The sequence below is a fragment of the Lathyrus oleraceus genome, chromosome 5, assembly GCF_024323335.1.
Source record: "Lathyrus oleraceus cultivar Zhongwan6 chromosome 5, CAAS_Psat_ZW6_1.0, whole genome shotgun sequence".
Taxonomy (NCBI): Eukaryota; Viridiplantae; Streptophyta; class Magnoliopsida; order Fabales; family Fabaceae; genus Lathyrus; species Lathyrus oleraceus.
The window spans coordinates 595,422,556-595,494,644 of NC_066583.1; the positions used below are offsets into that span (position 1 = coordinate 595,422,556).

The window sequence follows — 72,089 nt, forward strand, 5'->3', positions numbered from 1 at the left end:
CCACATCACAGGGACTTACAATGAATCCTCACATACAACAACAATGCACTAGGCAATGGGTATGAGTGACCAATGAGGTCTTACACTCTACCCCTTCCATGTCATGGGAACAGATGCCAACTCACAGGGACTTATAACTGGTTCCTCAATGGGTAATCAAACAAATCACATAGGTATGAAATAATGGACATGCTACAAGGAGCAATGAATGATAGTAAATGCACTAGGGCAAGCAAGCGATCATGTACAAATGAGTAATAAATCACAAATAATCAGATAGCACACTCTATAGCCAAACAAGGAGGCTCAATCAAAGGGTTTGACTATGAAAGTCCACTGTAATAGGTGAGTGTCGCTCTTAACCTGGCCATTGAGGGGCTCAGGTGAAGCAGATGAAAGGATATGAGGGGTGTGCCTCATTGCTTCTATCTCAAGTCTGAGAGAGCATGTAAATATAAGAATGTGGGGGAGTTCAGAAAGATGGAACTCTTTCCCCAATTAGACTCGATAGATCTTGGGTTTGGATCTCAATGCTACAACCATGTAATGGGAGCAAGGAGAAGACACACAGAATAGTGGGAGATAGGCTACTTATCTCTTTGATCCACCAATTGCCTCGAATGAGGACTTTTCCTGCTTGGGACAAACATAAACACACACAAGCATTGCCTCTTAAGGAGGACTTCAGACAGTTTGCCCAGCCAAATAACGGGCCGGGTCTCCAGACTACATGAAGAAGAAGGTGCAATACCTCAATGCTAATTGCTTATAAGCAAAGCAATGCAAGTTCTTAAGAGAACTGAGCAACTAAGGGTACCTGAAAACAATCCAACATGATCAGCATCCCATTCGAAATCAAACAACAATACAATAATCAACAATGTACAATCATAATCAAACAATAATGTGCATAGCACAAAGCTCAACATGAACCAACATCCTACAAAACAGCCACATTAGTTTACAAGTCAAGTAAGATAATCCCAAATGTGAAACAATTCCTTTAATCATTAACTCCTTAACCTGAAAAGCCAAAAACAACTTCAAATGTAAGTAATAAGACCACTAGGACTAGCCTAGGGTCCTAAAGAAGGAAAAATCCTAAAACAGCAACCAATTCATGATCAAAGTCAAGATATTTCAATAACAAAGGGATCCCAATTGGTCCCATATCCAAACTATACACCTATTTCAATTTGTGCAACATGTAAGGCAAAGGAAGCAAATGTAAACCACATATGGACAACCAGAATGATTACATCCAAAAAAATATCAAAACAACACAGTAAATTCCACCAAAATTATATCCTAAACAGAGGACATTCAACAAGCTACATGTCAATTTTCAAGCAATTTGGATTAGTGGAACTATGGGAATTAATTCAACATGTCAAAGCATGCAAAAACACAATCAAATGAGGCTTCAAAATGTACACTAACTTCAATTAAGTGGTAAACAGTGATGGTAAATGGGAAATGGATGGGACCAAAACTAAATGATAGCTATACATGTCAAGAACTACCCTATCAATTTTCATGGTCATTGGATAAGGTATGTGGATATGGCAACATATATACAAAGGTGTCACCAACAAGGTCCAAAAAATGATAGGCAGAAGATAAAAATCCTAATCAATTTGGAAATGGATTGTAAAAATCCACAAAAATTCACAGTGAATTCTAACATGTTAATGGTGCTACATGCAAAAAATTAAGGCCATTGACCAAGGGGAAGCATGGTAAAAAATTTGGAGAATTCAGCATATCACAAGGTGTCACATATTGTCACATTCAATTTCAATAAATCATATATAAAAAATCATAAGCCCAAAAATTATGAAACCTATGTCAAAAATTCCAGGAGAGAGTTAAGAACCTACACCTAAAATTTCATTTCATTTGGATTAAGCATGGTGATTATATAATTAAAATGGCGAGACATGTGAATTTTGTATACATTATGAACATCTCTATGGCAATCCAAATTTCTACCAAGCAACATTTCATTTTTTGATTCTATAAAAAAGTAAATAAAAAAAAGAAGCTTAACAAAAAAATCCTGAGTTTATTTGGATCAAAATTGTGGATTATATGATTTTTTGAAGTTCCTAAATGTTTAGTGAAATATTATTTGGATTTATAATGATTTTATTTAATTAAATTGTAACAGAATGGCAAATGTGCAAATAGCATCTCCAGAGCCAAAACGGTGCCGTGCAAATAATTGACGTGGCAGCACTTGATTTGTTCTGGCGCTCCAAAAACACAAAAAATGAATTGAAAACGGAGGAAACAGGATCCAAGTGCATTTTTCCAGAATTTTTCCGTCTTCTCCGCACAGCTCGTACTTCTCATCGCCGGCGAATTCGGTTACGAGCAAATGACCACCGAATCGAACAAGCCTTATACCGTTGGAACCGGCATCTCATCAGGATCATGAATCTAGCAAGCAATTCTCCTAAATCTAACCATGCACGATGAACCGATCGAAACAAGATTCACATATAAATAATCAACTCAACATATCTCTCTTAATACCTAACGGATTCGCACGATTCGAAGCTTAACGTGACCTACATGCCAAGATCTACAAGATCCATATAGGAATTGCAAGAATTAACAAGTTTGATCTCCAACCTTTAATGGTGGCAGCGGCCGAGTTTGTTGGATTCGAGCGTCGAAACTCCAAAACAGATTTGCAGCAAGGCGTAAGCAAGCACGTGCAATCAATTTCCAAGCTTCAAACAGCTCACAGCGATGGAAATCTCCAACTGTTATCTCTTGGAGCAAGCTTGGACAGTGTGGTTTCAATGGATTTTGAGCTTCAATGGCTTTCAACAGTTCCTAATCAACACCTGCAGATGAAAGATTTACCAAGAAATAGCACGAAACTTGATGGATTATTGGTAAAAAATTGAAAAAAGTGAATATGCCATATGTGAAAAAGTGAGAGAAAATGAGAGAGTTTCTTGAGATTTTCTTGTGGATTTGAGAAAAATGATTAGTGTTCAATTTCTGTTATGGATTAAACTTATATATGGATCACTAATACAACTATAATTATGATTAATGAAAAATAGTGAATTAGTGAAATTAAGCTTATGTGTGAATTTGGCTCCCTTTTGCTCTTTCTCTAAACCAGTCCATATCAGTCTAATTTTTTGATTCAAGCAAGTCCAAAATACCATATATGATGTGTAGAAACAAGTCTCATTTCCATTGGCCATGTACTTTGCAAATTCACCATGTCATGGTAATGCCATGCAATTTCAAGTCCATTTCAAAAGCTAGATATCAAACCATGGGGCCTAGGCATATTGTGATGCTTCCAACAATTTTCAAATACCATTTATGAGGTGTAGCAAAAATCCCCACTCAAAAATTCCAATTATTTCACAAGTTGGACGATTTTGCCCCTGGTTCATTTAACAGTCCAGTTGAAATTTGACTTTTTGCATTGAGCAATTTTGGAAAAATCCAATTATGCACCATGAAAGTACATATTAAATGGAGTTTGTGCATATAAAGAACTTGCAATTTGGACAATCCATGTGGAAGTTATGCCCTCCTGATTACGGGTCTTTTTTGAAATTCACTGAGCCATATCTTGCAAACCATACATGGGATTTTTTGAGTTCTTGGACTTTTTGGAAAGGTGAGAACAAGACCTTCAACTTTCATGCTGGACAAATTTTGATTTGAAGCTTGTATGATGCAGTTATCTTGAGGGGAAAAACTTTCCATTTTGGGCAGCTGAGATTACAGGTCCACTTGCCATTTTGGGAAACTGTCTGTCTGACCTCAATTCCTTCAACCTTGACCTTTGAAATGTCAAATAGGACTTGTATGGACATGAATGAGGTCTTTCTAACCATCTCACACCTTCCAAATCCTGATTAAATGCACAGTTGACCACAATTGACTTTTGTTGACTTTTGGTTGACTGGGCCATGTTCTGATGAATTCCAAGTCTCTTTCAATTGAGATCTTGATTCCAAATGATATCACAAGTTATATGAACTCTTTATTATTGATCATGGTGTCCAAATTCTTCAAGAATGGTCATCATCAATTGCTCAAGGCCTGATTTGACTGATTGACTGATGATTGCTTCAGCTGCAAGAAACAAGGTTAGATGACAATATTTTTGTACTTTTGGTTAGTAAACATATGAAAAGCAATGATATACAAATGATATACATGCTTGGTGATCAAGACTCACACTCACAAGGTATCCCACCCACTAGGAGGGCAGCTAGGGTATGCAATGATCCTTGAGGCCATGATATGATATGATATGGGTCATGAGGGGTCTTAGGGCCAAAATTGGGGTCTTACAATACCACTAGCTTCTGAACATCTAGCTTCTGAATATCTAGCTTATAATCTCTAGCTTCTGAACATTCAGCTTCTTAAGGAATTATAGCTTCTGATCCACCATCTTCTGGAGAGACTTCTGATATTTGAAATTCTGAAAAGTTTTCAACTAGCTCTGACATTTTACTATCAGACTCTTTTCATCAAATTTGATATGTATAGAATCTTCAACCATTTTGGTTCAGAGTTATACACCATGTATGCCTTTGACCGTTCATAGTATCCTAAAAAGACACCCTTTTGATCTTTGGCATCAAATTTATTTAGATAGACTTTATTGTTTAATATGTAAGATGTACATCCAAGTTGATGAACATAAGAAATGTTAGGCTTTATTCCTTTGAATAACTCATATGCAGTTTTATTTAGAATGGGTCTAATGTAGATCATGTTCTAAACATAACATGTTGTGTTTATAGCTTCTGCCCATAAATACTTAGGCAAGTTATTTTCATGAACCATGGTTCATGACATTTCTTATAAGGATCTGTTCTTGCTTTCTACAACTCCATTTTGTTGTGGAGTTCTAGGATAAGAGAACTCATGGAGGAATCCATATTTTTCACAAACGTTTTCAAAAGGTTCATTTTAAAATTCTCCTCCATGATCACACCTTATTTTAATCTTTTTAACTCATTTTCATGTTGTACTTGTATGTAGAAGAAACTAAACACATCATATGATTCATCCTTGGTTCTAAGGAATTTAACCCAAGTCCATATACTAAAGTCTTCAACTACGACAAGTCCATATTTCTTCCCATTGATTGATGTAGTACTAATATGACTAAACAAATCAATGTGAAACAGTTCTAAGGGTCTGGAGATAGAGACAAAGTTATTTGTTTTAAAAGAGGTTTTGTTAATTTTCCCTATTTGAAATGCTCCACATAGAGCATCTGAATGATAGTTAAGATCTGGAAGCCCTTTAATAAGTTTTAACTTGCTAAGCTCGGAGATTAATCTCCAATTACCATGACCTAACCTTCTATATCAGACCCACTTTTCACCATTCACTGATAGAAGCCAAAGTACTTCTGATAAGACAATTCATAAAAATTAATTTTGTACACATTGCCTTTCCTCTTACCCTTGAATACTAGATATTTATTAGATTCATTCATGATTGTACAAATGTTCTTATTAAACACTATTTCATAACCACTATCACAAAATTGACTTATGCTAAGTAGGTTATGTTTTATTCCATCTACTAACCAGACAATATTAATAGAGATAAAGGAGTTACCAGTAGTACTTGTACCAATGATCTTCCATTTTTGGTTTCTTCCAAACCCCAAGTTCCTCCCTCTTACAAAGTGAGGGTTTGGAACATATGCTTTTCTCCTGTCATATGTCATGATCAGCCACTCTCCAAGTACCATGAGTGCTTCTTTGCTTCTCTCTTGAAGCATATCTGTAGAAAAAATGATTTCAAATTTAGGTACCCATAGTCTTATGGGTCATTTAGGATTAGTTCTGACATGTTTTATCTTTTTTGTACCTTTACTCACTTATGGAAATGTTTAGAATCATTCAATACTTTTGACTTAAAAGTTTGGTGTCTTGAATGAGTCTTGACCTTAGGTTTTAAGCCTTTCAGAGCCTTATGATTAGATGCCTTAGGTTTTAGTTTCTTCAGAATCATTGACTTCATAGTCTTAGGTTCTGGTGACTTCAAAACCTTTGACTTTAGAGTCTTAAGTTTTGGTTTCTTCAGAACCCTTAACTCAACAGTTTTAGGTTTTGATTAGTTCAGAACCTTTGCATTATTATAATTGGGTACAAAAACAAAGTTTAACCCTTTTTTTGTAGATTTTGAAGAAGAAGGATTTGATGATATAATCAAGGTTTTAGCCCTTGGATTAAAAGGTTTTTGATAGTAACCAAGACCTTCTCATATTCTTCTAATTACACCATAGATTATGGATGCTAATTTGGTTCTATGATGGCTAGTTAAGATAAAATCTTGAAGAGTTATTTCATGCTCATCAAGAGTTTTATCATATACTTCTTTGATAGGAGCAATATGATCTCTCTCAAGAGATTCATTCTTGTTTTGCACATATCTTAATTCTTCTTTCAAAAGATCGTATTGCTTTGTTAATTTTCATGTGTTTGGCCTTTTCCTGACACCTACTCATAAGATCTTGAATAAAAGTAATCAAATTAGAACGAGATATTTTAAAAAATACCTCATCCTCTTTAGATTCTAAACTAGAATCTGAGTCAGATTCAAATTCAAAATATGTAAGAGCTATCAAAACTATATTGGCTTGTTCATTGTAAAGTTCATCCCATGTTTCCATGGACTCTTTGTGAACCTGTTCCTGAAGTTGTCCTTCTAGAAGCTTCCCTTATTTGACTTGTCCTTTTGCAGCTCTGGACAGTCAGCAACGAAGTTACCAAACTTCTTGCAGTTAAAGACGCCCTTATAATCATCCTTCTTATCTCTTTAATTGATCCTCTGAAGCCAGTGCTTCTACCAGAGAGCCTTTTGTTCTTCTTGGCCAAGTATTGAAATATTTTAATGATAAAGGTCGTTTACTCATTATCTGAGTCTTCTTCATAACCTTTTGATTGAGATGCTTCTTCTGAGTTCTTGATTTTATGAGCCTTTACAGATTTTACAGAAGATTTCAAAGCAATGGACTTTTACTTCTTGGCAGAATCATCTCCATTGAGATCCATCTCATGAATTTGGAGATTGCTGATAAGATTTTCAAGACTTGATGTGTTTACGTCATTAGCCTCATCGATTGGTGTTACCTTAGGCCTGTATTTGATAGGAAGACTCCTAAGAATCTTCTTGACATGATCAGAGGTAGTGTAGCTTTTGTTCAGAACCTGAAGTCGAGACACAAGAATTTGAAACCCATAAAACATGGTTTCAATGTCTTCATCATGCTTCATTATGAACATCTCATATTGTTGATCCAAAAGGTTAGCCTTAGCTTTCATAACTTGTTGATTCCTTTCTTATGTAACACATAGGTATTTAAAAATGTTTTTATCAATAGATTTATCAATGATTTTAATGTACTCTGAATGAGGTAAAGCATCAACAAAGATACCTCTAACTCTATGATATTTTATTTAAATCTTTCTCTGAGCAGGTGTGAGATATTCTTTGTCAGACAACATTCTAACTCCATTGACTTGAATATCAATGCCATCTCCCAAAATATACCACAACTCATCATCAAGACCTATGATATGAGTATACATTTTTCACTTCAACCATTCAAACTCAGTAGAATCTCCACTGAAAGTTGGAGGTCTATCTGTATAATTGTTTTCTCAGAGGTAATGTAATCATGATTAACAACACCAAATGAATTATGAGTACCATCACCAGAGTTAGATACACCAGAATCAAACATTATATAGAATTTTTTTCTCAGGATATTTTCTATACCACTATTAAGTGTTTAGCACATAGCTTACTCTGATGCCAACTGAAGGTGAGAAAAACATAAGAAGAGGGGTTGAATTGTGTAGGATTTTTCTCCTCTAAGGATTTTTATTCTTCTGGTTCTGATTGATCTCAATCATATTATGAACACTTATTTCAAAGTTTGAATCAAAATCACTTCGGATTCAAATATCTTGAATATCCTTATCAGATTCTGAAACAAAATCTGACTTAGAGATAATCAAATAGTAGCAATGGAAAATAGTTCAGAAGCAGGTAAAGTAAAGCAAAGACACTAGCAGTTATCCTGGTTCCTCTCACAACTTGAGAGTAGTCCAGTCCCCTTGTACTTTCAAGGGACATTCACTATAATCAAATTGATTACAAATGCTCAAGTACCAAGCAAGTGACTTCCAATGACCAAACCCTCAAGTAAGAGACTTTTATGCTCAATCACACAACCAAGAGACTTCCAATGCTCAAACCCTCAAGTAAGAGACTTCTATGCCCAAGAACACAAGCAAGAGACTTAAAATGCTCAAGCACTATAGCAAGAGACTTATGACTCTATAACAAACTATTAAGAGCTTTGGGTAAAACTATACTTGATATGCAATCAGAGGTGTAGATAAAATACAACTTGTTAAGACTCTTAAGACTTTCAGAGCTTCTAAAATATACATAATGATAAGAGGTTCTAAGTCTAGCTAATTTGACATAGTAACTTCTCTTTGAATGTCAAGGTTCAGAGTCTTGTATTATAATGTATTATTCTTCATCTGCGAGCCCATTTATTCCTTTATAGATAGAAGGAAAAGAGACGTTGGAAGGCTTTCAACAAAAGGTTGGATAACCTTTGTACTTTGATTAGACACATCAAGAAAGCACCTTTATGCAATAGGAATCATCTGTTGAAGCTCGGACAACACTGAATAGATTTTTCCTTAACTCTTCACGTGAACAAAAGATCTCTGAGTATGTCAGAGTTTCCTCAATTGAAGAGATAAGAAAACCTTCAGAGGTTGACTTTCTTCAGACTGCACTCTTTAGAGTCTGTTTCATGGATTCTGAAGATTCAGAGTCTGGATCACCAGAGGCTGACTTTATTCAGAGTCTGGATCTTCCGTTAGAGCCAGAGTCTGAACTTCAGATTCAGAGTCTTCAAGCTTCTCTTCATTTTTTCTTAGTCTTATAAACCTGCATACTTGAACAAATGTTAGAATACCCATTTTTTATTTATAAAAAATACTTTATTATCATAAAAACCCAAGGGATATGGTATTGATTAATTTTGTTCCAACACATGTTTCATGAACCTATATGCATGGTTGCATGTAATAAAGAGAGTAGAAGCTTACATTGTGGTAGTTCCAAGTGGTTTGGTGAACATATCTACAAGTTGTAAAGTATTAAGAACACATTGAATCATCATATGCTTAGCAATGACACATTCACGAACAAAATGGATGTCAAGCTCAATGTGTTTGGTGCGTGCATGAAGGATCAGATTATGTGAGAGAGGTACATCATTGAGATTGTCGCAGAGCAGTGTGGGAAGGAAAAAGTTACATTAAGCTCCTTGAGTAGGGACTAAGCCAAAGGAGTTCAGAGGTTGTGTGAGCCAAAGCACGATACTCAGCCTCGGTGCTTGATTGTGCCATTAATGATTATTTCTTGGAGCTCTAGGTGATGAGATTAGGACAGACAAAGATGTAGGAGCCTGATGTGGAACACCCGTCATCTGGATTGTTATCCTAGTTGGAATCACCGTCGGCACGAAGAGAGAGTTTTCTTGCCACAGGAGCAGAAGAGAACAAAAATCCATGATGCATTGTGCCACCGAGGTAACAAAGTATCTGTCTCACAGTTGACCAAGAATGTTGCAGAGGGGTAGCCATGAATTGACACGCTTTGTTGCCCTTTTTTAACATAGTGAAAGTGTTAATTGTGGATGCAATTATTTTGAGTGGTATTAAAATGATGAAATGCAACCAGAAATACAACAATCACACATTTCTAAATGTTCAAAATGTGAGAAAAAAGATGTAGAAATCACTCTAAAGGACTAAGTTGTTAAAAAAATTAAAGGATCAACCTGTTACAAAAAAATAACTTAAAGTACCTTTGTGCAATTTTATCTATTTATTAATCATATAGTTTTTTAATATAGCTTTTTTGACATATATAAATTATTAATAACTCTATTTCATTATATTATTTCTATAAAATTCATAAATATTTTATTGTTAATATTTTCTAACATATTAATTTTTTTAATTTTATAAACTCAATTTTTTTTAATTGTTAATTATTTATTTATAATTTTTTTACTAATTATTTGTTAGCTCTTAATTTTATTAACAGTTCAACTTTAATATTGTATATTAGATTCTAATGGGGATTTAATCAAGAACAAAGAAGAATTTTAGATTCTAATTTTTTTTTTTATTCTTCCCCTATTGTCTTCTAAAATGCCTTCTAAAATTAAAATGTTTGATTCTAAATATGAGAAGCTTAAGAAAAAGGAAAAAAATGTTCAATTAAATCAATCTCAATCTAGAGTTCTTAATAAAGCAACAGACGCCTCAACAATAGACATTTTATTGTTGAAAATTCTATAAGCTTTACTCGATGAAGAGTATCCTAGAAAAATCCATTAATCAATTTTCACATCAAAATTTCCTAATTTGTCTTTATCAATCTCTAAAATAAAACATTGGAGCTAAAAAGACAACATTAATAAATATTTGATTTTATATCTTTAAGTAACTCATATGGGTCTTCTCTAAGATATGTCTAATGGTCACCTTATTTAAGACATGACATGCGATGTTAATCGCACTCTCCCATAAATATTTGGGTAAACTTATTTAGCTTAAATTTTTCCGTGCTAATTCTTTTAAAATACTGTTTTTACGCTCTACAACATCATTCAATTGTCGAGTGCGCAAACATGAGAAGTTATGAGTTATCTCATTTTCGTTGTAAAAGTTTTAAAAAATGATGGTTAACAAATTCACCACCATGATCACTGCTAAGAGTGATGATTTTCAAATCGAGTTGGTTTTGGACAAACTTGACAAACTTAATAATTACCTTAAAGGTTTCTTCCGGGTGATACAAGAATAAGGTCCAAGTGAAGTGAAATCTTCTAAAATAACGAAGTCATAGTAATTGTCTCATATACCTTTTGTCCTTGAGAAGCCAAAATGATCTAGATGGATAGGCTCAAGAGTTTGGTTGTAAAAATAAATTTTTAGGTTTAAAAGACACTCTTGTTTGCTTTTCAATTCGACAGGTATCACATAACTTCTCTTAAAAGCTTGATTTTAGGTAGACCAAATCAAAGTGAACATGACTCAAACACCTATGCCACAATCAGAAGTCTTCACTCTGGATGACGAGACATTTGGTTCCAACGGTTCAGATCTCCTTGAAGATCACTCCAGACACTCGAGTAACCTAGGATAAAAGGATCATCATTATTGACAAGAGAGGGGACACAGGTTAAAAGCTTTTTATGATGCAACATCCAACGCAAAGAATTTATTTAACGTGTTTATTCCCAATGCTAGTAACGTCCCATCAAGACTCTTGATTTGCTTCAAGTGATAGTTAGCCTAGCAATGTACACAACAAAACCCTTGTCCTGTAGAGCATCGACAAGGACTTAGGGAACAATTATTTCGGGCTGCCAATAAGATCCATTACAGAAGACCCAAAAGCGAATACTAAAGATACACACGTAGAGCAAGTGAATCATCTCTATCATCAAGAGTAAGTAATTCGAACTGTTATGCATGATAGATCGTCCTGATCAATAAGACGGTCCACCCCATATCACACCGCAACCTACCCAAGTAGTTTTAATTGCCCCACTAAATAAGAGATGAAACACACAATTCCTAGGTAATTAAATCCATCTCCAGTTTTTTTCTCTTCTCTTACCCTTACGAATTTGAGAGTTGGAGTGCTAACCTTACAAATACACTCCTACTTACCGTATCAAGAGTCCAACGCAACCCCATATGAGATCTATCTCACTGTTCCCCAACAATTTCGAATCTATTATAGAACCGTTGTTGTTGTTGATTGATAAAAAAATTCATGATCATGTTGATTCATCATTGATTGATGAAGAGAAAGGAGAAAAGTATTGAAAATTTTCTACCTCTTGAACTTGTTTAAAAATGTGAATATGTTGAATACAAAGTGATAAATTCTACATATACTATGATACTATATAATACTACGTGAATATAGTGAATGAAAATAATATTAAACTTGTTCATCTCATAGTAATGCTGATCTATATAGTATCGGCTTGCATAAACGAATAGGAGGGAATTTGCCAGAAATCCTATTTGTGCAGCTATTATCTTGTCAGACTCATCTCTGATACCAACAGCTTTTCTCCTAATATCTCATATAGGTCCGGTTTCTGTTAAAACAAATAAGCAACATCGCAGCCTCAAATCATATTCGTTTCATCCTTCCTTGTGGTCAGCTCTCCCGCTTCATATCCGTCTTACTTTCAACTCATAAATTAGGAAGGAAGGACTCCACGAAAGTGCATGCTTAGTGGCTGTGCCCTTCACACCACAAGTAAGTTGAACTAAAGTTGTTCATTGACATTTCATTTGTCTACAAAGTGTTTATTATTATGTTCACATTTTTTATCCTTATAAATTTAGTTCCATAATGGCTCTTAGTAAGTTACTGGATTTAATATAATACCAACTTGTAAAGAGAATTTCTTTATTCAAATTATACATTACAGACAATCAGCCCTCCTAGTTTTCTGTCAAAGACTTAAAGCTACAGCATCATCCCAATCATCCCTATGCCAACAACCGCGCGCACAACATGGTAACCCTCCCCAGATAACTGCTTTCACTAGCAAGTTTGATATACAAAGTTTCGCCATTACTATCATCACTAGACAATCGTCGTATATTCATGAGGTCTACCGACCAAATAGCACATCCATTCCTGTTATATGTATATGCAATGTAGGGGCATATTTCCAGGCAAGTTGATCTACATCTCGCTTCATCCCCTGAAAATAGTGCTTGTGGAGCTAATGCCACGTTGGGGACTTCGACAAACATGTCGTTATTATAGGATTTGAGACCGTTACATTGCAAACTATCTTTCCTGATACACCCACCTGAGTGATCCTGCTGGTTCCAATCAGTAACTGAAGTTGGCTCAAAACCGCTCAAACAGGTACAATAAGGAAATGAGTTGTCATCACATATTGCAAATGCACCGCAGAAAGAATAAACATCACATTGTTTTCTTGGCTGTGACCAAATCAGGTTCCACTTATTGGAACTTTTCAACCACGTGTATTGCTCGATCTTCCCCGAGATATCCTCATATAAGAGAAACAAAATACTGGATAATTTTATTCATAAGAATAGGTCCCTTTTGTAGGCATTACAAAGTGTAACCGCTGTTTCCAGTTTTCCTAAAAACTAGCTATCCACTAACCAACTAACAAACAATTCCTAAAGACCAGGTTTTAGCAACTGCCATTAGTTTTAAACAGAAACAATTCTAAAACAAATAAATAAATAAATAAATCTTAACACCATCCCTTAAACTGATATCTGCAGATACTATCAGTTTAGAAACAAGCACAAACTTCTTTCTTTATTTTGTCTCCATTACCGAACAAACTCCTAGCATACTTCGAAGCTTGAAAAATGCAGCAGGCTTTAGGGGCTTGGTCAAAATGTCTGCAACCTGATTTTCACTCTTACAATAAATCAATTTAATTGTTCCATCATTGCTAAGATCTCTTAGAAAATAATATTTCACATCAATGTGTTTACTTCTACCATGTAGTACAAGATTCTTGGAAAGTTTGATTGCTGAGTTGTTGTCACAAAAAATTGTGGTAGCTTCAACTTGTTTTGACCGTAGCTCTTCAAGAATCCGTCTCAACCAAATAGCTTGACAAGCACAAGCTGTTGCAGCAATGAATTCAGCTTCTGTGGATGACAGAGTGACAATTTGTTGCTTCTTAGAAGACCATGAAACAGCCCCTGTCCCCAACAAGAAAGCATAGCCAGATGTGTTTCTTCTATCATCTTGATCTCCTGCATAATCACTATCCGAAAACCCGAATAATTCCAACTTTTTACCTTTCTTGTAGAACAGTCCAAAATCTTTAGTTCCTTGTAAATAACGAAGAATTCTCTTGGCAGCTAACAAATGCATTTCTGTTGGACTCTCCATATATCTGCTTATTAAGCTCACAGAATACATTATGTCAGGCCTCGTTGCTGTTACGTACATTAAGCTGCCAACAATTTGCTTGTAAAGTGTGTTGTCCACTTTCTTTCCATCATGATCTTTGTTTAGCTTCAAGCCAAACTCGGTTGGAGTGCTTATAGGATTACAGTCCTGCATTTTAAATCTGTCCAAAATATCTTGCACATACTTCCTTTGGGAAATAAAGATCCCATAAGTTGATTGCACTACTTCTTTGCCAAGGAAGTAATGCATCATACCAAGGTCAGACATTTCAAATTCACTCATCATAGATATCTTGAATTCTTTCATCATGGCATCATCATTTCCAGTAAATATAAGATCATCAACATATAAACACACAATGAGCATTTTCTCGATATCTCCCCTTTTAACAAAAAGTGTGTGCTCATATGGACATTTATGAAAACCCTTTTTCAGAAAATAAGCTTCAATGCGACTATACCAAGCTCGTGGAGCTTGTTTTAGTCCGTAGAGAGCTTTCTTCAATTTATAAACTTTATGTTCTAATCCAACCTTTACATAGCCAGGAGGTTGATCGACATATACCTGTTCTTCCAAGTATCCATGCAAGAATGCCGATTTGACATCAAGCTGGAAAATCTGCCAAGATTGTAGTGCCACTAATGCAACCACTAATCTGATTGTGTCATGCCTTGCAACTAGAGAGAAAACTTCTGTGTAATCAATCCCGTACCGTTGCTTGTATCCCTTGGCGACCAAACGAGCCTTATACTTGTCAACTTCGCCCTTCTCATTTAGCTTTGTTTTGAAAACCCATTTCACACCAATGGTTTCCTGTCCATTTGGTAGATCACATAGCTCCCAAGTATCATTTTTTTCTATTGATGCAATTTCTGCATCCATAGCCTTTTTCCATTTTGATTCCTTGATAGCAACTTCAAAAGTAGTAGGATCACAATCTGAAAAGAGAGCAAAATGTGTAAGTACATCCTCACCTTGGTCAACTCCAGTAACCTCATAATCTTCCATCCATGCAGGTCTTCTTCTATGACGTTGAGGCCTTTGTGATTCCGCTACAAGTGGACTTTGATCGGCTATAGGAACATTCTGATTTCCTTCTACTACTTGCACATTTTCCATAGGTTTCTCCCTTTCCTCATTATCATCGCCGGCTATTGGGATATATTGTTTAGCCTCATCTTCTTTCCATGACCAGGTTGCTTCTTCATCAAAGACTACATCACGGCTAATGACAATTTTCTTGGTGCTTGGATTGTATAATTTGTAAGCTTTTGATGCATCGCTAACACCAAGAAATATGTATTTTTCTCCCTTGCTGTCTAGCTTTTTTCTCTTATGATCTGCAATATGAGCATAAGCGATACACCCAAAAACTCGGAAATAGTGTACAACTGGTTTTCTTCCGCTCCATGCTTCTTCCGATGTCATATTTTGAACAACAAGTGTGGGACTTCTGTTCAGTACATGTATGCTCCAGTTGATAGCTTCTGGCCAAAAACGTTTTGGAATACAACTCCTTGACAAAATGCTACGCACCATATTCATAATAGTGCGATTTTTCCTCTCACATACGCCATTTTGTTGGGGCGTATAAGCTGCGGTAAGCTGCCTTTTGATTCCATGAGTCTCACAAAAATTTGCAAATTCATGTGAACAATATTCTCCACCGCGATCTGTGCGCAGAACTTTGATTGGATTGTCTACCTCTTTTTCAACCAATGCTTTATAGCTTTTAAATGCTAGAAATGCTTCAAATTTTTCTTGCAAGAAATAAACCCAGACTTTACGACTAAAATCATCAATGAAAGTAATTATATACCTCTTGCCTCCATTGGAACATGGAGTAATTGGTCCGCATATATCTGAATGAACAAGCTCTAGTGTAGCCTTTGCCCTCCATGATTTTCCTTGTGGGAATTGATTCCGGTGTTGTTTGCTAACGACACACTCTTCACAAACTTCAGAGGGGATTGTGATTTGAGGAAGACCTGTCACCATATTCTTTTGTTGTAAAGTCTTTAACCCACCAAAACTAAGATGCCCGTAGCGAAAGTGCCAAAGCCATTCCTTTTCTTTTAACCTTGCAGAAAGACATGATTGAGTATTGTCTTGTAGATACAATGGAAACATTCTATTAGCTGTCATGTTCACTTGAGCTATCAAACCCAATTTTTCATCTTCAATTCTGCAAACTCCATTTTTGACATAGATTCCATATCCCTTTTCTTGAAGCTGACCAACACTTAGTAAATTTGTTTTCAAATCTGGAACAAAAAGAACATTAGAAATAGTTTGAACATAATCTTTTTTTTGGTATGAATGCCAATTGTTCCTTTTCCCATGACAGACACAGTAGAGTTGTCACCAAATTTAACAGTGCTGCGAAATGATTCGTCTAAGTCAGAGAATGCCTTCTTATCGCCACACATATGATTGTTGCAGCCAGTATCCAAATACCACAAGTTTGGTTGAATTTCTTCCTTCACGTGACACACCATTAGAAGAGACACCTCTTCCTCTCTTTCTGCAAAGTTGGATTTTTCTCCTCTTTGATATCTCAAATTTGTTCTGCATTCTGACTTGTAATGGCCATACTTATGGCATCTGTAGCATTCAATATTGGACTTGTTTAATGACTTTGTTAATTGATGGCCTCCACGTCCTCTTCCTCTTCCTTGAAAATAACTTTCTTGATGCTGATAATTTTGTTGGTTCACCCGATCATAGTTATTTTTGCCTCCTCTGCCTCGATGTCTTCCTCTATCTCGTCCTTTATCACCTCCACTAGATATGGTGTGATTTTCGGATACGGCCTTCAATGCTTGTTCTTCTTTCTCCTGCTGGTTAATTTTTTTCTCATGAACCAACAAGGAACTTTTCAATTCATCAATTGAAAGTTCATCCACATCATTTGCTTCTTCTATCGAACAGACAACAAAATTAAATTTTGGTGTCAAGGATCGAAGAATCTTCTCAACAACGGTGACATCTGTTGTCTTGTCTCCATGAATCCGCATCTTATTAACGATAGCCATCATCCTTGAAAAGTAGTCTGTAACTGACTCTCCTGATTTCATTCGAAGTAATTCAAACTCCGAACGAAGTGATTGAAGCTGCTGCCTCTTTGTTCTTGTTGTACCTTGGTATTTCTTCTTCATGGAATCCCAAATATGCTTTGCAGTGTCCTTGCAAAGAATGGTTTCCAAAATTGATCGATCAATTGCTTGGAAAAGATAATTCTTTGCTTTGAGATCCTTCAGCTTTAGTCCTTCCTGCTCCGTCTTTTGCCCGTCTGACAACTCAACATCTGCTGCAGGTTCTGCTACGCCAGAAACAACAACCGTCCAGTATTCTTTGGATCTCAAGAAGTTCTCCATGAGCATGCTCCAATGGTCATAGTGACCATCAAAGCGTGGAATAGCTGCTTGCACAAAGCCATTTTCTGAAGTCATTTGTGAGAAAAAAATTACAGCTTTTCCTGGTTCTCTCCCTTGCACTATTTTTTTTTCTCACTGCAATCCCTTTCACGTAACGATACCACTGATATAAGAGAAACAAAATACTGGATAATTTTATTCATAAAAATAGGTCCCTTTTGTAGGCATTACAAAGTGTAACCGCTTTTTCCAGTTTTCCTAAAAACTAGCTATCCACTAACCAACTAACAAACAATTCCTAAAGACCAGGTTTTAGCAACTGCCATTAGTTTTAAACAGAAACAATTCTTAAATAAATAAATAAATCTTAACATATCCACCATAAGTCGAGATATAATTGAATCGTTGTAAATGGAGTAAGTGAAATAGCTTTCGTTCTCGTTCGACACAAATGAAAAATTGTAGATACTCATCTCGGGAACATCACTAAAATTATGTCCATTCCAAGGTCCACTTGTCCAATACTCTTGAGACTTGTTCCAACGAAGAGAGAATTTTTTTCCTTCTGGTCTAGTTCCAAAGAGAAAAGACAGGTTGAAGGATCTTCGCTATTCTTCCATGAAGTAATAAACTGAGGCTGATATGTTTTCTTGTCTAGCCTAATTTTGCCACCAGGAAGCCATGTATCTGTTGGATGATCAAAACTCTGCCATAGAGGATCTGATGCATCATCATTAGGCCTATTTCTCAAAACAAGATTTCCACTATCTAAGAGAATAGCTGAAACAGAAACTGACTTAGGAAGACTCATGTTTGTCGACCAAACTTGGTTTGAAGACTCGTCTAATAGAACTAAATTACCAGCTGAGATTTTTAAGGTGGCAGTGTTTTTGTCAGAGACAGGATTGTTTGTTGGCTAACCTTTTTGTACCATATTCCTATGTAGTACTTAGAGGAGGAATTACCTGGTTTGAAAAAACCGAGTTCAAAGATCCTCCTTTAGAGATAAGAGTTTGGTCGGCAGAGAGAGATTGGTTTGTTGAGATGGTTGTTAAAGCTGCAAGAGAAGGATAGAAGTGTATAGAGAAGAAGAGGTTAAGAAGAGAAAGCCAGAACCATGGTTTCATCATATTGAATAATATGGCTAAAACTCTTCAATGGAGAAACTATATATAAAGATAATTGTGGTAATGAAGAGTGCCTAGTGGCTGCTCTTCCACATATTAAGGTCATTGTGGATCAGTTTTAAGTCATTTTCATCAGTTGTAAATTTCATGTCTTCGTCGAGAAACTTCAACTGAGAAACTTTGAGAAAGAGGGACTAGTGACCTTATTGTCATGACTCATGAGTCGTATTGTACTAGACTACCATCAACTTATTTCAAGTTGATTGTGTCCTATTAGGGCCACACTAGAAAATTCTGAAGTTGAGCCAAATTAATCGACCTTTCATAGTATAAGATTACCATAAGAACAAGAAGAGTTGACCTTTGCGTGGTCTACATGATCAATAAAATGATCGCGTATAGGTAGTACGACCAGATGATGCTTTGCCAGATTCATCTTTTGATCATGGTAAGAGACTATGCTTTGCTCATTGCTTATAGCATCCAGAGAAACATGTCAGAATGTGTCTTTACGTGGTTATTCAGAGCATGCCTACCCTTTCTATATCAGATTAATGAGTACAGAAACAGCTATTTGAAATAAAATACTAACATTACAATAAAATCGATAGAGTAACAAATAACAACAGATACAACAATCCATTTTAATTTTCTGCCAAAGACTTAAAGCTATCTATCAGATATTGCTTTTAGTTATCTTCAAACACTTGATTGAATCTTGGAATTGGTGGCACATTCACATCCAAAATTCCCTCAAGAATTTGAAGTACCTGACGCATCGTTGGCCTCTGAGTTTCACTTTCTTGGACACACCAAGAAGCAACTATTATCATTTGAGTAACCTCTTCAATGTCAGCATTTCCCTCCAACCTAGGGTCCAAAACGGTAAGAACACTACCACCTTCGTTAACTATTTTTGCAGCCAAGGTAGGAAAGAAAATATCTTCACCATCTAGAGATGGATCGGAGTTCCTCCTACCTGATACAACCTCAAAAAGCATCATTCCGTAGCTGTAAACATCGGCTTTCGCTGTGATAGCAGCCCTAGATAACCACTCTGGAGCAAGATAACCTCTTGTTCCGCTCATGGTTGTAACGATTCTGCTGAAATCCCGTCCAATTAGCTTAGCTAGACCAAAGTCGGAAACTTTTGGACTAAAATCAGCGTCAAGGAGAATGTTTTCCGGCTTTATATCTCCGTGTATGATACATTCTTCGCATTTCTCATGGAGGTAAATTAGTCCTCTTGCAATTCCAAGAGCGATTTGGTATCTCATTTTCCATCCCAGCACCTCAGAATTGTTGTTCCCAAATAACTTGAAATCCAAGGAAAGATTTGGCATGTAATCATAAACCAGAAACCGTTTGGTTGTACTTTCTGAACAGAATCCACGAATGCGAACAAGATTAACATGTATTAATGTCCCTATTATACTCACTTTTGTTCTGAACTTTTTCTCTCCTTGGCTAACACCCTTTAGCTTCTTCACTGCTACAGCACTTGAATCAGTTAATGTTCCTTTGAAAACCGAACCAAAACCTCCTTCTCCTCCCAATTTCTCAGAGAAATTCTCTGTCACATTTTGCAAATCCTTGTACTGAAATTCCACCATAAAACCATCTAAAAGCTTTGCATTTACAAGCATTCTCTTTCTTCGCCTAAAAATGAAAAACAATAGAAGGCATAAGAGTATCCCTATGCCAACAACCGCACCCACAGCAGCACCAATAATCACCCTCTCTCGATATCTGTTTTCACTAGCATAAACAGTTTCTTCTGGTGCAAGTTTGACATACAAAGTTTGTCCACTACTATCATCAGAAGACAATTGTTGTAGATTTATGAGGTCTCCCAACCAAACTGAACATCCATTCCTATCATATGTAAAAGCAGTGCAGGAGCAGTTTTTCGAACAAGTTAATTTACATTCATCGGCATTCCCTAACCCCACAGATTGTGCATGAGTAGGTAATGCCATGTTGGTCATTGCAAGGAACGCGGAATTATCCTTATTAGAGGGATCGGAACCCTCACATTGAAAACTTGTTCTTCTGATACACCCACTTGAGTGATCCTCCATATTCCAATCAGACACTGACTTGGGCTCAAAACCTCTCAAACAACTACAATGAGGCAGTGAGTTTTCATTGCAGATCCCAAATGCACCGCAGAAAGAATAAGCCTCACACTGTGCTCTCGGCTGCGCCCAAAACAGATTCCACTCTTCTATACTTTCCAACCATGATAGTTGCTTGATCTGCCCGGATATATCCATCACAAACCGCGATATAATGGAAGGGTTATACACGGAGTAAGTTAAATAGCTCTCATTCTCATTCGACACAAATGATAAATTGTAAATGTAATTTAACGTCATCTCAGGAACAAGACTAAAAATACTTCCATTCCAAGGTCCACTTGTCCAATACTCTTCAGACTTATTCCAAAGAATTAAATACGCACTTGTTCCTTTCGGGTCTAGTTCCAAAGAGAAAAGACCCGTTGCGGGATCTTCCTTATTCTTCCATGAAGTGAGATACTGAGGCTTCTTTGTTTTCTTGTCTAGACGAATTTTGCCACCGGGAAGCCATGTATCTGCTGGATGATCAAAACTCTGCCATAGAGGATCTGATGCATCATCATTAGGCCTATTTCTCAAAACAAGATTTCCACTATCTAAGAGAATAGCTGAAACAGAAACTGACTTAGGAAAACTCATGTTTGTGGACCAAACTTGTTTTGAAGACTCGTCTAATAGAACTAAATTACCAGCTGAGATTTTTAAGGTTGCAGTGTTTTTATCAGAGACAGGATTGTCTCTGTTGGCAACCCAAACAATTGTTTGTTGGCTAACCTTTTTGTACCATATGCCTATGTAGTAGTTAGAGGAATTACCTGGTTTAAAGAAACCCAATTCAAATCTTCCTCCTTTAGAGACTAGAGTTTGGTAAGCAGAGAGAGATTGGTTTGCAGAGATGGTTGTTAAAGCTGCAAGAGAAGGATGGAAGTGTATAGAGAAGAAGAGGTTGAGAAGAGAAAACCAAAACAATGGTTTTGTTGTTTTGAACATGGCCATGTCTTCAATGAGCAACTTCAATGGAGAAACTATAGAAAAGTTGATTGCTGTGGATCAGACAAAGAATGGAAGAATATTCAATGTTTTTGTTTTTTTGGTCAGAAGAATAGTCAACGTTTTTGTATTATTCACTACTCTCTTTTAAATTAGAAACTGGTCACTAGAATGGAACCAATATTCTTTTTATCGTGTTTTCATTAATTCCATGACCATTGTTTTTAGATTTCGTAGATAATTGATACTAAAAAAGGGCACTCTAATAGGTTAACGTTCTCACAGTAAAGAACAATAGTTTTTTCATTTTAATTGGATAAAAAATAATTAATATTTAAAAAATGTTGATGAATAGTTTAAATAATTGAAAAATATGTAATAATATAAAAAATTAAGTGAGATTTATTTAAAAAAATTGAATGTGTTATGAAAATGAATAAAATAATAATAAAAAGATATCTTATTATATTATTATATTATAAGTATGTATTTCAAATACAATATAAGTTCTATTTAATGATCATATGTAATGAAAGAAGAATCAATATGAAATCCATTTATTAATAGACATCCAGAATCATTTTCTTGTGAGGGAACTGCCTTGATACTAATCAATACAAATTATTATACGTAAGAAAGAAAATTATTTGGAAGATAGTTATATTTTACATTTGTTATTAATAACACCCCCAATTGAATGTTGGTTTAGAATATGTTTCGTTAAAGCCTTATTAGAAAAAAAACTAGTGGAAAAAAATCTAGTAAAGAAAAAAGAGTACAATATTCTTTTAAGATAAATTTATTTCTCCCCCTTAGTTGAATGGTCATTTCTTCGACGATGAAGACTAATCTTTTGTACTAGTTGGTTAAAAGTTCTATTTGGGAGTGACTTTGAGAAAATATATATACGGATTTGTTGGATGTTTGTATCACTAATCTTGTGAAAATCATGCATGAAAAAGAACTTTGGAGAAATGTGTTTTATTTAGTCTCCTTTGATGTAGCAATCTTGCAATTAAGAAATAAATACAATATTATCTTCATATATGATTGTTGTATTTATTTTTCTAGATGACAAACCACAATTTTGTTGTATGTGTTGAATTAGAGATCTCAAGCAAACGCATTCTCAACTTGCTTCATGTAATGCTAAAAGTTCTGCATGATTAGATAAAATTGTTGTTATAGTTTGTTTCGCAAATCTCCATGAAATAGTTGTACCATCATAAATAAATAAATAACCTGTTTGTGATCTACAATTATAAGGATTTAACAAGTAATTTGTATATGCATAACCTGTTAATTCTAATTTGGGATGCTTTCTCATGTCCATTGTATCCCTAAGATGACAAAATATATGTTTGAATTTCTTCCAATGTCTTCGTGCAGGTGATGCACTATATTTTGCTAATAGATTAACAGTAAATAATATATAAGGACGTGTATAATTAGCAAGATATATTTGTGCTTCAAACGCACTGAGATAGTGTACTTCAAAACCAAGTAATTCTTCATCCTTTCACTACGCCAAATAAGGGAAAAGAGGGCGCTTTTTTTGGCCTATAACAGCGCTTTAAAGCGCCCTCTAATCTGGCGCTGGCATAGGTAAAGACAGCGCTTTGTTTTCCTGGAGAAAGCGCTGTCTAAAGTGGCCACATTATAGTGCGCTTTCAGAAAAAAGCGCCCTCTGGAGTGGTCCATAAAGGGACACCTTAGAGGGCGCTTTCTGGAAAAAGCGCCCTCTAAAGTTGTCAATGTAAAGTGTTTAGAGGGCGCTTTCAGGAAAAAGCGCCCTCTAAAGTTGTCAATGTAAAGTGTTTAGAGGGCGCTTTCAGGAAAAATCGCCCTCTAAAGTTGTCAATGTAAAGTGTTTAGAGGGCGCTTTCAGGATAAAGCGCCCTCTAAAGTTGTCAATGTAAAGTGTTTAGAGGGCGCTTTCTGGACAAAGCGCCCTCTAAAGTGTTAGTTATTTTAAAAAAAATTGTTTGAAAAACAGTGGATATTTAATTGGTAACCTGTTCGCATGCTGCAAAAGTGTAAAATTCATATTTATTTCATCCTTTAATCCAATGTTATACACCATTAATCCATTGATATATACAACATGAATCCATTTATATACAACATTAATCCTCCATATATACAACATTAATATATGATTCTTTGATCAACAATATACAACAACATATTCATGATTTAGTAAAATTACAACAACAATATACAACATATATACAACAACAGCATACAACAACAACATTCCATACATATATGTACAACAATATACAACCTAGCTATATGATTCTTTGATCAACAATGAATTGACACAATTCATCCTTGATTTCATCCAAATTTGCTCTTGAGTAAGTTTTGTATTCCTCAAAGTACTACAATTAAGAGAATAAAACATATTCATGATTTAGTAACAAATTAGATGAAATATTCGATAATATTAAAATAAACCCTAAGTTATTATTCCATACCATTTTTGGGATGTCTATACGATTCAACGCAATGATGTCTCTCATAAATCTCAATACAAAAAATCCGCAATCGACCGAATTATTTTGCTGAGGACACTACACAGAAAAACAAACAATATATATATAGTTAATTTCTTACAAACACTATTATAAGCAAAAAAACAAACACTATTATAAGCAAAAATAAGATACTTAATATATACCTGAACTCTGATCCAGGTAATGTCCTTCCTATTGCGGTATTTCTTTTTCAATCTAAATTTTATTATTGCCCTAACAAAATAAAAACGTATATTGAGATCAATCTGACAGACATAATTAAATATACAAATACACACGAATATTTAGGGGAATTTCACTTACGCGTCAACCGTCTTCTTCATATTCGGATATTTACTCCAATCACCCGATAAAGAATCGAGATAATACACTATTAGTCTCGAAAGATCCATAGCAACCAACACCCAGTGACCACTGTAAAATAAAACAAAAATTTAGATGAATGAAAATTTTCTACGTAAAAGATATACATAGATTAGAATGAAATTATTAGAAAGAAAATCTAACCCGTTGCCAGAATTAAACGGTAAAAAATACAAACTGGGTGTAGTATTATCGCCGGCCGCCATGAATCTATCGACTAGATCATTCTTTACGGATGTTGGATTATTCGTTATTAACGTTGCATTGATACGGGAAGCAGCAATAAAATTGAAACGGTTACACAATTCAGTTCCCCGCATCAATGTTACATACATATACCTTAAATAGAAACATAATAAACATTAGACTACTCATTGAAATGTGTAAATAAATTGTTCAACTAAGTAAATTATAGATTGATCGGAGTACCATATGTATGTATGAATGACAGCGATGCCCAATTCGGTGTGTTCAAAAAGTTGTTGGAAGTCCTCCTTTGCAATTATTTCGAACTGAGCAGCTCCGAAAACACCTTCATCAAAATCTATACTACGAACGGACCCTTGCATAATATCGGACTCCTCCACCATTTTCTCAAGACGCATCTGTCGCATCGCGCGAAAAACCGGCGGGAAAAGAAAGAACAACAGAGCCGCCACCGTGCGTTATTTATCCCAGAAGAGGGAAAGGAAACGCTCAGAGTAAACCTGGAAAAGAACATGGTCTCGCGACCAAAGAGAATGGGTTCGGGAGTCGGTTATGCGAAGGGAAGGTATTAGCACCCCTACGCATCCGTAGTACTCTACGGGATCCACGCACAATAGGAAGGAAAATGGTTGCTAAACACTGCTCAAACTCACACACACTGGCTGAAAGAGACAAAAGAAACTGACTGAAACTGACTCGGCAGGATGTCGTATCCTGGGCCTACTTAGTCTATCAGGCATAGACATCAGAGTCGAAGTAGTTCGGACTGGGGAAACGACACATGCTCGCTAGGATATCGCATCCTATGCATACGTATCTTCTCGGACGAGAGAAGAATCAGAGCATTCGTAGCTCGGCTGACACGCACACAAACAAAACAAGACAAAGGCAAACGTGGAGCCCGACTGCCAATCGCTGGACTTATGTCAGCATCCGAACCTAAACACACGCAAAGAGGCAAACGTGGAGCCCAAATGCCAATCACTGGACTTACATTGACATCCGAACCTAAACAACACAACAGATAGATAGGGAGTCGGGGACTCAGCCTATAACTGTCAAACGCACACAAACAGACAGCAAATGCTAAGGAGTACGGGGACTCGAGCCTAGCAAAGATCAAACAACACACACAAAAGAAAAGGGCGCCCGGAGAGATCAGCTCAATCTCCTGCCTACATACTTCATCTGGTATGAAGATCAGGGCGATGTAGTTCCCCTACGCAGGGATAAAGGACTAGCCTAACCAGATAACAGAGGGAGACACAACTCTAGGGAGACTACGACTCGAGCCTAGATGTTGTCATGCAAAATCAACCCTAAGTTATGGTTTCTAGCTAAACGGCACGCGGGCCAACCTATCCTAAGCATGGCTCACACAGGAAGCAAGCCACACACACACTTAACTTGCACAGGGAGCAAGTCTAAACTAATCCTAACTTGCACAGGAAGCAAGTCAAACTATCCTAACTTGCACAGGAAGCAAGTCAAACAATCCTACAAGCACAGATAGCACACGCTATACACAAACAAGTGGCTCAAACAAGGGTTAGGTTTTAGTCAAGGGGTCATATCAACCTCAACAAACAAACCTCTGGAACTGGGTGAATGTGCTCTTAACCTTGCCATTGAGGGGCTAAGGTGAAGCAGATGAAAGGATGAAGTGAGGATGAGACCTCACAGCTCTTATCCCTGGCCTGGGAGAGCTCAAGACAAGAATGTGTGGGTTCAGAAAGTGGGAACCCCTCTACACATTAAAACTGACTCAACTGTACAGTTGTACAAGATCTTGGGTTTGTATCTGCAATGCATCAACACGATGGTGTGAGCAAAGCAGATGACACACTGAATAGTGGGGGATAGATTGCATATCCCTACCTTCCACCAATTGCCTCTTCACTTAGGAGGACTTTGACTCTATGCAAGGACAAAAGTAAACAATCACAAACATTGCCTCTTAAGGAGGACTTCAGACAGTTGCCTGGCCAAGTAACAGGCCAGGTCTTCCAGACTACATGAAGTAAAGGAGGCATACCTCAATGCAAATTGCTTATACAGGCAAAGCAAAGCAAAAAGTTCACAAGGAACTAAGCAACTAAAGCACCTGAAACAGTCAAGCAGATGTTAGTATGCAACTTCAAACAAAACAAACAGAAACAGAAACCAACAGTCAATTGGAGGCACATGGATGTGCAAGGCACAAGGCTTATGGCATGTGAGCCAAGCCACCTACAAAACAAAGGTGTTAGACAACAATGTTCAAGCAAGCTCAGTCAAAAGAATTGGTCTCAATGGCCATTTGATGGTCAACCTGAAATCACAAACTCAAAGGTGAGTCACAGGACCACTAGGGCAAGCCTAGGGTCAAAAGTGAATGGGAAAGTTCAAACAGCAAGGGGCAAGTATCCAAAATCATGTTCAAACAATTAGGAAACACAACCAATTGGATTCACATCCATACCAATCACTATCATCATTTCATGAACCAATTAGATCAAACAGAAACCCATAGAAGTCAACAGAAAGACTTGACTCGAAACCAATCAAAACATTTTCCAAAAATCACCAAATAAATCATGATCAAACCTAACACATAGCATGGTAAGCATGTCAAATTTCATCCCATTTGGGCAAGTGGAAGGCAGTCAATGAAAATCAGAAAGTCAAAGCTCATTTGAACATGCTCAATGAAGTCAACCAAACATGCATCAACTTAGAAAAATCATAAGTCAAGAATGGTGTATGATAAATGAATGGGACTAAAGCCATGGCAAAGATGAGGATGTCTAGTTATCTCATGCAAAATTTCATGTCCATCTAATAGAGTATGAGAATTTCACAAATGAAATGGGAACATGTGTCACAAAAAGTCAACTAATGACTAGGCAGGGAAGAAAATTCTCAATCAAATGGAAAAAAGCAAGATTAATTCCAAGAAAATTCATACACAAGCTAGACATATGATAGATGATTCATGCAAAATTTGGGGTCAATTGGATGAGAGGAAGTATGTGAGCAAAAATTGGGAAAATGCATAATCATGGTATAGCACCAAATATAACACATAACTTCAGAAAATCATAACTCTCAATCCATAAATGATAAATGCACAAACTTTATACCAAAATCACCATGAATGTGTCTAGTTTAAGCACAAAAAATTTGGGAGCCATTGGATAAAGTATCATCATTTCACAAAGGTTTTGGCAAGATGTACAAAATTTGGTCACATGTCACAAACCCTAAGGCCATTTAAAAACCATCCATCCAAAAATTCTGGAAAAATAATGATAAAAAAGTAGAGATCATGATGAACACAACACAAAAAATCCCATTCAAATTGGATTAAAATTGAGCAAGTTAGGAATTTTGGAAGATTGGTCATAAAATGTGAAATAAATGAAGCAAGAATGGCATTTTTGTAATATTTGAATCCACTTATCAAAACACAGTCGTTTTGGGCAGCAAATGGAATGTTTTGATTGGCTGGAGGGAGGCACACGAAAATGGGGGGCAATTCTGGGCAAATTGGGATTAGGGTTCATATCCAAAATCATGATTTCACAATCTCATCCAAAAATAAAAATTGAACACCTGGAGATGATCATCATGGCAAGGCCAACATGAATCTACCATTGATTTCCACTAAAACCACACAAAAGTCAAGAATCGAGCAAAAACATATTCTAATATCAAACTTGTTTTTTCAAATATCTTCATGCACACACAACCAATTCAAAAAATAAGCACATCCTGATAACCAGCATAGAAAGCCCTTTTGAAAATATACCATAATTTAACAAAGTAGGGAGGTCGAGTTTTTATCAAACCTGAAGGGCAGTAGAGATTCAGCTAGTATTTGATGGCTTGATGGTGAAACAGATGATCATGAAGCTCCCTGTAGTTGAGTGGCACAAAGCACTTGGCTCATGGATGCTTGGTTTTGACAGAAAAAAGAGGAGTCCAGTTTGCTGCTAGGTTGCCTTGTGTCTTCTTGGTCTGCTGTTGTTCTTGGACAGGAAAAATGCAAAGTGCCCAGATGAGTTTTCAATGAACCAGTCCTGTCATGTGATTAGGGTAGCTTTTGGACAGAAGATGTGGGATGCCAAAAATAGCAGGGTTAGGTCATGCTGCTGCTACTAATTTTGATGACAAGGGATGGTATTTCATCTACTGTTAGAAGCATGGCAAAGTTGTTTTTGCAATTAAGCAAAGGCTTTGGTTCTAGGAACTTTGGAGCAGGTTTTTTGAAAAGGTGCAGGAAGTGAGTGAGGCTTTTTCTGCAATGTGTTCTTGATGGTGGTTAATTCTTGTTTCAAGTGACAGAAAGAGGATCAAAGGTCCTGCTATTAGAGGTTGTTTTTTGGTACAAAGCCCTGTTAGGTTTGGTTCATTGTATTTTGTTGGGAAATGCAAGTAGGATCGAATTGGCTTGTGTTTGTTGGTTAATTTTGCTGCAGAACTTTTGACAGAAAAAAAAGCCAGGCAAAGTGAGTTTGTTTGGTTATGCTAGTAGCAGGAAAATCGTGCTTCCTTGTGCTATTTGCTGTTTTTTCTGTTGTCAGCAGGATCTTGCCATCCTTTTTGAGGTACATGCCAAGTGAGAGTTTTTCAATGAGTGAGTTGACCAAGGGTTTTTCTGCAGTGGGATGTCATGACATAGTTTTTCAAGCATGGCCAAGGGTGTGGTCTTTCTGTTTTTGGTATGGCTTGGCAGGATGGATGCTTTCCTTTAGACCAAATGCAAAGGACCAGGCTTTTGTTGGAAAAAGGCAAGTGAGGTTTTGGTTACCAAGCAAGGTTGGTGGATGTTTGTTCTACTGTGTTGATGACAGAAAAATACCAAAGGCCAGGTGAGTTGGAGTGAGTGTGAAGAGACTTTTGTGTGAGTGAGTTGGATGTTTTTTGTGTGATGAGTTTGAATGAATGGGGTTAGGTCCTTTTGGTTTGGTGGCTGCAAGTTTTTTTGAGGAGATGGCCAAGGGTTTTGGTTAGAATAGATGAAGTTTGTTGGTTGCCCCTGAATGGATCTGAGCAGAATCCTTCTTGATCATGCCCTCTTGCTGTTGCTGCTACTACCAGTCCCCACCAATATGCCCTGCTGTTAAGTTGCTGCAACTTTGAGGAAAAGCATGTTCAATGAGAGGGTGAGCCAAGGGTTATCTATTGTTTGGAGGGTGAGCAGTTTGGTTAAGGGAAGTTTTTTTTTGCTTTTTGCTGTTGGATGTGGCGACAGTAATCTTTAGAAGAAAATGCCAAATGAGAATCTATACTTTTGCTGTTGGATCACTGCTAGCAGTGTTCTCCATGACAGAAAAGTGTGTTTTTATCTCATCTACTGTTTCTTCTCTTGTTTTTTCAAAATAGCCAAAGAATGGTTTCTTGAGTATGTGTATTTGGTTTTGTGTGATGGCTGTTTCACATGACAGAAAACAGGATGGTGGACTGCTGCTAGGGCGTTGGTTTTTTTTTAAACAGAATGCCTCCTTTCTATTTGCTTTGGCCAGATGGTATTTTGTTGTAGCAGACTTTGGCAAGGTTTGTGAGGTGATGCTTATTCTGCTGTTTTGGTTGCTAGTTCTGCAATGTGATTTGCTCCTTGCTTCCAATGCTGCTATTAGTGACAGAAAATCATGCCATGCCCTGCTGTTGGATAGTACAAATTAAGGTGTGGAAACATGGATCAATGGTTGCTTTGTACTCATTTTCCAAAATTCAAGTAAACAAACATGGCCATATGTACTATTGGAGTATGGCTGCACTACAAAGCCTCAAAAGTGACAGAAGAATGATCAAAAAATGCTGCATAATTGCTGTCCTCTTGAGGTACAAGGCAAGGCATGGACAAGTATGGTGCAATGGTACTTTTCTTGTAATTCAAGCAAACAAACAAGATTCACATGTTCTGCATAATTTGGCTTTGCAACCACACTCTAAATGACATTTATGAGCTGTCCCAATTGGCCAAATGCTGAAAAAATGTTTGAGTCAAAAAGTCAACTCTTGGTCAAACTTTGAATTTAAATGAAAAAAGTCCAAAAATGCCATTTTGATTGGTAAGGTTTTAGGTCATGAAATTTATATTTTTGGAAAGAGGATGAAAAATGTGGTTTGTAGGAAAAAACCCCACCAAATTTGGCCAAACGGTTTGGGAGATATGGCCCTTTGAAGTTCAAGATTTTCTGAAATCGATTCGATCATAACTTGCCAACCACACATGGGAATTGAGAGTTCTATGACTTTTTGGAAATGGGAGAACAAGATCTTCAACTTTCATGTTGGGCAAAAATTCATTTGAGGCTTGTATCAAAATGTAGGTTTGAGGATCAAGACTTTCCATTTATGGCAGGTTTCAGTTACAGGCCCAGTTTCCATATTGGGAAATTTTGATCTGGCTTCAAATTCTTCCATGATGGTGTTTGGCATGATGTATGATGACTATTTGGACATGAATGAACTCTCACAAACCAATTCCAATCATCCAATCACTGATTAAATGGACAGTTGACCAACAGTTGACTATTAGGGTTTTTGTCTGATTATGCATTGACTGATGAATTCCAAACCCTAACTCCTTGAGAACTTGACTTCAAGTGATGTCCCAAGTTGTATGAACTCTTGATTATTAACCATGGTGCCCAAATTCCACAAGAATGACCACCATCCATTGCTTTGACTGACAGTTGACTTTCTTTGACTTTTGACTGTCTGGGCATGAACTGTTGACCTCTGAGCCTTCAACCCTTGACATGAACTCTTCAAATAGACCTCCAAGCCATGTGAACTTGTTGGACAAACCCCAAGGCCTTGATTCAATGAGAAATTCCTTTGCTTGCTTGGTTGACTGATCAGGAGATTAGTTTGACCTAATTCTTGATTGCTTGCTCTTGAGGCAACTGAGGGACAATGCAAATGCTATGCAATGGATCATGACATGCTATGACCTAATATGAAAATGTATGTATAATGATAGGTGCAAATTTGAGGTGCTACAGCTGCCCCTATTCAATCAGCTGGGAACCCGAACGGATGATAGCAACGGCTGTCAGACCTTCAGGGTAAACAGGGATTGAATACCAAAGAACCGTAGAATTTGCACAGACTGGATATAATACAAAAGAACCACGCCATTTACCGATGACAAACTGCATGACAGCTTCAGAAAAGCAAAACCATTTACCGATGGTTGAGGAGCTGGAATCTTGATATTTACTGATATCAACTTCAACACGACCATTTACCGATGGCGGCTGGGAAACAAACTTCTGAAAAACAAAACCATTTACCGATGGTTAAAATTGGAAACTTCGATATTTACCGATATCAACTTCAGCATGACCATTTACCGATGGCTGCTGGGAAACAAATTTGATGTAGAAAGGAAGCAAGACCATTTACCGATGGTGGCTTCAAAGAAACTGGACATTTACCGACGTCAACTTAGCAAGACCATTTACCGATGGCTGCTGCAACTGGGAATTCGATATTTACTGATATCGAAGAAAACTGGGCCATTTACCGATGGCATCTCCACTTGGGGAGGAATAAACTCTTTGTGGTGATACCAGACAAGACGTTTACCGACGACTTCTGGGGATCTTGATTTCACGACCAGACATTTACCGATGACTGGGATGAGACTCGGCGTTTACCGCCATCGAAAGATGATGTTTACCGACATCAAAAGAATGACCAGACATTTACCGATGACTGGGATGGGACACGATGTTTACCGACGTCGAAAGATGATGTTTACCGACATCCAAAGAAACGACCAGACATTTACCGATGACTGGGAATGAGAAATTTATTGGGGAGATACAAATATTCGCAACTGGAAACCAGATGGGACATTTACAGATGACTCTACTGGGGATTTCTAGTTGGGGATTATCAGACATTTACCGATGACTGAAAGAAAGACTCGATGTTTACCGACACCGAAGCAATGGCGTTTACCGACACCATAAAAATGACCAGACATTTACCGATGACTGGGTGGAGACTCGATGTTTACAGACATCGAAAGATGATGTTTACCGACATCAAAAACGACCAGACATTTACTGATGACTGGGTGAATACTTGATGTTTACCGACATCGAAAGATGATGTTTACCGACATCAAAAAAAGAGAAGACACACGCGGGTGTTGACATGACACTTACTGGTATCACAAAGAACAAAATCTGGGATGTGTTGAAGCAAGGCTGATCACTTGCTGGGGGTCTCACTGAGGAGAAACAAACTTGCTGTCACCATCGGGTGAGGAAATAAACCTCTGTGGGGAATAAATAATTCTGAGTGCTGTCAAGAGCAACTGTAGCAGTCTTGCTGTGCTGATGTTGAATGAAATGATCCGCCTCTGCCGGGGATACGGTCTGGTGAAGTTAACACATGAATGCATATGTTTGAATTTTCTATGGCGTAATGCTCCATATTGAATGGGAATGCTACGCAATTTTTGAGGATGCAATGATCACTACATGCAAAATGCAAATGAACCCTGGCTAGGGAGCCGAAATGATCAGATACTCTGACTCTGTGGGGAGACTCCTCTTGGGGAAATACTCTGTAGGGAACTCTGCTTGAGGAATGATAAAGCGACTTTACACTCATGTTGGAGAACAGTACTGCTACTGGGAAAAGGTAAACTCCGCTGGGGGATATCCTTCAGTCCACAGATGGGATAAATGCTAGAGATAAATTCAATGAACCTGCCTCACTCGGGGATGAAATGGAAAATACAGGCCTGTTGAGGATAGGTAATCCTTAGATCTGTTGGGGAATAGAAGGCACTATCCACAGATGTCTTCGCAGGGGAACATAGCTCTAATAGCTTCCAAACTTGCTTGGGAAAAAATCTGCTGAGGAAACGTCCTCACAGATGCCAACCTGAAAAAACAGCACAACAAAATGCCCTCAGGGGACACATGGACAAAATACGCTCAAGTGTCCTCAACATTCAAAATGATTTTCAAATGTTTTGTCATCCTGCAAGCTATTGTGTAGCCTTCATGTTCTTATATGCAATGCTTATCAAAAATTCGGACATTTTTGCAAACAAAACAGTAAAAATAAAAACAAGAGAGCCATTTATCTGAATAAAGACTTTTATTGATTGAAAATGTGCCTGAAGAGGCAAATACATCGGGAAGCAATTCCTAGAAAGAGGTAATTGCGCATAAAAGGAAAAATCTATCCTAATGGCAATGTGAACACGGCATCCACTATTTCCTAATTCTGTTATAACTCACAGATCATCAGTTTCCCTCCCAACTCCTTGCTTTCTGAGAAGAATGACTGGATGGATCACATCTTTCGAGATGGCAGACGACAAAGCTTGATGAAGTACAGACGAACTCAGACTGTAGTCTTCGCTTTAATCCCTAACTTTTGCCTGGATCGCCCTTTCGGGTTTTCAATCCACCGGGATACCCATTTTTGCCTAAGCTGCCCTTGCGGGTTTTCGACTTACCGGGTGTAAAATTTTTTTTATTTTATCCCTAATTTTTGCCCGAACCTTTTCTTTCTGTTTTTTTTTGGTTCGTCGGGATGCCCTTTTTTGCCTGGACTCTTTTTTTTTCTTATCCAGCGGGTCAATTTATGCGAAGTATTTTTTGACTACATCTGAGTTGACAGGAGACGGAAAATCTTCACCATCCATAGTTGTAAGCATCAAGGCCCCACCGGAGAAAACCTTCTTCACAACATACGGACCTTCGTAATTAGGAGTCCACTTGCCCCTGTTATCTGTACCGGGAGGGAGGATCCTCTTCAAAACTAGATCACCGACTTGATAGCTTCGAGGACGCACTTTCTGATCAAAGGCTCGCTTCATCCTTCTCTGATACAACTGTCCATGACATACAGCTGCTAGTCGTCTCTCCTCGATAAGGCTCAACTCGTTAAACCTTGTTCGAATCCACTCGGCTTCGTCCAGCTTGACATCCAACAAAACTCTCAGAGAAGGAATCTCCACTTCAACAGGTAGAACAGCTTCTATACCATACACAAGGGAGTAAGGGGTTGCCCCGGTCGACGTACGTACTGAGGTACGGTACCCATGCAAAGCGAAAGGCAGCACCTCATGCCAATCCTTGTACGTAACGACCATCTTCTGCACAATCTTCTTGATATTCTTGTTTGCCGCTTCTACAGCACCATTCATCTTCGGTCTGTAAGGAGAAGAGTTGTGATGTTCAATCTTGAAATCTTTACAAAGCTCTTTCATCATCTTGTTGTTGAGATTCGAACCATTGTCAGTGATGATTCTCTCAGGGACTCCATAACGACATATGATTTCTTTCTTGATGAACCGGGTAACCACTTGTTTGGTAACGTTAGCATAGGAAGCTGCTTCCACCCATTTGGTGAAGTAGTCAATCGCAACCAAGATGAAGCGATGTCCATTAGAAGCAGTAGGCTCAATCTTCCCAATCATATCAATGCCCCACATGGCGAACGGCCAAGGCGAATTCATGATATTCAGAGGGCTTGGTGGTACGTGCACCTTATCAGCATAGATTTGACACTTATGGCACTTCCGAGCATACTTGAAACAATCGGATTCCATAGTCATCCAGTAATAACCTGCTCTCAACAATTTCTTAGCCATTGCATGTCCGCCGGCATGAGTACCGAAGGAACCTTCATGGACTTCCTGCATCAACATGTCTGCCTCGGGTCTGTCCACGCATCTGAGCAAGACCATGTCAAAGTTTCTCTTATACAACACATCATCCTGATTCAAATAGAAGCTTCCAGCCAGCCTCCTCAGGGTTTTCTTGTCATTCTTCGACGCACCTTCAGGATATTCCTGAGTCTTGAGGAAATTCTTGATGTCATAATACCACGGCTTATCATCAATATCATTAACGGACTCGGCTGCAAACACATACGCAGGCCTCTCAAGTCGATTCACCGCAACATGTGGCACATGATTCCACCAATGAACTTTGATCATAGACGACAAAGTAGCCAAGGCGTCAGCCATTTGATTCTCATCCCGGGGGACATGATACAACTTCACTTTCTTGAAGAACGTCAGTATTCTTCTGGTGTAATCTCTATACGGAATCAAATGCGGCTGATTCGTATTCCAATCTCCATTGACTTGATTAATCACTAGAGCTGAATCTCCAAATATATCAAGGGTTTTGATCCTCAGATCAATGGCTTCTTCTATCCCCATGATACAAGCCTCATACTCAGCTTCGTTGTTGGTGACGTCGAACGTTAGTCTGGCAGAAAAAGGTATATGAGCACCTTTAGGATTGATCAATACTGCCCCAACACCGTTACCATTCATATTCACAGCCCCATCAAACATCAGTGTCCACTTGTCATCCGGATCCGGTCCTTCTTCGACAAGAGGCTCTTCGCAATCTTTCATCTTAAGATACATGATGTCTTCGTCAGGGAATTCAAACATCATAGGCTGATAATCTTCAATCGGCTGTTCGGCAAGGTAGTCTGACAGAATACTACCTTTGATGGCCTTCTGTGACGTGTACTGAATGTCATACTCTGTTAAGATCATCTGCCAACGGGCAACACGTCCGGTGAGAGCTGGTTTCTCAAAGATGTACTTCACTGGGTCCATCTTAGAAATCAATAAGGTAGTATGGTTCAACATATACTGTCTCAGTCGGCGAGCAGCCCAGGCCAAAGCACAGCAAGTTTTCTCGAGCAGTGAATATCTTGTTTCACAGTCGGTAAACTTTTTGCTAAGGTAGTATATGGCGTGCTCTTTTCGACCAGACTCGTCATGCTGTCCCAATACACACCCCATCGAGTTCTCAGTCACTGACAGGTACATTATCAGTGGTCTCCCAGGAACTGGAGGAATCAGGATTGGAGGTTTCTGTAAATACTCTTTAATCTTGTCAAAAGCTTTCTGACAGTCGTCGTTCCACTTGATCGCTTGATTCTTTCTAAGCAGTTTGAAGATTGGTTCACACGTAGCAGTTAGATGAGATATGAACCTTGCAATGTAATTCAATCTCCCTAAAAACCCACGGACTTGCTTCTCCGTTTTCGGTTCAGGCATCTCTTGAATAGCTTTGACTTTTGCTGGATCAACCTCAATCCCTTTCTCACTGACAATGAAGCCTAAAAGCTTCCCGGATCTCACTCCAAACGTGCACTTGTTCGGGTTCAACCTTAGTCTGAACTTTCTCAACCGATCGAACAGCTTCTGCAAATTAACCAGGTGCTCCTCTTCTGTCTGCGACTTCGCAATCATATCATCTACGTACACTTCAATTTCTTTGTGCATCATGTCATGAAAGAGAGTCGTCATTGCCCTCTGATAGGTAGCACCGGCATTCTTTAGCCCAAATGGCATCACCTTATAGCAAAACGTGCCCCAAGGTGTAATGAATGTCGTCTTTTCCATGTCCTCTGGCGCCATCTTTATCTGATTATATCCGGAGAAACCATCCATGAAAGAGAATACCGAAGATTGAGCCGTATTATCAACCAATACATCAATGTGGGGTAATGGGAAATCATCTTTCGGACTCGCTCTGTTCAAATCCCGGTAATCGACACACATTCTGACTTTACCATCCTTCTTCGGCACAGGAACGATGTTGGCCACCCATGGGGGATAACTTGTAACAGCCAAAAAACCTGCATCCCACTGCTTCTGGACCTCCTCCTTGATCTTAGTTGCCATGTCAGGACTCGTTCTACGAAGCTTCTGCTTGACCGAAGGACATCCTTCCCTAAGAGGTAATTGGTGCATCACAATGTCTGTATCTAAACCAGGCATATCTTGATATGACCAGGCGAATACTTCCACATATTCTCTCAGCATCTCGATCAGCCTCCTCTTGACAGAGTCCTCTAAAGCAGCCCCAATCTTGATTTCCTTTTTGGCGTCCTCAGTACCCAAATTAATAGTTTCCAACTCCTCCTGATGAGGTTGGATGACCCTTTCCTCTTGCTTCAGTAGTCTGGCCAATTCTGCAGGGAGTTCACAGTCTTCCTCACTCTCCTCTTCAGCTTGGTAAATAGGATTATCGAAATCATACTGAGCCATAACAGAACTATTCATAGTGAATGCCATAAGATCGCTTCTGCATGTTTGATGCTTTGTTTTAGAAAAAGAGTTCAATAAAGTCACAAAAACAAAAAACATTGCCATTTTTATTGTTTTGAAAAAAAAGTGAAAACGGAAAACATAGAAAAACAGGGATCACAAAGTTTGTTCAAAAAAATGTCCTTCATTAATGATAATCATTAAAACATGATGAGGCCCTACAAAAATGAATCACTACGCCTTGGGCAGAACGTAGGATTTTCATGCAAAATGACAAAACAACAGAAAATTACTCTGTCAGAAGAGTAACTTGAACCACTTCTTCAGCCGTCCAGTTGTTGATAGACCCCCCTGGTGCACACGGGCGAACCCAGTTGTCCAAATCACAATCACTGTCACAGTCTTCACTACCGGTTGCAGAGACATCGCCATGATTCATCAGCCCAGCGCTGGTAAAGGTACTCGGACCCGCTTGACTATTCTGCTCTGCTTGGAGAGGCTCATAACCAACGCCAAATTTGTCTTCTTTGATAGGCAAATCCACCATCTTGCCCCAGCCTTCAGCCTTGCCAGAATCAACAACCTCCTTAGCCTGCTTGTAAGAAGTAATCGAAGCACCAGGCTTCCTCTGCTCAGCATACGCCACCTTCTCAAGAGCCACAGTCTCAAACGCCTGGCATAAGGTTTCGTGGATCTCGCCATCCACCTCAACATACTTGAACGAGGATAGATGACTCACCAGAATCTCTTCTTCACCGCACACAGTCACGATCTGACCGTTCCAGACATACTTGAGCTTTTGATGGAGAGTCGACGAGACTGCCCCTGCTGCATGGATCCATGGACGCCCCAACAAACAACTGTAGGCAGGCTGGATGTCCATAACATAGAAGATGATATCAAAAACCTCAGGACCTATCTTCACAGGCAAAGTAACCTCCCCACACACAGAACGCTTGGATCCGTCGAAAGCACGAACGATCAGGTCACTGGGATTAAGCACAAACCCTTCCACATCAATCTTCCTCAGAATCTGCTTAGGCAACACATTCAGCGACGACCCGGTGTCTACCAATACGTGAGACAACACTGCCCCCTTGCACTCCATGGTGATGTGCAAGGCTTTGTTATGGTTTCGCCCTTCAGGTGGTAAGTCTAAATTGGTGAAACCTACACCATGCCTGGTGCTCACATTGGCCATCACACCCTCCAGTTGATTGACAGAAATCTCTTGAGGCACGTAAGCCAGATTCAACATCTTCAGCAAGGCATTACGGTGTGCCTCAGAGCACATCAACAGTGAGAGTATAGAGATCTTGGACGGAGTCTGATTCAACTGGTCTACAATCTTGTAGTCACTCTTCTTGATTATCTTCATAAACTCCTCCACGTCCTTCTCAAACGACCCCTCGGGCGCTTCTTTCTGAACAGGCTCTTCCTCAACCACAGCTTGCTTACCCTTTGCTCTGGCGAGAGCTTCAGCATTATTGTCCCTCAAAGGCTGCGGTGCAAACAGACGACCGCTTCTAGTAAAACCTCCTGGACCCCCTACATTATCCACAGCCGGACCAACAGTTGCAGGAACTCTATTTGGTAAACCAATTGTCACTGGAGCTTGATTCACTGGTCTTGTCTGACTTTCAGCCCTTCTGTAATTGCGGTGAGCATTATCATACTTCCACGGCACGGCTTTACTATTCTCAAAAGCCCTTCTTCCAGATGCAGCGGTAGTAGTTGGAACACTGATGGTTACAGGCACAGGGATGGTAACCGGGGTACCATTTGCTGCAGGTGCACTGACGACCCTTTGTCCACGTTCTTCAGACGGTTTAAAGTAAATGGTGATAGTTGACGCTGTTCCACGATCCTTTACAGCCCTACTGAATTGCAAACAACCCTCATCCATCATACTCTGGATACCGGTCCTCAACTGGTCGCAACCATTCTCAGATTCTGCACAGCCCAAACAATCTTCATCACAGCCCGGGTAGACACCCCCCTTCAGCAGACGGCACTTCACAACTAGCAGAGAAGTCTGAACATCATCCACATTAACAACCAGATCTTCAGCTTCTTTCCCTTCAATATTGTTCACTCTATGCCCACCATGCTGAGGCATAGGGTTGTTTACGACATTAGGCACTGGAGCGAAGTTGATTGCCTTGGCATCGATCAAATCTTGAACCTTGTGCTGGAGAGCTCGACACTTCTCAGTATGGTGGCCTGGTGCCCCAGAGTGAAAGTCACATCTAACATTAGCATCATAGCCAGGAGGCAGCACTGTAGGCGGAGCCATTGTACGCAACTCAATCATCCCCAACCTGAGTAGTTCGGGTAGTAGCTCTGCGTAGGACATGGGCAGAGGATCAAATCTTCTATCAGCCTGCAATTTCTGCCTGGGTTGATAAGGACGTTGCTGTTGTTGTTGTTGTTGCGGTTGTTGAACTCTTTGTTGTTGTTGTTGACGAGGTTGAGGTGCCGGAATAGTCACTGCAGCCACTGGACGATATTGATCTCTGTTAGCATTTGTTCTGTACACACCCCCTCTGTGCTGTACAGCATTGGTCTCTCCTTCTCTACGGCGAGGTGCCCCAGAGAAGGGTTTCTTTAATGAAGACGAGGAACCAGCGTCATGGATCCTACCAGCTTTGATTAGACTCTCAGTCCTTTCTCCACAAATGACAACATCAGAAAAACTACCGAACGGGCAGCTCCCCATCCGGTCCATAAACACACCTTGAAGAGTACCAATAAACATGTCTGTCAACTCCCTCTCCAGCATCGGGGGTTGAACTCTAGCAGCCAGTTCACGCCACCTCTGGGCATACTCCTTGAAGCTTTCATTGGATTTCTGACAAAGACTCTGCAGCTGAGTCCGGCTCGGTGCCATGTCCATGTTGTGTTTATACTGTCTGAGGAACGCTTCACCCAGATCTCTCCAGCATCGGATCGAATCTCTCTTCAACTCCATGTACCAGTCCAAAGAAGCCCCAGATAGACTATCTTGGAAAAAATACATCCACATCTTTTCATCATCGGTATACGCAGAGATTTTCCGATAGTAAGCCTGCACATGGGTGCGAGGGCAAGAAATACCGTTGTATTTGTCGAAGGACGGTGCTTTGAACTTGTGTGGGATTCTCAAACCTTCTACCAACCCCATATTAGTAACATCAAAACCGAGGGAATTTTGACTTTCCATAGCACGGATCTTCTCAGCAAGAGCTTCAACTTTACGATCTCTCTCATTAACCCTTCCCAGAACGTCTTCGTCTTCACTGAGCAGAGAGAACATATCCTCTTGTCTGTCAACAATCGTAGCAGGATTACGGGCCGGAGCACGGACTACTCTGGCATTAGCGGTATCTGGAACAATAGGTTGACCGTTGATTCGAATACCCCCCAACTCATCACCTACAGCATAGTTGTTGACGGGTACAGCAGCAGCAATATTGTTATCATCGACTGGGCCTCCCTCTGGCGGACCATGGTTGACCGGTGGATTTGCAGCCTCTTGTCTCTGAACCATAGCTCGAAGTTCTTCTTGACCTTGCGCAACCCCTTGCATCATATTCATAAATTGGGCCATGCTAGCCTTCATCTCAGCCAACTCTGCTTGAAATTGATCCATACTTCTCTGTTGATTCAGTCTTGTTGAGTAGCGGTGCGGACGTTGATCAGCTATCCTGCCTGAACAGGAACCAAGAGTGAGAAGTCACGATCAAGAACACCTGTTATGCAAAATGATATGAGTATGATGCAAATGATGCGTATGATGCACATGATATGCTCATTTCTCAGGCATTCAAAGAGCCTGACCCATTCTGAAAAGATGGCAACCTGCAGCAACAAGAGAACAAAACAGATACAAGGAAATGCTGACATCCTTATACATACATAAGGGTAAAAAGGCATACAACCAATGTCAACAGAACATCTGAATAAACGACGTACAAAGAAAAAGAATCCCATCCAACAAGCCTGGAGGTGATTCTCAACAAAAAGATCCAAGAGATGGCTTACACGCAAATGAATCCCATCCAACAAACCTGGAGGTGATTCTCAACAAAATACAATCAGAGATACAAACTAAGACAGACGGTCTTCCGGAATGAGGGTCTTCAGGTAATGGCACTGGTCGATCAACAGCGAACATTCTGAGCAATCTGGTAAAGGAGTGATCTTCTCTTTCAACTGTCTTCTCAGCTCCAAGACTTCTCCTCCAAGGTGGTCCTCTGATGCCTGTCTCAAGTCTACTTCCTTCTTCAACTGGATGTCTTTATCTCTGAGTTGTTTCTCCAAGTCTCTGATCTTCTTCTGATAACCGGCTTCTGCTCTCTGCAGCCTCAAGCGCTCCCGATGTTCTGCATCTAACATAGACTCTATCTCCTCGTAGGATCTCTTCTTGCTTCTCAGTCTGCTAGCATCCTCTCCTTGCACCTCCCTGAGTTGATGGGCCAAGTGCAGCTTATCAGCATGAGCTTTGTACAACTCCATCTGAGTGTCTTGCTCCTTCTCCCTCAACCGACGACTCTCCATCAAAGCTTGCTTATAGTGCTCAGCAGGCACACTATCAGCAAGGATCAAAGGTGGTTGCTCCTGCAACGGTTCCATCCTATCGTAGGGTAACAACAAAGTCTCTACTCTCTTCTTGACCCAATCAGTGTAATCGGGCATAGCAACGGCAAACTTCTTCCCTAAGACAGATCCATCCTTCACACCAATAGACTTCCAAGCTCTCCCTACCTGCTCCAATCTAACAGGGTCACTCTTCTTCTCAAAATACACACTCTCAGCTACTTCAGCCTCAAGTGGTCTTCCTTTCATCACAAACCCCAACTGGCGAAGAGAAAGAACCGGGTTGTAATTGATGCAACCCCTAGTCCCTATGAGTGGCACATTACGGAATCCTCCACAGCTCATAATGACGTTACGCACATCCATCCGGTAAGATTGCCACCCGATATCATAGGAGGTAAGAGACATAACCCTCTGAGTCCACTTCAGGGTGCTCTGAGTATCCACAAATGGTCCACTGGCTGGCAGAAGAGACATGAACCATTTGAACAGAAGAGGTAGACAACACCTGATAGCCCCACCCTTACCATGCCTACTGTGAATAGCATAGTAAGTGTCAGCCAATAGAGTAGGAACTGGATTTCCTCCAATGAAAATACTGACTGCAGCATAGTCAACAAAATTCGGCATACTCGGAAACAAGACGATCCCATAGATCATGACGGCCAAATGAGCATGAAAGGCTTCCCAACTTCCCTTCTCTGCTTCTTCTCTAGCTACCCTCAACAGAAATTTCAAAGGCAATCCTACAACATCCCCACTGGACTTCCAACTCTTACTAACCTCCTCAACACTCAAACGGAGAGCTCTGGCAATCAATCTGAAGTCGACCTCCTTTGGAACGTCCAAGAAGGGAGTCTGATGCTGAATAGGGATACTCAACAGGATAGAATACTCCTCGAGAGTCGGTGCTAACTGGTAATCCTGGAAAGTGAAGCATCTGAGCTCTGGATCATAAAACTGTAGTAGCGTCTGCAGAGGCACTGGATCTACTACCGTCTTCAATACTGTCAAGATATCTCCATACCGCCCGACAAAACTCTTCAGTCGATCGTCTGTCACGAGGCTACCCAACTCAGCTAGCGGAGTCAACGGCTCACGGTGGAAACTGTAGGAACAGGTCTTCCGCTTCGGCTCGGGGACCGTTGCCATCTCTATCAGTAGACAAGCTCGGGAATGTACCTGAGAAATGATATGCATGCAGGGATTAGTTTTTTTCTTTTTTTTTTCTTTTTTTTTTTTTTTTTTTTTGGATTTTTTTTTTGCGTTTCTTTTGAAAAATAAATATGCTATGATGCACATGATGCAGACTGGACTGGCTGGTTGTGCAATCTCTGATCACTAAGTCGAAGCTTCAGTCAAGATCGGAACATAAATCCCACTTAAGGTTAACTGAACACTGTCTGAACACAAAGTCACCATCAGAATCAAGTCACCAACAGAACCGAGTCACCAACGGTACCTGTAATAATGAATAACCCTTCCCCACTCACGGGTGTAGTCTAGGCCAGGGTAAAGCTTGAGAGAAACGCAGCATAAATAACCTTTCGCAGAATACTGTCATATACACACCCGAAGTATGTAACGACAGCATCCCACCAGGGTCTGAACTGCTCGTGATATCAATGTTCCGCTAAGTGGCGCCATACCACCCGCTTCTCATGAATCACTCTATTCCTAGGTATCCTAGATTTTCACTCATGGTCTGGGTATTGGACCTTTTACCTCAACTGACTCTCCCCCCCACACAGAGAGAAACAAACAACCAGCCAGGTGAACAGATGAATAAATGCAAACATTAATGCAAACATAAATGCGAACAATAGACAATGAATGCAAACAGTAAATAATGAATGCAATTAAATAAACACAGCACAAAGCAACCAAAACCCTAACCTAGAGAGCGCTAGGAGAGACTCGCTCAGGGAAGATGGACCAGCATAGGTCAACTTCTCTATTATCCCCAGCAGAGTCGCCAGCTGTCGCATCGCGCGAAAAACCGGCGGGAAAAGAAAGAACAACAGAGCCGCCACCGTGCGTTATTTATCCCAGAAGAGGGAAAGGAAACGCTCAGAGTAAACCTGGAAAAGAACATGGTCTCGCGACCAAAGAGAATGGGTTCGGGAGTCGGTTATGCGAAGGGAAGGTATTAGCACCCCTACGCATCCGTAGTACTCTACGGGATCCACGCACAATAGGAAGGAAAATGGTTGCTAAACACTGCTCAAACTCACACACACTGGCTGAAAGAGACAAAAGAAACTGACTGAAACTGACTCGGCAGGATGTCGTATCCTGGGCCTACTTAGTCTATCAGGCATAGACATCAGAGTCGAAGTAGTTCGGACTGGGGAAACGACACATGCTCGCTAGGATATCGCATCCTATGCATACGTATCTTCTCGGACGAGAGAAGAATCAGAGCATTCGTAGCTCGGCTGACACGCACACAAACAAAACAAGACAAAGGCAAACGTGGAGCCCGACTGCCAATCGCTGGACTTATGTCAGCATCCGAACCTAAACACACGCAAAGAGGCAAACGTGGAGCCCAAATGCCAATCACTGGACTTACATTGACATCCGAACCTAAACAACACAACAGATAGATAGGGAGTCGGGGACTCAGCCTATAACTGTCAAACGCACACAAACAGACAGCAAATGCTAAGGAGTACGGGGACTCGAGCCTAGCAAAGATCAAACAACACACACAAAAGAAAAGGGCGCCCGGAGAGATCAGCTCAATCTCCTGCCTACATACTTCATCTGGTATGAAGATCAGGGCGATGTAGTTCCCCTACGCAGGGATAAAGGACTAGCCTAACCAGATAACAGAGGGAGACACAACTCTAGGGAGACTACGACTCGAGCCTAGATGTTGTCATGCAAAATCAACCCTAAGTTATGGTTTCTAGCTAAACGGCACGCGGGCCAACCTATCCTAAGCATGGCTCACACAGGAAGCAAGCCACACACACACTTAACTTGCACAGGGAGCAAGTCTAAACTAATCCTAACTTGCACAGGAAGCAAGTCAAACTATCCTAACTTGCACAGGAAGCAAGTCAAACAATCCTACAAGCACAGATAGCACACGCTATACACAAACAAGTGGCTCAAACAAGGGTTAGGTTTTAGTCAAGGGGTCATATCAACCTCAACAAACAAACCTCTGGAACTGGGTGAATGTGCTCTTAACCTTGCCATTGAGGGGCTAAGGTGAAGCAGATGAAAGGATGAAGTGAGGATGAGACCTCACAGCTCTTATCCCTGGCCTGGGAGAGCTCAAGACAAGAATGTGTGGGTTCAGAAAGTGGGAACCCCTCTACACATTAAAACTGACTCAACTGTACAGTTGTACAAGATCTTGGGTTTGTATCTGCAATGCATCAACACGATGGTGTGAGCAAAGCAGATGACACACTGAATAGTGGGGGATAGATTGCATATCCCTACCTTCCACCAATTGCCTCTTCACTTAGGAGGACTTTGACTCTATGCAAGGACAAAAGTAAACAATCACAAACATTGCCTCTTAAGGAGGACTTCAGACAGTTGCCTGGCCAAGTAACAGGCCAGGTCTTCCAGACTACATGAAGTAAAGGAGGCATACCTCAATGCAAATTGCTTATACAGGCAAAGCAAAGCAAAAAGTTCACAAGGAACTAAGCAACTAAAGCACCTGAAACAGTCAAGCAGATGTTAGTATGCAACTTCAAACAAAACAAACAGAAACAGAAACCAACAGTCAATTGGAGGCACATGGATGTGCAAGGCACAAGGCTTATGGCATGTGAGCCAAGCCACCTACAAAACAAAGGTGTTAGACAACAATGTTCAAGCAAGCTCAGTCAAAAGAATTGGTCTCAATGGCCATTTGATGGTCAACCTGAAATCACAAACTCAAAGGTGAGTCACAGGACCACTAGGGCAAGCCTAGGGTCAAAAGTGAATGGGAAAGTTCAAACAGCAAGGGGCAAGTATCCAAAATCATGTTCAAACAATTAGGAAACACAACCAATTGGATTCACATCCATACCAATCACTATCATCATTTCATGAACCAATTAGATCAAACAGAAACCCATAGAAGTCAACAGAAAGACTTGACTCGAAACCAATCAAAACATTTTCCAAAAATCACCAAATAAATCATGATCAAACCTAACACATAGCATGGTAAGCATGTCAAATTTCATCCCATTTGGGCAAGTGGAAGGCAGTCAATGAAAATCAGAAAGTCAAAGCTCATTTGAACATGCTCAATGAAGTCAACCAAACATGCATCAACTTAGAAAAATCATAAGTCAAGAATGGTGTATGATAAATGAATGGGACTAAAGCCATGGCAAAGATGAGGATGTCTAGTTATCTCATGCAAAATTTCATGTCCATCTAATAGAGTATGAGAATTTCACAAATGAAATGGGAACATGTGTCACAAAAAGTCAACTAATGACTAGGCAGGGAAGAAAATTCTCAATCAAATGGAAAAAAGCAAGATTAATTCCAAGAAAATTCATACACAAGCTAGACATATGATAGATGATTCATGCAAAATTTGGGGTCAATTGGATGAGAGGAAGTATGTGAGCAAAAATTGGGAAAATGCATAATCATGGTATAGCACCAAATATAACACATAACTTCAGAAAATCATAACTCTCAATCCATAAATGATAAATGCACAAACTTTATACCAAAATCACCATGAATGTGTCTAGTTTAAGCACAAAAAATTTGGGAGCCATTGGATAAAGTATCATCATTTCACAAAGGTTTTGGCAAGATGTACAAAATTTGGTCACATGTCACAAACCCTAAGGCCATTTAAAAACCATCCATCCAAAAATTCTGGAAAAATAATGATAAAAAAGTAGAGATCATGATGAACACAACACAAAAAATCCCATTCAAATTGGATTAAAATTGAGCAAGTTAGGAATTTTGGAAGATTGGTCATAAAATGTGAAATAAATGAAGCAAGAATGGCATTTTTGTAATATTTGAATCCACTTATCAAAACACAGTCGTTTTGGGCAGCAAATGGAATGTTTTGATTGGCTGGAGGGAGGCACACGAAAATGGGGGGCAATTCTGGGCAAATTGGGATTAGGGTTCATATCCAAAATCATGATTTCACAATCTCATCCAAAAATAAAAATTGAACACTTGGAGATGATCATCATGGCAAGGCCAACATGAATCTACCATTGATTTCCACTAAAACCACACAAAAGTCAAGAATCGAGCAAAAACATATTCTAATATCAAACTTGTTTTTTCAAATATCTTCATGCACACACAACCAATTCAAAAAATAAGCACATCCTGATAACCAGCATAGAAAGCCCTTTTGAAAATATACCATAATTTAACAAAGTAGGGAGGTCGAGTTTTTATCAAACCTGAAGGGCAGTAGAGATTCAGCTAGTATTTGATGGCTTGATGGTGAAACAGATGATCATGAAGCTCCCTGTAGTTGAGTGGCACAAAGCACTTGGCTCATGGATGCTTGGTTTTGACAGAAAAAAGAGGAGTCCAGTTTGCTGCTAGGTTGCCTTGTGTCTTCTTGGTCTGCTGTTGTTCTTGGACAGGAAAAATGCAAAGTGCCCAGATGAGTTTTCAATGAACCAGTCCTGTCATGTGATTAGGGTAGCTTTTGGACAGAAGATGTGGGATGCCAAAAATAGCAGGGTTAGGTCATGCTGCTGCTACTAATTTTGATGATAAGGGATGGTATTTCATCTACTGTTAGAAGCATGGCAAAGTTGTTTTTGCAATTAAGCAAAGGCTTTGGTTCTAGGAACTTTGGAGCAGGTTTTTTGAAAAGGTGCAGGAAGTGAGTGAGGCTTTTTCTGCAATGTGTTCTTGATGGTGGTTAATTCTTGTTTCAAGTGACAGAAAGAGGATCAAAGGTCCTGCTGTTAGAGGTTGTTTTTTGGTACAAAGCCCTGTTAGGTTTGGTTCATTGTATTTTGTTGGGAAATGCAAGTAGGATCGAATTGGCTTGTGTTTGTTGGTTAATTTTGCTGCAGAACTTTTGACAGAAAAAAAAGCCAGGCAAAGTGAGTTTGTTTGGTTATGCTAGTAGCAGGAAAATCGTGCTTCCTTGTGCTATTTGCTGTTTTTTCTGTTGTCAGCAGGATCTTGCCATCCTTTTTGAGGTACATGCCAAGTGAGAGTTTTTCAATGAGTGAGTTGACCAAGGGTTTTTCTGCAGTGGGATGTCATGACATAGTTTTTCAAGCATGGCCAAGGGTGTGGTCTTTCTGTTTTTGGTATGGCTTGGCAGGATGGATGCTTTCCTTTAGACCAAATGCAAAGGACCAGGCTTTTGTTGGAAAAAGGCAAGTGAGGTTTTGGTTACCAAGCAAGGTTGGTGGATGTTTGTTCTACTGTGTTGATGACAGAAAAATACCAAAGGCCAGGTGAGTTGGAGTGAGTGTGAAGAGACTTTTGTGTGAGTGAGTTGGATGTTTTTTGTGTGATGAGTTTGAATGAATGGGGTTAGGTCCTTTTGGTTTGGTGGCTGCAAGTTTTTTTGAGGAGATGGCCAAGGGTTTTGGTTAGAATAGATGAAGTTTGTTGGTTGCCCCTGAATGGATCTGAGCAGAATCCTTCTTGATCATGCCCTCTTGCTGTTGCTGCTACTACCAGTCCCCACCAATATGCCCTGCTGTTAAGTTGCTGCAACTTTGAGGAAAAGCATGTTCAATGAGAGGGTGAGCCAAGGGTTATCTATTGTTTGGAGGGTGAGCAGTTTGGTTAAGGGAAGTTTTTTTTTGCTTTTTGCTGTTGGATGTGGCGACAGTAATCTTTAGAAGAAAATGCCAAATGAGAATCTATACTTTTGCTGTTGGATCACTGCTAGCAGTGTTCTCCATGACAGAAAAGTGTGTTTTTATCTCATCTACTGTTTCTTCTCTTGTTTTTTCAAAATAGCCAAAGAATGGTTTCTTGAGTATGTGTATTTGGTTTTGTGTGATGGCTGTTTCACATGACAGAAAACAGGATGGTGGACTGCTGCTAGGGCGTTGGTTTTTTTTTAAACAGAATGCCTCCTTTCTATTTGCTTTGGCCAGATGGTATTTTGTTGTAGCAGACTTTGGCAAGGTTTGTGAGGTGATGCTTATTCTGCTGTTTTGGTTGCTAGTTCTGCAATGTGATTTGCTCCTTGCTTCCAATGCTGCTATTAGTGACAGAAAATCATGCCATGCCCTGCTGTTGGATAGTACAAATTAAGGTGTGGAAACATGGATCAATGGTTGCTTTGTACTCATTTTCCAAAATTCAAGTAAACAAACATGGCCATATGTACTATTGGAGTATGGCTGCACTACAAAGCCTCAAAAGTGACAGAAGAATGATCAAAAAATGCTGCATAATTGCTGTCCTCTTGAGGTACAAGGCAAGGCATGGACAAGTATGGTGCAATGGTACTTTTCTTGTAATTCAAGCAAACAAACAAGATTCACATGTTCTGCATAATTTGGCTTTGCAACCACACTCTAAATGACATTTATGAGCTGTCCCAATTGGCCAAATGCTGAAAAAATGTTTGAGTCAAAAAGTCAACTCTTGGTCAAACTTTGAATTTAAATGAAAAAAGTCCAAAAATGCCATTTTGATTGGTAAGGTTTTAGGTCATGAAATTTATATTTTTGGAAAGAGGATGAAAAATGTGGTTTGTAGGAAAAAACCCCACCAAATTTGGCCAAACGGTTTGGGAGATATGGCCCTTTGAAGTTCAAGATTTTCTGAAATCGATTCGATCATAACTTGCCAACCACACATGGGAATTGAGAGTTCTATGACTTTTTGGAAATGGGAGAACAAGATCTTCAACTTTCATGTTGGGCAAAAATTCATTTGAGGCTTGTATCAAAATGTAGGTTTGAGGATCAAGACTTTCCATTTATGGCAGGTTTCAGTTACAGGCCCAGTTTCCATATTGGGAAATTTTGATCTGGCTTCAAATTCTTCCATGATGGTGTTTGGCATGATGTATGATGACTATTTGGACATGAATGAACTCTCACAAACCAATTCCAATCATCCAATCACTGATTAAATGGACAGTTGACCAACAGTTGACTATTAGGGTTTTTGTCTGATTATGCATTGACTGATGAATTCCAAACCCTAACTCCTTGAGAACTTGACTTCAAGTGATGTCCCAAGTTGTATGAACTCTTGATTATTAACCATGGTGCCCAAATTCCACAAGAATGACCACCATCCATTGCTTTGACTGACAGTTGACTTTCTTTGACTTTTGACTGTCTGGGCATGAACTGTTGACCTCTGAGCCTTCAACCCTTGACATGAACTCTTCAAATAGACCTCCAAGCCATGTGAACTTGTTGGACAAACCCCAAGGCCTTGATTCAATGAGAAATTCCTTTGCTTGCTTGGTTGACTGATCAGGAGATTAGTTTGACCTAATTCTTGATTGCTTGCTCTTGAGGCAACTGAGGGACAATGCAAATGCTATGCAATGGATCATGACATGCTATGACCTAATATGAAAATGTATGTATAATGATAGGTGCAAATTTGAGGTGCTACAGCATCATAATTTGAGATTTTGTCCCGGACGTCGTTGGAATATCCTTAGCAGCGCTTTTCAACTCTCGACCGGGAACCTAAAAATTCATATAAAATAAATCATGACTTTTTGTGATGCAACAGAATCGTTGCGTATATAATTCAATGGGTATATATATTTGTACCTCTTTTTGAGATGCAACTGACTCGATGCGTCTTGAAATCCCTTTACCAACTTTATGTGTGGGTCTTGTAGGAGTCTAACATTACCATATAATTGATTAAATATCATAATTGTAGCTGAATTGAAATGTGAATACTAAATATTCATAATCATTTAGAACATATATACCTCGGCATCAGGGAAAATTAGATCTGACGGCCAACCAACAAAGGATCCGACTGCATCTCGCATCAACGTTGTCTCTGAAACAACGTCAGGTAATGGTAGACGGGCGTCCGTATCTAATACGAGGTCAACCGAAACTTTCATAAATCCCACCGGGAGGGGATTATGGTGAAGTAATTCACCCGAAGTATTGTGCACTTTTCCCTTGCCAACCATGCGATAAGTTGGTGACGATAGATACAGCTGACAAGGTGAAATGCCCTAAACCAATAATAAATGTTATTGTTAACTTGTATATGTGTCAAGTAAAAAAGTGCTATTTTAATTTCATAATAACATATATAATTACCTCGGGAAATTTCGGTTGATGATTGATACTAGCTCGGTCACTAGTATCTTTTGCCTCGGAAGCGCACCTTTCCTCTCTATACCTTGCATTCTCGTTTTGCAGTTGGAGTACTTGTGCCCTTAACTCCGCCAAGGTCTCCATCACCTCTTTGTTGGTAGGATTTTTTGTTTTTGTTTTTTTATAAAATGACGACGGAGTCACACCAAAACCCTTACCCCTCACACGACCGGAATACTCAGGAACATTTAGTACTCGACTAAGTACGCTCCTGCAATCCTGGACCTCGGCTGAAGGTACGGTTTGGGATAAAGTCTCCTGAAATATTATTAGAGGAGATTAAAAATGAATTATATGTCTAACAAAATTTTCGATATAATTAAAGAAATAATGTTACATATACTTACACATTCGTCATAAACATTTTGGACCGCTTCAACGACAGCCCCATCCTTCCCAACCCGAGCAGCCTTCCATAATACGTGCTCCGGAAGAGATGTTGCGTCACTTTTCTCCTCGGCTAGCTACACATTGAATTAGATTATAAGATCATCAATTAGAACATATTGTGACAATGTATAAGCTCATAGCATTTGAATAAACTCACAATTCTTTGTTGTAACCGTGCATAACCCGTACGCCCTTTTTTGTACGGATACGCGGGTTTTGATGCCCTTTTCCTATTTATGTCGCTTACTTCCTGGATAAAAAAGTTTAAGGCATATTAGAACCAAGTAACTTAACAATTGTATAATACCATAATTAATAGACATTACATGGAATTTTTCGTTTCTTCGTTTGGCGACAAAGTTATCCCATTCATCGGCTGAAATAATCTCGGCATACTTCATTGGCCGTTCTCCTTCAACAAATTTTCCTTCCTCATCCTTGAGAAATTTGTTGCACAAAAAGGATCGAAATCCTCGGAGTCTTTTTCCGGCCAATTGAATACAATATTTTTGCTGGCTTTCATCGATGTGAAAGGATCTCTAAAAAACATACAAATGGAGTGTGTTATTATAAAGTAATATTATAACAATATATGGTTAACAAATAGTCAACAAAAAAAAACATATAACAATATATGGTAAGTACCTGTATCTCCGACCATATTTTTTCCTTGCCAACCTTCAAGTCCGGACTTCTCCAATTATCACATGTAATCGGAATATGTTGGCGAACAAGGAAACCAATGTAACTTGCCAACATTGAACCGTTAGGCTCAATTAGTTGGTCTTCAGCACTCCAATGTACTTCAAATTTTACACCCTTGTCTCTTGCACGAATGATTGACTTCATAACAGTCAATCCTCGTTTGATTTCTTTTTCAACATTATTACGTGATTCATTCGCGGCATGGGTATCGTCTTGGTTAGCCATTTTATCTGTAATATAGAAATGATTCAATAAGACCCAAGTAAGACAATGATTCAATACGTGAACACATTCATATACCTTCCATTTCTCTCATGTTACAACAATCTAAACTCTTTTTTTTTTATCATTATTGAATACAAACTCACACACACCTACTGCATGCAAAAGACCAATGCAAACTTATGGTGTTTGGAACATGAACAAACTTGCATCCATAATCATCAAACTTCCAAGCACAAGCTCAAACACACTTCAAATATATCAGTTTTCAATCAGAAATAAAAAACTCAGTTTGCCCTAAACAACATTAATCAACATAATGCACAAAATGAAAAACTAAGTTTAGAAAATGCCCTAATCAAACACATGAAGAAAGTGAACGGTAACGATGGAGACGAGAAATACCTTAAAGGTGACGGTAACGATGGAGAAGAAAGTGAACAGTGACGGTGGAAGAGGATAACGCAGTGAACGTGAACGGTGAGGGAGGGAGAACGAACGGCGACGATGACGGTGAGGGAGGGAGAACGAACGGAGGACGAGAGTAATCGCAGTAGAGAGTAATCGCAGTTGAGAGAAAACCCAGTTACGTAAACGAAATAGCTTATAGAGAGGGAAAATAAAGAGACATGCAGTATATGTTATAATTTTAATGTTTACTAAAGGGGACCTTAGAGGGCGCTTTTTTAAAAAAAGCGCCCTCTAAAGGGGGCCTAAGAGGGCGCTTCTGAAAGCGCTCTCTAAGGCTTTCCAAAAGCGCCTTCTAAACTGGAAATGTACATGGACTTAGAGAGCGCTTTTTCAAAAGCGCCCTCTAAGGGTAACCTTAGAGGGCGCTTTCACAAAAGCGCCCTCTATTGTTGTCCCTCCATTTTTTTTTTGGCTTCACTTTAGAGGGCGCTTTGTTACAAAAGCGCCCTCTAAAGGGGGCCTAAGAGGGCGCTTCTAAAAGCGCTCTCTAAGGCTTTCCAAAAGCGCCTTATAAACTGGAAATGTACATGGACATAGAGAGCGCTTTTTTAGAAGCGCCCTCTAAGGTTACCCTTAGAGGGCGCTTTCAATAAAGCGTCCTCTATTGGTGTCCCTCCATTTCCTCGTTATTTTTTCGCTTCACTTTAGAGTGCGCTTTGTTACAAAAGCGCCCTCTAAAGTGCGCTGTCTATTCTAGTAGTATGCTCCTTATTTTTTCTCTTCACTTTAGAGTGCGCTTTTGTAATAAAGCGCCCTCTAAGGGGCGCTGTCTATTCCAGTTTTTGGCGTAGTGTTTTCTTGATGGGTGGAAGATCTTTCTTTACATCCAATGATCTAACAACCATTAGATGATATTTCTTATATATAAGCATTTAACACTTTTTCTATACAACACTTTTGATGTATAAATATCTTATTATCCAAGTGCTGAATTTGTAAACCTAGACAAAACTTCGTCGTTTCTATGTCCGTTACTCAAACTCTTTCTTTAAGGGATTTATAGCTTTTCGAAGTTCTTCAAGAGTTCCAATAATATTTATGTCACCCACATAGACAACTATTATAGAAAATTCTTTTTCAGATATTTTCATAAAAGAACAAAGGCAACTGGAGTTATTTGTATATCTTTATCTTAGAAAATATTCACTGAGATGTGTGCTCAGATTATTTTAGCCCATAGAGAGACTTTTTTAATTTGGTGGAGTAAATTTCTCGTGATCCAAAATTATGTATCTCTGATATATTTAACCTTTTAGGGTGTTTCATGTAAATGTCATTATCAAGTGAGTCGTGCAAATAAGTTGTTACGACACCCATCATGTTCAAAATAAACCTTTCATGTGCTACAAGACTAATTAAATATCAAAAATTAATTGCATCCACCGCAGGTGGATATGTTTCATCAAAATTAATCTTAGGTGTTTGTGAAAATCTTTAGGAAATAAATCAAGCTTTATACCTCACAATTTTACCATTTTTATTCTTCTTTTTCACAAAAACTCTTTTATATCTAATTGGTTTGACACTTTGATGGGTTTGGAGTACAAGTCCAAAATCGAGTCACTTGTAAAGTGGGTTTAATTCTTCTTCAATTGAATATGTTTACTTTGGATAATTTTTGTTGTCTAAAATATTTTATAGACTTTGATTCATGATCTTCATTATCATTTATCACCACAAGAAAATTGGCAAATTGCAACCGTTGTATTTGATAGCTTACGATGATTAGAACCGCCGCAATTTGCATATTAATGACGATTGCAACTCCACCTCAGAAATGTGCGTCACGAGGTTGTATTGAGACGGTTTTCAAAACTGTCAGACCAACCTTCGTTCCCTCTCGCGATAGTTTTGACGTAACCTGAATATTGCACGGTTATTTTGGAAAGTTACGGCGGTTAGTTTGGAAGTTTATGGTGGTTCGAACCGCCGTAATACGTCGGCTGCAATGTATTTTGTTATCTCAAAATTGTGTGTTAGCAGCATGATCTGCAATGGTTTAAAAACCTGCCACTCCAACTGTCGTTACTATCTACGACAGTTTGATGTTTCATTTTTAATGCTGATTGCCGGGGGGGGGGGGTTTTAAATTCTAAATTAATTAATTTAAAATATATAATAAAAATCAGTGGGTCCCTGACTATGCATTATGGTTTTAATTTATGATCTTCATGTCATGTCTTTTCCATTGTTTTTTTTTTCACTCTGTTGTTGTATACTAAAACAACATTCTATAATAGCAAAATAGAAAAATACTATCAAATTCAGTTGAGTTATCAAGTTATAAAAATTGAAAATCCTTCCAATAGGGTTTAGAATAATTAGTTACCGTGCTACAATATGAATAAACAACAAAATGATTTCTTACATTGACCTTATTTACATCGAAACGACTCATTGCTAGGAGAATTTTGATTCTCCAATGTGTTTTCTAACTGAGGTTTAGCACGACATTCACTGTAAATTTGTGGTTCAAAATATGTACAAATTTACAATCCTCACTGACATTCACTGTAAATTTATGGTTCGGAGAGGAAATTCGAGCACCGACTTGAATCTGAAAAGAACAACCAATAGCAGCCATGTGGAAAAAGCCTTTGTCTTGATTGGTCATTGAAGATTTGCACTCCAATGAGTTATTCTAGCCAAGATATAGTTAAAGCATCTTCTTCTCCATTCAATAAAAAAGGAAAATTTGAAAATTTGAAAGATGGAGTGTTATCAAAATCCTATGACTCCTTCTGATAGTTATTTCAATATCAATTTTGTCTTATCATTTTATATTTTTAGATATTGTTTTAAATTGTTGGTTTACATAACATTTAGTTATTATGTTTTTTGTGTTGAGTTTGTTTAGATCTAAGATTTTCGTGTTGAAATTGCTTTATCTTTATTATTACTAAGAATGTGATTATGTCACACATGATATGTGAAGGGTGTTCTTCTTGAATGGTGGAGCCATAAGGTACTTGCCTTTGTATTTCTAGTTTAGTAGATGATAAAATTAGATAAGTACTTGTTAATATTATAATGAGCATGGGTCTAACATGTCATAGTTCTATAGAACTACATATGTAAATCAAATAAACTACAATCATTAATTTTGTGTTAGTTTTATCAATATTGAGTGTTTTTTTTTTTAATATGTGTATCAGGAACTTCAGCTCCTAACTAAACTTGTGAAAGGAATCTTCCAATTGATAAAGTCGAGCTTGGCTAGTTGTGGCTAGGATAAGTATGGTGAGGTCATAAACAAGCTAAACTAGAGAAATTGTTCATAATTGTTGAAGGTTGTTGTTATATCCATGTGAGAATAACATGGTTTATGTATTTTAAGAGCTATTTGATTTGTTAAGTTTTATTGTTTGACTGATTACATGTTTCTAACATATTTTGTAAACTTGTATACTTATATATTTTAAGTTAAAATGATCACTACATAAAAAGACTAGAACTGCAACAATTTTAATATGGAGATTGTTGAGAAAGCTAGCTGTTTTATGCAATTTTTGTTGTTTCTAATGGCTTAAAAGTCATTATAAATACTAAAGGAAAGACCTTGCAATATCTATCTAGCATATGCAGCTACTGAGATCTTGTTTACTTCTTTTGATTAGATATAACTACTGAGACCTCGCAATATCTATCTAGCATATGCAGTTACTGAGAAAGCTAGCTATATTGGATTTGTTGTTTTTGTTTAATACATTTAATAGCGCGTTTTTTATCTTTAATAGCACTTATAAGCGCTATTAAATCCCTCGCTGTTATAGGTTGGATACCAATGGTAGTGATTTTTAAGCGCTATTAAAATAAGATACTTTTAATAAATATAACAAGAATCCAAATGGTCAATCAATCAATTAGTGTCAATCAGACATTTAATTACAATTGTTTCACATTATTTACAAATATTTGAGTCATATTATTAATAAAACTAGAATTTATTCATCACATGCTATTAGAAAAGAAAAATAAAGAACACAACATTGCACCCGTAGACAACATCTTTAATTGAAAAAATCATGCGACACCTATTACCATATCCAAACACATTTTCAGAATTCTCTTCTGAAATTGTGCAGTGGTCAAGTCTGCAATGTGAAAGAACCAAAACAATAATCAAAATGAAGCAATAGATAAAGATTCTATAAAAACTACAAAAAAAAAATTTAGAAGAATATTCTGTCTATTACCCATTATAAGCTTTAAAAGTTTCATCTTAAAATTCATTAGAACTTAAGCATTTTGATGATTTCTCGCCAAACTTATATGAAACCACATCATCACCTGAAATAATATGCATGTTAATGTTATTCCACCATGGACGTCAAATTTCCTATTGTTCATTCATGTCAGCAAAGATTATGACTAATCTCTTACTATACAACAATTTATAGATAAATTCATGTGATTGACAAGCACTATTCAACCAAGATTGGGTATTAAAGATGATTACTACTTTCATTCTAACTTCCTAAGCATAAATGTGACAAGGTTTTGAGAAATTTAGCATATATACAAACATTAATCCTTAAACTATGTTTAAAAAGTACATTTATAACCCTTTACATACATAATTAAATGATTATAAATGTAATTGTGACAAATAATCAAAATAAGTTATCTTGACAATTTACAATGTTATATTAATTAAAATTGAACTATACTGAGAGATCTCATTGTTGGTCAACATTTAAACATCAACATGGGTGGAACATCGAAAATAAAAAAAGTTCAAAGCCAAAGAATTTATTATTTATGTCATAATTAATTATGTATGAAACATTTATTATTTATGTCATGATTGAAGACAAAGAAGTTCAAAGCCAAATCCAGGATGAGATGGTTTTAATTAATTAATTATGTATGAAACATTTATTATTTATGTCATAATAGAAGACAAAGAAGTTCGAAGTCAACCCAGGATGAGATGGTTTTAAAAAACGGGTCTTTAATACAAAAAAGTTGCGACAAAAGGGTATTGGAAGTTGTCGATACTAATATCGGTATTTATTATTTTTGTTTGTATGATAAAAAATAAATTACAATTAATTGATACCATGATAACCACAATTATCGATATAACAAATGAATCGAAATCGTAAAAGTCATTACGCGTCTATCACCTATATTTAAAACATTGGTAACTCAGCCTTTGAAGCAGCGGAAACTTTCCGTTATTATTTTCATGTATGAATATTAAGACTCAATAATGATATGAATATTTGTAAAATTAATCTTGAAATTCAACCGACAATTTGGCCTTCCCTCTAACACAATATTGTTTTTAAGTAAACGAGGTTGCCCCTCTTAAACCTGTAATAGACAGTATTGTATATATTTAAGTCAAAGTGGATATGAATATAAAGTAATCAAATCCAAGCATGATTAAGTACAGTCATGAAGGACAAAAGTATTGATGACCTTTTGAAACATGATTAGCGTTTCATGTATAAGTGCTATTAAATTTTTTGTTATTTTTCTAAGTAATATCCTATAATAGCGCCAACGAGCTATTATAGGTCTTTGTTTGAGAGTTTTAATAGTACTTTATAGAAAAGTGTTATTAAATTATTGCTATTAAAAGTCAAAATTCTAGTAGTATATTTTTTTCTATTAAATAAGAATAGATTTTCTAATTATTTTTTATATTAAATATTGAACTGTGGAAGTTAAACTTCCAAAATGCCTATATTTTTTTAATATAAACCGAAGATTATGATAGTCGGTACGGCGACTTTTAAATAACCGTCACTTTTTTTCTAGCGACAAATTGTCATGCAAATAATGAGGTTGGAACCGGAATGTTTTACAAAATAATCGTTATTATTTTAAAGTTTTTTTGTAGTATTTCATTTTGATTATTTGTGTCTTTTTCGTGATTGGATTTCTTTGGATCAAGTTTTGAAATGATTTATTTTTAGTATGTATAAACTATTGGTTAGGTTTGAACTTGATCATGATGTTTTTAATCAGTTGCATGAGTCATTAGAATAAGAGCCATATATGTTATTGATTCATGTTAGGTTGAAAGAAAAATCTCAAATTCTTTTAAAAATTTTGAAAAATTGAAATTTTGGGTGTTTCATTCGAATCAAGCACAAATCTTGATTTGAATCATATTGGACACGGGCAAACCAAAAAATTTCAAACAATTTGATTCGAATCAAATTTTACACATGATTCAAATCATAAAATTTTGGATCATCTCTGTTATAATTAATTCGAATCAAATTTTATACTTGATTCGAATCATACAACTTTTTCATATTTTTTCAGTTATTTCAGCTTGTTTGATTCGAATCAAAATTAACATATGATTTGAATCACGAGGTCTTTGATTCAAATCACACTTTCCTTTTGATTCAAATCAACTGAAAATTGGTTAAAACTCTATTTTTCTCTTATTCCACTTCACTTGTTTATTTAATTCAAATTATGAAACGACCTTGATTCGAATCTAATTGACTTTTCAATCATATTTTATGTTTAATCTCAAGCACATATAAAACATTTCTATCATCATCTCTCAAGTAACAAATCAACAAATTGATATTCATTTTTGTGTGATTTTGTGAGGAAAATCAATACCCTCTATTTTTGAAAGTTCAATTACTTGCAACAAAATTCTTACATCTTCAACTTCAATTTGATCTAGATATTGATAACGAGAGATTTGTATTTGATTGAAGGAGGTGCGCTCTTGAAAATAATCATTCTTGAAGATTTGATTGAGATTTTCAGGTTTTGCAAGATGTAAGTGATTATCATTGGTGCTGATAAATTCCATTGAAAAGAAGTAAGCTCTTCTCTTCAGATTATCTTAGTAGTGATTGTGTGGAAGACTACAGATAAGGCGGAGTTCTTCTCAAATCTCCCTACAATTCATTACTCAAGAAATCGGTAGGATCAAGGGGTTGATTGCTACACACGAAAGCTTGAAGCATATTGGTGATACTGGAAGATTCAAGAAGCGTTAATCTAGTAAAGATTAAGTAGAAGAGTTTGACATTAATATACAAGTCAAGATCTAGATAAGAGATTTTATTATTTTCAACATTATTGTGGATTGGTGAATGTATGAACTCTTGCAAATATTTGTCAAATAAAAAACAATGCATACTACAATGAGAAACCATTAAAGAATACACGTAGGCAAAACAAGGACGAACGTTGAAGCACTCTAAATCTCGGTGTCATCTCTCTTTTCGATTCTTACATTTAATTTCCGTAGTATTGCATGCTTAGGTATTTCAATTATGTAGTTTATCATTTATTCAATTGGTAGCGATTTATTACGTAAGTGTAAGTTTTGTCAGAATTGGATACCTTATCGAATTGAATTGGTGATTAAATTCTGAGAAATAATTGAAGTTAGAATTCACGTGGATTATACAATCAAATCAATTGAATACCTTGTGTATCATCATTATATTCATATTTGGTGTTTATAAATCGATTTAGTGTTAACGTGATCAAACTTCGAAAAATCTAATTTTCATATTTTCGCATAAACCTTCCGCACACATCTTTTGAAAACTCTTTGATAAAATTTTAAAAGTGGTTGTTTTTTAACCAAGATCTATTCACCCCTTTAGACCGTTTTTCTACTTCCATGTTCACACTCATCATATTATACGAAGCCTATGACATCTAGATAGATAAATGATTACCTTTTAGATAAAAATAGCCAATCAATAGAATGAAATATTTGATATAGGCCCGGTTTGTTTTAACTTTTAAAAAATAAAAATAAAATTGTATTTTTTAAAATAATTTTTATAAAAATATTTTTCAAAATATTATAAATCTTTTTAAATTCATTTTTTCTAAATTAGAAAATTAATTTTGAAATTCTATAACATAAACATATATTATTATCATAACATATTCGAAATAATAATTCTTAGAAAAATTATATCTCAAAAAAGATTTTTAAGAAAAACTAATTGAAATAACTTCAAAATTAAGTAATTTATTGAATTGATATTCATTTTTTTAATAAAATGATTAAATATTTAAAGTAACATTTTAATAATTATTATTCAAATCAAATATTCATTTAAAACCATTAAAAAAATTATTTGCAAATTATTTTTATATAAATATATATATATAATACTATAAAATTATTTTTAAAAATACCTTAAACAAATAAAAATTTATTCATCTCCGTTCCACTTCATTTGATTATATTTCATTGTACTATTTCATCAATCCAAATGTAGATAAAAAAGGTCACCACCATGCTCGTTAGGCATGGCGACGGGGCGGGCCGAAGACGGTTTTTACTTCCTCAAATCCAAATCTGGATCCTCAAACAATGCACGTTCTCCGCTCCAAACTCAAATGGGGATGGAGAATCAAAATTCAAACCAATCACAAATGGGTTTGGGTATCCCCGCTCCGCCACCATTCATTTAGTTAAATCAATTTTTTAAATATAAATATTTATTTAATCCAAAATAAAATTAAATTACAAATAATAAAATAAAACAATCTAAAAAAAATTTATTCATACATTTCAAATATTTTAAATAATAAATTCAAATTAAAATATCAAAACATTGACCACATATTTAATATTCTAAATTATCAAAAATAAATAATAATATATATAATTAAATAAACGGGGCGGGTTCGGACGGGTACTAATGTCCCCATTACCCGACTCGTTCCCATATTTTATAATCCAGGAAAACAAACTATAATCATTGTTTAAATAATAGTAATTATAATGATTATATTTTAAATTATCCAAATCTAAACTCAATCAAAGTGAGTTTTTTCCGTCAATTTCGAGACGAGTTCGAGTGGGTACCCGCGAATATGAGTTATATTATCATTGTCTAATGCTCGTAGTAGTCAATGTCAGGAGACGCTATGCAGAATAGGATTACATATATAAAAATACTAATAGAGGCGAAATTTTAAAAATTCTCAAGTTAATTATGTAAATTCAGACAATAGACAAAAGGATTTAAGTTTGTTAAATATTAGACCGAAGAAAATTTTAAGTCTAAAAATTAGACATGGCATCCAGATTTTTAAGTAATTAAATAATCATAGGTGCCATAACTTTATTAAATCTAATAAAATGAAAGAAAATAACACCCAATTTAAAGGGAAATGATATATTTCTAAAAATCATATAAGGTAGCTCAATCTGCATCGCTGAACTAATGAAAACTAATATATAAATATTTTTATTTCTTCTTTTTTTTAACGAAATATAATCATTGCTTAAATAATAGTAATTATAATATAATTTCATTGCAAAATAAAAGAAAAAGAAAATCAAATTATATGTCACTACATAAACTGAGAAAACAAACTATTATTAAATATACTTGTTCAGTCACACTTTATATACCCATTGATGACATGTTTGTAGGAGACAGTGCTAATGTATATCCTAATTCACTTGATGTATCTTTCTGGAAAGTTAATCTCTTTACGATGTTTTCCAAAGCCATCCATTCTCTTACATTTATTTTTTCTTTCAAGACATGTATGCCTTAAAGATAAATTTGTATGTGTGCATAAAATAGAGATATTTATTTTCATCATGTAATAAAATAATAATCGTGCATTTTTATATAATATACAAATTATTTCCACAATATTCATTTCTTTTAATTTTTATTAAATGGCTTACAAAAAACTCTTACACTTGTGTTTGGTCAACTTCATTTTTTTTATAGATTAGTTTTATTATTTCACGTTATTTTTTATATGAGTGAGACATTAAAAAGTTATTGAATTCATACGCATAATAAATATTTGATTCTCACAAATAATTTTATATTACATCTTCAAATAATCGAATAAAAGTATCATTGTTTTAAAAATTTGAATCCTCTAGTCAAATCGGTTGTACCAGAATCATCAGAGGATCATTAAACTGTTCTGATTATTAGATTGGATAAGTTATTCAACCATTAAAAATTAGTCAGATCCGACCAAAACTAATAAAAACCGATGAATCGACGACTTTAAAAAAACAAAGGATTAAATCTTTCTTTTTTTCCTCAAATAAGATTACGCTATTTTTGATAATACTTTTAAAAAAAATTAAAATTAAAAGAAAATTAGAATTTATTTAAAACGTATTTGTAACAATTGTCTCTCCTTAAAATTAAATTTATTAGACATTGCCAATTATTTTGTTATTTAGTTTATGCTATATTAAATTTTGTTCAAAATTTATTTGAATTTATATTTTATGATTTTTTTTTTAAATAATTATTTAAAAAAAAATCTCAAACAATCATATTTTCAAAATATATATCAAACTAACCACATTTCCAATAGAAAAAAGTCATCCTCTAGGGAACGCGCTAGAGGCATTGCACTCAAATAAAAAATTCGTATTTTATTGTGTATGTGAAGACCAGTTTAGAATTTGAATTTAAAGAATGAATTTGTAAAATTAAAATATTTTAAAATTTTATATTTTTGTAGGTGTTGTGTTTTTTTATATAAATTGAGTCATCTAGTTCGATCGATTTAATAATTATATAATTATTATATAGATATCTGTTTATTCAACTGAATTATTCAGTTTAATCTAGTTTAGTCATGTGGTTTGACCAATAACCTAGTGACCATCTACAGTTTGACGATCATCCGATTTTTAAAATATTGAAAATTATAATTATAATATATTAATTTAAATTTAGTTAATATAAAAAACATATACACTTACAAATATTTGTAATTAAAGAATTAATAAAAATTAATATTTTTTTAACATCCCTCATATAAAAAAGAAAAAAAAATATTTTAATTTTATATAAATTGTATTTTTAAAAGTAAGTCATTTAAAAAGTTAATAATGGGTAAAAATATTATATATAATAACTATTTGTCACTAATCAATTACATAAATTTAATATATTTTTACTTCTTTAAAATAACAATGACAAAATTTGACTCTAATATAGACTTAGAAAAAGTAGATGATTTCAAAACTAGATTCTTATTACAATATTTTTAATTGTGACATATACAATTTTTTTCCAGGTTTTAGGACATTGTGTTATATTTTCAACTACAAATACATCAACAAATATGGTGTTACACCTTTCCATTTTATCAGTAAAAATCATTAATTAATAAAGACTTTAAATATTTATGACATTTTTTATCAGAAGAAATCATTATCAATAAATTCATGACATTTTTTATATCTTTAAATATTTATCATTGTTTTTATTTATTTATTTTGAACCAATAAAGACTTTGATTAATTTGAAAATCGACTATACAAAGGTGATCACTCGAATCCAACACAAAAGATTAGAACAGACAAAAATAAACCAAAACAAACCACTAAGCTAGTTAAGCATTAGTCTAACTAGGTGGATCCTTTACTTTCTATTGTTCCAACCTCTATCCATTATCATATCAATGATTCTATCTTCAATTTTCTAATTATGTACATCATTCCCAAAACTAATATCATTTCTATACCGCCATATTTCGTAAATGCTCTCAGTAGTCGCCAACTTAAGAAGAGTCGCTTGATTCCCTTTTCCTTGGATATGCTGGTTAATCCACTTAATCTCTTGACTCCATCCGACAGGATCTTGTTGAACCTGAATCCAATCTAAACCCCCTCCCGTATTACATTCGTTTCTTTGCACTCAAACATAAGGTGTTGCTGAGTTTCATCTGCATTACAAAAATAACATTTGCTTGTATCAATCAAACCAAACTTATGCAATCTAGTTCTTGTTGCAAGTCTCTCATGGAAAGCTAGCCACATGTTGACAATGGCAGTAACGCAAACCATATTACCATAATACAGGATCCTTCATTCAACTTTTTGGGTACTGTTATGCAAGGCCATATAAATCTTTCTCATATTAAACTTTTGACTATGCTTCATCTCATTCCAAGCTTGTAACAATTTAGCTATTTCCCGCTGCTTTAGAATAACTTTCATTAGCCAAGAGGAATTTTCCTACACTATGTTTATTGATAAATTTGATAAAAAAAACAAGTTTCTATTAATACTTAAGGGATCAAACTTGAAAATCTCCCGGAACATATTTGTGTGAATTTAAACCTCTGAACATCATGTTATGATTGAAATTGAAACACAATGTAAAGATAACAATGTGAAATTTTGACAAGACTTGGAATGTAAAAGGTTTTGAAATAAAGATAAACTGAAATCAAAATGCAAACTGAATATAAAATGACAGGAATCCAAATGTAATTGAATGTAGAGAAATACTTGAGTCTAAAAATGTTTGAAATTTATAAATGTGGAACGCATACGTACATTTTCTTCACTCGTTTCTCAATTACGCAGATACTTTGAGTATGTAGAAATGTGAGTACAATTGCAGACCCCTATAACGTAAACAAGTGTCCCCTTATATACTAATCTAAAAATAACTTACCTACAAATGGTCGACTAAACAAATCACGACACATTTTACTTTCATGCAGGCGTTATCTTTGACGAGCCTCCACGTGTCTTCGAGTAACCACTTGTTCTAATCCAATTCTCACTCTTTCAATCAGGCCAAATAACTAACTAGAACATTTGAAATTTTCACTAGGTCTACAGACTCTACCAATGCTCCTCAACCTTCAGCTGCCTCGACCAAACTTGCCATATACATAACTTTTGATATGTTCAAATCACATTAACTCATAACTTTGATTTAATACATCTGATTTTTAGCTTTCATCATGACACACTTATTCTTACTTGTCATTTATAGTTAGTTCGAAAAATCCAAGGTAACAAATTCCCCCCCCCCCCCCAAGAAATTCCCCTGCATGCACACAAAAAACACACTTATAAGGGTTCATTTAAGCCCATATTTTCTCGTCCTTTCGAATGAGTGTCAAAGATGGTCAATATGACCATTTCCTGATGCAAACTTGATGACTATATCATCAATATATTTGCATAAATGTTTCTATATATTCATGAAAGATAAAATTCATCACCCTCTGGTAGGTTGCACCGACATTCTTTAAGCCAAATGGCATCATTACCCACTCGTAGGTGCCAAAAGCTCATGGGTATCAAAATGCCATCTTTGGAACAAATTCATCTACAATGAAAATTTGGTTATAACTAGAATAACCATCCAACATGCTAAAATTTTGGTATTCGTCTTTTGGGTTCGCAACATTCAGATCCCTAAAGTCAATGCAAACCCTTAACGTTCCATTTTTCTTAATTACTGGAATGATATTGGAAAGTCATTCGACATACCTTGTCATTATAATGAACTTGCTTCTTAGGAGTCTTTCGATCTCCTTTTTCATCTTGAACATGATCTCTGGGGAAAACCGTCTAGGCGTCTGCTTGATTGGCCTCTTCCCTGTCTTTATTGGCAGTTTTTAATTCCACCAAATCTCTGCTCAAACCTGACATTTCATTATAATCCCAAGCAAAATAATCCTTAAATTCATGAAGGAACTTAATTACCTCTACCTTTAGATTTGGATCGATGTTGGCACTGATGTAAGTTGACCTTTTGATAGTTCCATCACCCAAATCAACTTCTTCAAGTGGATCTTGAGGCCTCATCTTTGTAGTAGACGCAACATGACCCTTCTCAAAACCCAGAGGCTTATCGTCATAGATGCAATTGAGACTTTGATCTTTTTTACCATTATTTTCCAAGCCTGTTGATCACGGCTCTTCGACTAGTTGAGGTTTGTCGCTACGCAAAAAATACAGAGTCGCCATCGGTTTTTATTTATTCCAAAGGAATGAGAAAATATCGAGAAAACCCCAAAGAATGATCATCACAACCATGAATAGGTTCGGAAGTCGGTTATGCAAGGGGAAGGTATTAGCACCCCTCACATCCATGGACTCCATGGGAACCATCTAGGATGTTTGCGCTTATGTGGATGTTGTTTATCAAATGTTTGCTTGCCAAAGGTTTGCGGAGTGGAGGTAGATTTTAAATTAGTGTGTTCACCAAGGATTGGATCCTCGTGCCTATGTATGCCCACTTGTTGAAGTGAGAAATCAGAGCTTTCGTAGTTCGTGGGTTTAAAATTGTTTGTTTGTTTTGTTAATTTTATTACCTTGAAGAAGGATTTTCGATTGTGTCGCCCTAAGGCTCAAACAAAAGGTTTGAATGTGTTGAGTTGTTTTTAAGTTTTGGAGAAAGTGTTATTGATTTCGGATTGCACTAAAGACTATGGATAAAGGTGAATACCTCAAACTACCAAGCCAAACGTCTTGTGTTCGAAGCATTCAGAATGAGTGTAGGAAAGTTTCAGTCTCATCCCTTCTTTATCGCTTAAGGCTCGTGACGTACGATCCTAATCTCCATTTATTGTGTTTTCGAATTTGATTTGGAAAAGAACGCTTGACGTTGGATCAAGGGTTTGTTTATTGAATTTGATTTGAAAAGACCGCTTGACGTTGGATCAAAGGTTTGATTATCGATTGGGAAATGGTGAGCGCTCCTAATGCCTAAGGGCTAGATAACAAGCAATAAAAGAAAACAAGTAAATGCGTACATGAGAAAGGGGAGGGGGTACATGTAAAGTACAAGGGATTGCAGGAAATAAATGGTCTCATTGTCAGGTAGCCCAAGAGAAAGCCGTGTGTGTGCAAGTGTGTCCTAAACTAGAAAGCACATAAAAGATTACAATTTGTCTTGGATCTTGAATGCTCCATCCATGTTCGGGTTGAATATTTGTCCAAGGTCTGGGTCCTAACAACAATCTCTAAGTCCATTCCAATGTCCATTACATGTTTGAGAATTATCTTTTTTTATTTTTTAAGTCTTATCCATTTTTAGTCATTTTTAGATGAGATGAATGAAGAATGTACAATGATATAGCAAAAATAAAATAAAAGTAAGTGCATAAGATAAATGACAAAAAAATAAAATGTTAGGAGCAGAAATTAAAAGTTAGAGGTTAGATGCGGATATTTAAAAGTTAGATGTGAAAATTAGAGAAATTAGATGTTAGAATGTGGAAATTAAAGGTTAGAAGTTAGATCGAAATAGAAGAATATCCAATATCAATATCAAAGTCAAATTCTAAAAGTCAAAACAATCATCAAATTATTAAAATCAAATGGAATTCTATGATTAAAACAATATCAAAAAAATTCTAAAACAATTATCAAGAACTAAATTCTAAAACAATTATCACAAATCACATTAAAATTCCAAAACAATTCTAAAGTATTAAACAATTAACAAACCAAAATCAAGATTAAAATTAATTCAAATCTAACAAGTCCTAAACTAATGTTAATCTTAATTCTAAAAAATTAATCCTAATATTAACTAAGTTTAAACTCTAAAACTAATTATCTCAAATTGATTCTAAACCAAAATTATCCTAATTAAAGCATAATATTGAAATCAATTCTAAACAATTAACACAATTATCAAATTAAGCTTCTACTTATAACAGTAATATCCAATTAAGACTGTACACGCATCCAAATTAAGCTTCTACTTTTAGGTAAAAGCTTGTACACGCATGCCAGAATCACTTGGGCCAAAGGCCCAAGTCTCACCAACACGATTTGGTTTCAAAATAATGCTTCAGAGCGTACCTTCAAACTTTCCCCGGAATGAGCGATTGTGAGACCTCACGGACCAGCTGAAGCCGCTCGCATTAACCTCGCATCATTGACGTCGGTGCTTCGTCGATGAGGGAGAAGGATCACCTTCAGTCGGTAACGCGTGGTCGACGTAGAACAAGAATCAATCTCAATCGAAAATCCACCGTCGAGGAAAAGTGAGAGTCAATCTTCAATGGAAATGCGTTGTCGATGAAAATTGATCGTTGACGATGATTGGAATGGAGCGATGCATCGCCGCTTGAAGTGGAACGTAGAATGACGATGCTCGAGTCGAAAGATGACGAGCGGAAGCGAATCAATTCCGAAAAGGTATCGTCGAGTTTTTTCGCTTCCCTCTTATGCTTCTGTTATTTCTTTTTCTTTTCCAACTCTATCTCTCTTCTTCTCCTTCTCTGGATTCTTGGTTCTGTTATTTATTCTTTTCGATTTCCATTTTTTAATCTTCTCTTTCGTCTCTTTCTTGGAGTAGTTCTGGTGAGTTGTTGCTTGTTGATGGTGAAGAATCACCGTCGTCGTTTGTCGCGGTGGAGAAGCATCACGGTGATGAAGGTTGATCGCATTTGATGAAGAGAAGATCGAAGTGTTGACGATGCGAAGGTTGAAGTGGAGTTATAGTGTGAAGGTTGAAGTGGAGTTTACGGTGATGGATGGGGAGAGAAGAGAAGGATTTACGGAGAAGATACTCGAAGCCGGTTATCTCTTCTACGAGTTCAAGAAGAAGATTGAAGGTGAGGTTGAAGGTTTTCTTGGCTCTGCTGAAACTATGTTAGAGGGAGAGTATGCGTGGAAGTCTGTTATGAGCCTTTGTGGTGAACGAAAGAAGAAAAATGAAGAGAGCCGTGAATGAGTGCGTGATGTTAGATTTATAGGCTCAGAATTCGGTTAGGAAATGCAAAGTTAGTTGGATTATCTTTCTGTTATTCATTTTTTTGCCGTTCTTTTCAAGTTATGCAGGTTATTTATGCCGGAGTTCCCGTTGTTAGGGTTGTGCAGTAGCTTTGAGTTTGGATTGGTTTTGATACGCTGCTGTTAGCTTTTCAGCTTCACGGTGCACAAGCCGTTTCTGTTGTATTATTTGGATGCTGGCGGAAATTGGCTTTGAGCTGATGCCGTTTGGATATTGCAACTTGCGTTTGTAGCTGCCGCTTTCACATATGGCTTGTTTGCATTTGGTTTCCGTTTCGGCGTTTCTGTGATGCGTTTGGCTTAAATTGTAGCAGCTTTTGGAAGTGTGTTTGTCTTGACTTCGCTTTCATGCCGCGTTTCATGGCTTTGCAGCTTACGCTTGGCTTGTTGCTTTGTTTGCATTGAAGCTTTGGATTGTTTTCACATGTACTTTCCTGCTGCATTTTTATTGCTTTTGGCATTGCATCTCAAATGCTGTTTTGGGCTTTATGGTTTGGACATGAATTAATATGAGGATATGGATTAATGGATTAATTGAATGAAATTGGATTTGAATGGTTTGGTTAATGGGTTAACTGGATAAAATGAAAATGGATATGGTTTATTGGATTAGATTGGATTTAAAAATTGGATGTTAGTATGGATTAAAAATGGATTTAATGTAGATTAAAACTTGGTTAATGAATGGAATTGGATTTTCTAAATGGTTTTTGCGAAAATTGGACATGAACTTGGATATCAAAATGGTTCACTTAATGAAATCAAGCAATTTTAATAACAAAAGAAATGTCAAAATTAATTTGCAATTAAAATAAGGTTTTTTAAAATTTAATCGGCTAAAGAAAATGATGAAATGGTTATGAAATCAAAATAATTCTCAAAAGTCGATTTGAATCTCAAGGACCAAGCTTTGAATTAAAATTCAATTTGAACCTCTTAAAATCCACCCAAACTTCCTGAATTAAATCGAAATCGATGAAATGACTATAGATAACGTGATTAAGGATTTAGAGGTTGATGGTTGACTTTGGTCAACTGGATGACCAAAAAGTCAACACAGACAAAATACGTACTTTCTCATGGACAAACGAATATGGATCATAATATCCTAAACCAAGCGAATTATGTCAATGCCATGAATCAATTCAGGTGAACATCGACCAAACAACCGTTTGTACACAAGATCCTCGAATAAGCCATGAATCAGGATTTCAAACCATATGATGTGCAATGCCATAAACTTCAATCCAAATCTGATTTTATCAATCACAAACCCTGAATCCGTGACGCCTATGAGCTGATGTTAATCATGAGTGAATGAATGCACATGAATGAGTATGAATGAGGTTAGATGAATATCAAGTTACGGTCAGACGAAAAGAGCGAAAAGGAGGGCAAATTTTGGGGTATGACAAGGTCCAACATTGATCCTTTGACTTACGTCGAACACTTGTATCTCATTGGCTTCGACAACCATATGTGGTATTTCGGCTCCTAAAGACGCTTTTAATCTATTCTCAGCTAGGTAAGCCGAAATCTGCTTCAATGCGTCGAATTCAGACATCATCATCAAATTCACCGCCCTAGATAATTGGTTGGATTGTATCTGGATCATAAAATCTCTCACCCATGTGAATATATGAGTTGGGTGTAGCTTCAAAGAAGAAAATGCCTCGTCTAGAGGCATGTAAGCTAACCCTGCTGGTGTGCAAGGCGCAATATTGGCTAAATTCTTATCAAAATTTCTTTTGTCTACATGGTTCACCTCTTCCATGTAGTATCCTTGGTCAACTTTAAAATTCTCGACAATCCCATCATCTCGCCAGATTGTTATCTTTTGATGCAACGACTAAGGCACTGCTCCCACCCCATGTATCCATTATCGACCAAGGATCAAATTGTAGTCAACCCTCAATGTTATGACCATGAAAACTGTGGGTCGAGTTATATATCCCAATGTTACATCAACTTGAATAAATCCTATAATTTGATGTATCTTTCCCTCGTAGTTTGAAAGCACGATGTTATAGGTCCTTAAGTGTGTATCAAACTTCCCATTTTTTTCCAACAAGAAGCGGGGCATCAAATTCACAATTGCCCCACCATCCACCAGAATC

The 72,089-nt window shown here is 37.1% G+C and overlaps 1 protein-coding gene, 1 long non-coding RNA gene and 1 pseudogene across 2 annotated transcripts; 1 reads left to right on the forward strand and 2 right to left on the reverse strand.

Annotated features, from left to right (window-relative positions):
- Positions 1–12,632: 12,632 nt before the first annotated feature.
- Positions 12,633–18,775, reverse strand: LOC127082294 (G-type lectin S-receptor-like serine/threonine-protein kinase At2g19130; annotated as a pseudogene).
- On the reverse strand, positions 17,605–21,784 carry LOC127086809 (G-type lectin S-receptor-like serine/threonine-protein kinase At2g19130). The gene has a single exon (XM_051027626.1). The coding sequence runs from the start codon at positions 21,637–21,639 to the stop codon at positions 19,252–19,254; it is 2,388 nt and encodes a 795-aa protein (XP_050883583.1). The 5' UTR covers positions 21,640–21,784; the 3' UTR covers positions 17,605–19,251.
- A 47,036-nt stretch (positions 21,785–68,820) lies between these two features.
- On the forward strand, positions 68,821–70,539 carry LOC127086810 (uncharacterized). The gene is made up of 2 exons (XR_007789646.1): positions 68,821–69,375; positions 69,536–70,539. It is a non-coding gene; the product is annotated as an uncharacterized LOC127086810 (long non-coding RNA).
- Positions 70,540–72,089: the final 1,550 nt, after the last annotated feature.

Coding starts and splice junctions, on each gene's coding strand:
- LOC127086809 (XM_051027626.1), bottom strand. CDS start 21,639: ATGGCCATGTTCAAAACAACAAAACCATTGTTTTGGTTTTCTCTTCTC.